The sequence below is a fragment of the Scyliorhinus torazame genome, chromosome 9 (assembly GCF_047496885.1).
Source record: "Scyliorhinus torazame isolate Kashiwa2021f chromosome 9, sScyTor2.1, whole genome shotgun sequence".
Lineage (NCBI taxonomy): Eukaryota > Metazoa > Chordata > Chondrichthyes > Carcharhiniformes > Scyliorhinidae > Scyliorhinus > Scyliorhinus torazame.
This window is the reverse complement of record NC_092715.1, coordinates 242025167-242097255: the sequence shown is the minus strand read 5'-3', so window position 1 is coordinate 242097255 and position 72089 is coordinate 242025167. Positions and strand designations below refer to the sequence as shown.

The 72089-nt window shown below is 46.9% G+C and overlaps 1 long non-coding RNA gene across 1 annotated transcript; it reads left to right on the top strand.

Moving 5' to 3' along the window:
- The first annotated feature begins 25240 nt into the window (after positions 1–25240).
- Positions 25241–56793, top strand: LOC140430082 (uncharacterized). Its single transcript, XR_011949318.1, has 3 exons — positions 25241–25298; positions 48873–49049; positions 56223–56793. It is a non-coding gene; the product is annotated as an uncharacterized lncRNA (long non-coding RNA).
- The last annotated feature ends 15296 nt before the right edge of the window (positions 56794–72089 follow it).

The window sequence follows — 72089 nt, the reverse complement described above, 5'->3', positions numbered from 1 at the left end:
AGTGAGTGCGTGTGAGTGAGTGTTTGTGAGTATTGTATGTATGTGTGAGTGAGTGTGTGTGAATGAGTGTGTGTGAGTGATGGTGTGTGAGTGAGTTAGTGTGAGTGAGTGTATGTGAATGAGTGTGTGTGTGAGTGTGTGTCAATTAGCGTGTGTGTGTGTGAGTGAGTGCATGTGAGTGAGTGTTTGTGAGTGAGTGTGTGTGAGTGAGTGTTTGTAAGTATTGTATGTATGTGTGAGTGAGTGTGTGTGAATGAGTGTGCATGTGAGTGAGTTAGTGTGTGTGAGTGTGTGTCAATGAGTGTGTGTGTGAGTGAGTGTTTGTGAGTGAGTGTGTGAGTGAGTGTTTGTGAGTATTGTATGTGTGAGTGTGTGTGAATGAGTGTCTGTGAATGAGTGTGCGTGTGAGTGTGTGTGAATGAGTGTGTGAGTGAGTGAGTGCGTGTGAGTGAGTGTTTGTGAGTATTGTATGTATGTGTGAGTGAGTGTGTGTAAATGAGTGTGTGTGAGTGAGTTAGTGTGTGTGAGTGTGTGTGAATAAGTGTGAGTGAGTGCGTGTGAGTGAGTGTTTGTGAGTATTGTATGTATGTGTGAGTGTGTGTGTGAATGGGTGTGCATGTGAGTGAGTTAGTGTGTGTGAGTGTGTGTCAATGAGTGTGTGTGTGAGTGAGTGTTTGTGAGTGAGTGTGTGAGTGAGTGTTTGTGAGTATAGTATGTGTGAGTGTGTGTGAATGAGTGTTTGTGAATGAGTGTGCGTGTGAGTGTGTGTGAATGAGTGTGTGAGTGAGTGAGTGCGTGTGAGTGAGTGTTTATGAGTATTGTATGTATGTGTGAGTGAGTGTGTGTGAATGAGTGTGCATGTGAGTGAGTTAGTGTGTGTGAGTGTGTGTCAATGAGTGTGTGTGTGAGTGAGTGTTTGTGAGTGAGTGTGTGAGTGAGTGTTTGTGAGTATTGTATGTGTGAGTGTGTGTGAATGAGTGTTTGTGAATGAGTGTGCGTGTGAGTGTGTGTGAATGAGTGTGTGAGTGAGTGAGTGCATGTGAGTGAGAGTTTGTGAGTATTGTATGTATGTGTGAGTGAGTGTGTGTAAATGAGTGTGTGTGAGTGAGTTAGTGTGTGTGAGTGTGTGTGAATGAGTGTGAGTGAGTGCGTGTGAGTGAGTGTTTGTGAGTATTGTATGTATGTGTGAGTGAGTGTGTGTGAATGCGTGTGTGTGTGAGTGAGTTAGTGTGTGTGAGTGTGTGTCAATGAGTGTGTGTGTGAGTGAGTGAGTGCGTGTGAGTGAGTGTTTGTGAGTGAGTGTGTGTGAGTGAGTGTTTGTGAGTATTGTATGTATGTGTGAGTGAGTGTGTGTGAATGAGTGTGCATGTGAGTGAGTTAGTTTGTGTGAGTGTGTGTCAATGAGTGTGTGCGTGAGTGAGTGAGTGCGTGTGAGTGAGTGTTTGTGAGTGAGTGTGTGTGAGTGAGTGTTTGTGAGTATTGTATGTCTGTGTGTGTGAGTGTGTGTGAATGAGTGTGCGAGTGAGTGAGTGCATGTGAGTGAGTGTTTGTGAGTATTGTATGTATGTGTGAGTGAGTGTGTGTGAATGAGTGTGTGTGAATGAGTGTGTGAGTGAGTGAGTGCGTGTAAGTGAGTGTTTGTGAGTATTGTATGTATGTATGAGTGAGTGTGTGTGAATGAGTGTGTGTGTGAGTGAGTTAGTGTGTGTGAGTGTGTGTGAATGAGTGTGTGAGTGAGTGAGTGAGTGTTTGTGAGTGAGTGTGTGTGAGTGAGTGTTTGTGAGTATTGTATGTGTGAGTGAGTGTGTGTGAATGAGTGCGTGTGAGTGAGTTAGTGTGTGTGAGTATGTGTCAATGAGTGTGTGAGTGTGTGAGTGAGTGAGTGAGTGTTTGTGAGTATTGTATGTATGTGATATTTTACTCCATAATTGAGATGGGAACATTCATGTTGGTAAAAAGTCACAAATTGTTGAAGAATGATGTACACTATGAATAATTCGACCAGGCCTGACAAAAATACAGTGTCTGACTTTGTAGAACACTTCTTTTCCCATCTTGATGGATAAACATGAATGAGCATTTCCTCGAGGAACTGGAAGTTCTTCACACTACGATGCTCTTTCCAAACAGGCAAATCTCAATGTTGTTGTTCTTGGAGCCATGTTCAGAAATACTTTTGGGGAATTTCTATCCTTCCCCAAAAACGTCAACATGATCAGTGGGATTTATTCCTCAACAAAATCATAAAACTATCCCTTAGGGAAGGGAAGGAACGAGTCAGTGAGTGAGGGAAAGCGATGATGGGTCTGGGGGGAACAGAAATGCAGAGAAGAGAAATATATAAAGATGGAAGAGTTATGAACAATATGAATAAATTACAGCAACGCGTCAACAGTCACGACATGCACACATTCATACAACCAGGGGCTGGACAGCTGGTTCGTGATGTAGAGATGCAATGCCACCTGGGAGGCAGTGGCTGTGGTTGCCAGCGTGGGCAGAATGACAAGGAGGACTGCCGTCCGATGTCAGACGAAGACCCGTGACCTCCACCAAGCTGCAAGGGTAAGTTACCACCTCTCCCCTGGCATCAGTTCCGCCTGCTAACCCTAAAATTCCCAAACCAACCCCCCCACCCGCACAAATCACTGGCTGACACCTCACACCCTTCCACATCTGATCTTCATGCTTGTTCCTCAGAAGCCCCTGGCAACCAGCAGTACAACCACTTCTTGTACGGGTGTGGTGCCCACACATGCAGCCTGCTATGAACACCCCTGACCCATCCAGACACCCCTGACCTCGCAGGAGAAGATAGCCCATAATAAGTGAGGAAGGGCCAAGACGGGGGGGGGGGGGGCTGGATGGCAGAGATCCAATATCTCACCCTCTATGAAATCACGAGGTGGACCGAAGAGAGAGCAGACACTGGCAGTGAGTGTGGCCTGCCCCGCAGAGGTGAGGATCTGCTGCCCCTTCGCCCAGATGACCAGCCTCAAGTGAGTTGTTCATGTCAGACAAAATGGTCCTTCCCACTCACTGACCACATGTCACCCCCAGCTTCCACCAGCACAGGGACACACATCTCGGTGGGCGACATAAGTAGACCACCAAAGCTTGCGAAGAATGAGGAGAACTGAGTGGGCACTGGGGGGGGGGGGGGGGGGGGGGGAGGGGGGGGTAGAGGGGGTGGTTGCTGGGTGTGTGTTACTATCTGTTGCTGGGGGGAATGGAAATAGAAATGTTCATAATTCCAACATGTTACACCTGAAACATGCAAAGCCTCTGTCACATTAATCTTCACACAGGGCCTTCCTGCAACCCCACCCCTGTTGCCCTCCGCACTCCCCACCCCCATCCAGGAGAAGTGGTCCAAGGTTAAATGCAGACCCCGTTCAGCGGATGGGTGTGAACGTGCTGTCAGCTGGCTGGAGACCGGTGTTGTAAGATTTGCTTTTTCAGGTGGTATTGATGTCGCAGGACGAAGTGGGCATGCAGAGATTGTGTAAGTTCCACAGGCAATGATACAAAATCTTCCAGTAGAGTCAGGTTTGATGGGAGGTGGTGTCACGTGGGCAGAGCTTGCTTCTGTGTGGCATGCCAGTTGGATGTTAAACAGCAGACCTTCTGCACAGCTCACAAAGTTAATATTAAACTGCTCAAAAGGCCAGAATCTTGGCTCATGTGACCTTCCTTCTCCACAGTGACTTCAACAAAGGATGTTTATCCAGCGTCTGTAATTTGGCTTTGTTTTTGGGACTGGTAATGTCACAGCCGTTATGGGTTGAAAGGAGTGCCATTCATGTTGAGGGTCTCACGTATGGGAAACCAATAGACCAGCGGACTCTACTAACAAGGTTGACTTATCAAATGCAATTGACATTCTTGTCGTTCCCTTTGAAATTCGCATGTGCAGTCCGAGGTGGCTTATTAGAGGTTCCTTAGGCATAACGAGGTGGGACCCTCCTGAAACAGAGAAGGGAATATCTTGGGGATAATTTCCAGATAGAGGGTTAACCACCTCAATTGTCTTTGCTGGGCAGCCAAGTTCAGTTTAATCGAACAAGTCGCTTAGCTGATAACATTAAAAAAATATATACTGGATTGGGTTTGTGTTCCACGTCGGAGGGGCTCATTATAGGGCATTGTCTTGATAATTTCATCTGCTCAAAGATGTCTGAATTGTGACTTTTTAAACCTGCAGTCGCTTATTGCTAGCATCATATCTGAACTCACAGCTGCAGTATTGTTTCTACATTATCACAACGAACAGATTCACTAATGCTTGCTTACAAACAGGTATTCTTGGGTGTTTGAATTTATTGTACAGTATACAGAATTGCATAGAATGTACAGCACAGGAAGGAACAGGTCAGTCAACCCAAACGATCCATTCTGCTCTTTATGTTCCACCTGAGTCCCCACCCATCCCTCCACATTTAACTCAATTACATAACCTTCCATTCCTGTCTTCCTCATCGTTTATCCAGCTTCCCCATAAATGCATCTCTGTTATTCACCTCAACTACCCACTGTGGTAGCGAATTCCACATTCCCACCATCCTTCAAAGTTTCTCCTGGGTTCTCTATTTGATTTATTAGCAACTGTTTCAGATTTAGCGCCTCTAATTTTGGTCTTCCCCACACGTGGGAATGTTGGTTGGCTACTTCCAGTCACCGCGGGTGGGATTTCCAGCCCGGCCACTGGTGGGAAATCCCGACCCACCTTCTCCAATTCCTAATGTTCAAGGCAAATCGGGACAGCCTTCAGTCGAAAGAGTCCAAGACTGTTCACCCTTTCCTGGTCAGTAACACCAGAGGGCTCAGGGAAGTTGAGACACTGCTGTCATTTTCCCCAGCCATGCGACATTTCACTTTCCCTGGGCGGGATGTCCCGGCCGTTCCCGCCGACGGTATCTTCCTGACCCGGTGACGGCGACCCTCTGCTGCTGGTGCGAACCATGGGAAAATCCATTGAGAGTGGCAGGACTGGAAGACCCCCATCGCGGGTCAGACCAAGGCAGGCCAGCAGCACGGTTCAATTCCCATACCAGCCTCCCCGAACAGGCGCCGGAATGTGGCGACTAGGGGCTTTTCAAACTAACTTCATTAGAAGCCGACTTGTGACAATAAGCGATTTTCATTTCATTTCATTTCATGACGAGCCGCATCCACCACTGCAAAACGCGCAGGGATGCGGGGGTGGGGGTGGGGGAAGGGGAGGGGGATCCGCCCCCTCTGCTCTTTTTCCGCCTGTTCTTTCTCTTTGTTACCCACGCAGTGCTATGCTCTCAACTTTTCATTGACCTGTTTTGCTTTTGTTTTATCCTTATTGCTGACAATGTGCGGATGCGTGATAAACAGACTAGCTGTTGACGAGGCAATGATCGAGGCCATTAATTTGCATTGCGTGCAGATCTGGACTGCAACCTTGAAATGAGAGCCACATACGTATATAAAAATCAAGGCTAACTCACGCTTCAAAATCACAGACCATACCTGCACACAATGCAGATTAATGGCCCTTGTTATTACCTCACCTAAAACTAGCCTGTTAATCATTCAGCTGTACATTATATATAAAGGGAACAATCTGCTGTAGAAATAAATGTCATGTTTCAAATGACTATATATTGAAATGAGCTGTATATTTAACAGGGATACAGGCAAGCAGTGTAAACTTGAAGTAAAACAGAACATTCTGGAAAGGGGCAGTATGGGGTGAGCTTCACATTAATCAGATCTCTCTATTTCAGAACTGCTTGACCTGCTCTGCGCTTTTCTTCCCACTTAGCCTTTTGCTATCTGAGTTATCAGAACACAGGAGTCTTTATTTCCTTTGCCACTTGAGCTTTTTTTTTAACCCGCACAGGTTCTTGGCAGCCTTGTAAACGTCTGACTCTTTATCCGCCCTTTTTAAGTGCTGAGCTGAACCCCATGCACCCGAAAGGCTGACCCGCAGAATGTCAAGAGAATGTTAATTGCTGGTGGCTCCTCTCTTACTCCTCGCCGTTGGAAGCACCCAAGCAACCTGCTGAGTACAAGCAGTGTGCTGAGAGTGTGGAACTGCAAAGTGCCAACCAAGTCCTCTGGCCGATTCCTCTGCGTATCTTTGCAGCAGAACAAATAGGCGTCAAGATCACCACTCAATCCTCAAAATCGGAAAGCAACGCTGTTGCCAGACCGCAGCACCATATTATTATATCTGAAAAGGAGCCAGTTCCTCATTTTGCGGTGAGGCTTCCGAAAACACGATTCTCCGAGAGCCCCAGGCTTCAATCCCAAATCTGAGACTCGGATCCACGTGCTGATCTGAATAATATGATAATTTTGGATGCGATTTAACCACCGCGTTGTGCTGTATGGGGATCTGGGCGAGCCGAGTAAATAGCGGGAAAGACCAAAATCGAGATTCGCCCCCGGCGTGGACCATTTTGCAATTCACCCGGACCACTCCCGATGGATAGTTCCAGATGTCGCCCACAAATGGCAAGAATATCATCAACCCTCATTTGCATTAATTTCAATCTCATTAGCAAGATTGGTAAATGTGACGTCATCCATTTTGATACGAATAACAACAAAATGGGTTAATATTTAAACGGTAAAAAATTGCAGCGTGCTGCTGTGCAGAGGGACCTGGGTGTCCTTGTCCATGAAGCGCAAAAAGTTGGTTTGCAGGTGCAGCAGTTAATTAAGGGGGTAAATGGAATTTTGTCCTTCATTGCTAGAGGGATGGAGTTTAAAAACAGTGAGGTTATGTTGCAGCTGTATAGGGTGCTGGTGAGACCACATCTGGAGTACTGTGTACAGTTTTGGTCTCCTTACTTGAGAAAGGATGTACTGGCTCCGGATAGTGTGCAGAGGAGGTTAAGTCCGGGAGTTGAGAGGATTGGTTTATGAAGAGAGATTGAGTAGACTAGGACTATGTTCATTGGAATTTAGAAGTATGAGAGGGATCTTAGAGAAACATCTGAAATTATGAAGGGAGTAGATAAGAGAGAAGCAGGGTGGTTGTTTCCACTGGCGGGTGAAACTAGAACTAGGGGGCATTGCCACAAAATCAGGGGAAGCAGATTTAGGACTGAATTGAGGAGGAACCTCTTCACCCAAAGGGTTGTGAATGTGTGGAATTCCTGCCCGGTGAAACAGTTGAGGCTACCCCATTGAATGTTTTTAAGGCAAAGGTAGGTAGATTTTTGAACAGTGAAGGAATTAAGGGTTATGGTGAGCGGGCGGGTTAGTGGAGCTGAGTCCACAAGAAGTTCAGCCATGATCTGATTCAATGGCGGCGCAGTCTCGAGGAGCCAGATAGCCTACTCCTGCTCCTAATTCTTATGTTCTTATGAATATAGCGGCCGCCCGGGAATTAACCGATTCCCCAGCGAGAAACCACACAGGATTCATTTAGGACTCCTTTTTACAAACATGAAGCAGGCGCATTGGCAAACGAAGGGAAGTGAGGAAGTGAGTAGCCATTTCCATTTTCCAGCATGTAGCTTAAGGACACCGGAGCTGCTGCCCCAGTGCTCGGGGTGGGGGAACCCTCAGGAGGGTTAGGCTTGACTGGGGGGGCTGAAGCGTTCCAGGTCGGGGTCGCCCTTGGGGTGAGCGGCTTTGCGTCTGTGAGGCCTTCGAGATATCTTTACATATTATGGAGACCCATAACAGGGGCAACTCACAGCTGCAGCCTGTCTGTCCGACCAAACACTTCTAGGACTGATCCCTGCTCTTGGTTCTACGCTGAACGCCACATTAACTCCCTTTGACTGTAAGCAGCCTCTTGCTTCACAGCTGCTACCTATTGCAAATGAGGAATTCATCTTGTTAGTTGTAAGGGCACTTCACACTCCTCAGCTCTCAAGTATCTCCTCTAGGGCACACGTGCCATATCCCAGAGGATGATTAGTACATTTCATGTCAGGCTAACTTTGAAGCTTGGACACTGTGCCTGAACTTGAGGAGCATCAGAATCACAGAGGCAGCAGCCAACAATCAAACACTCAAGAGTTGGGCACCAGCACTGCGGATCTTCTTGTGTCCAAAGATAGAGTGTGTGGATCAGGGAAGGGCCCCTGAGCATGGTCTTCCTAATGTTCCCAGGTCTGGAGTCTGGGATCTAGGAGTTCTTGCTGTGTGTGTGTGTGGGGGGGGGGGCGGCGGCGGGGGGGGGGGGGGGGGTGGTGAGTGTGCATCCTGCTGGATGGCATTCTGAGAAAAGTTGGGACAGGTAAGGGTGGGGGTGGCTTGGGGGATTTCTGGGTCCCGGGATGGAAGCACTAATTGATTGTTAGTCTATCTCCTTCCCAATTCCTTACCGATACCAAATTGGATGGTGGTGGTGCTGATCCTGCAGTGGCTGCCATCATGTTATTGGTGGAAGCCCTGGCGGCCAGACGCCGGATAAGGCAGCAGTGACAACACAGGATGGAAGCGGCACCCCATGTGCAGGGAACTGCCGCACACCCTGAAGACCCAGCCACCCATACATCTGAGGAGGAACCAGAGGGAGAGGGCAGCGATAGCCCAAGGTGTACAGGCTTTGTTGCTCTTTCGATGAGATAGCGGACAGCATTTGCCGCAGGAGACACTGTCTCAGCAATGAGACAGAGTGGTGTGTCACACCCTTGTGGACTTAGCAAGGCCTCATTAGATGGAGATCCTGCGAGAAAATAGACATGTGGTCAGTGAGAGGGAAGGGTAGTTTTGTCTGACATGAACACCTCATTTGAGACAGGTCACCTGGGTAAAGGGGCATATTCAAACCTGGTCCATTCTGGGCATTATTCCTCTCACTGACTCTAATAATAGCAGAGTGTCACAGACGTTACGGGGGAATGCATAATTGGTGAAAGAACCTGGCAAAGCCAGAGATGTGGTGCACCTGCCCATTTTAACAGATTTTGATGGCTACCTCTCACCCCGCTGGATATCAGGTCTGGGAAGCGATACCTTCCCAGGCTCTGTGGCGCAGGCTAACCTCGCTGTCGGTGATTGTTCTTTCCTCGGACAACCCAGCGGTTTCCAGGGCCTGTTCCTCATAGGGGGTGAGGACTCAGATCTCTTTCCCTGCCCCCCCCCCCAATTGTCTTGGCCCTTTCCTGTTAATTATGGGCTATTGCCTCTTGCTGGACAAAGAGGGGGCATTGTGAGCCGCATGTTTGATGGGTTGAGGGGGGTGTTCTATAGCAGGTGGCATGTGTGGACACCACACCTGGACATGAAGGGGTTGTACTGGTGGGTGCCAGTAGGTTCTGAGGAACAAGCACCAGGATCAGATGTGGGGAGGTGCGAGGTATCAGCCAGTGATGGGTTGTGGGTGCTGGATCTAGAAATGAGGGGTGGCAGGCAGAACGGATGCCAGGAGAGATGTGGTAACTTACCCTTGCAGCTCGGTGGAGGTCATTGGTCTTCCTCTGACATTGTGCGGCGGACCACCTGGCCATGAGGAGAAGGCCCAAGCCAAAGCCCAAGCCTGCTTGGTAGTAGATCCAAGATTCACTGCCGACTCTTGTAGGTAAGTATGAAGGATCTGCTCTTTGAATATTTCTTATGGCCCATGGATGCTCCTTCCCTCCTGGCTTCACAAGAAGCTTTTGGCCTCCTTCAGAGCCACTCTCTACCTGGGCCCTCCTTCTCTCCCCACTTCCCAGACCTGATATCCAGCGGGGTGAGAGGTAGCCATCAAAATTCTGTTAAAATGGGCAGGTGCACCACATCTCTGGCTTTGCCAGGTTCTTTCACCAATTATGCATTCCCCCGTAACGTCTGTGACACTCTGCTATTTTTAGTCAGTGAGAGGAATAATGCCCAGAATGGACCAGGTTTGAATATGCGTGGAAGGTTAAATTCCCAATAAATGCTGTTGGGCTGGAAATATAACAAGGTCCCTTCCGCCTTTGGAGTCCAGTAGCAGATCTTCATACAGCTGTCAAGTCTGTCATTTAAACACCTTAACAATTAATTAATTGTGGATTGAACTCAAGATTCTGACAGCCAAGTATAATGATTTCCTGAAGGGCAGCAAGCTGCTGCAATGGTTAGCACTGCTGCCTCACGGCGCCGAGGACCCAAGTTCGAATCCTAGCTCTGGGTCACTGTCCGTGTGGAGTTTGCACATTCTCCCCGTGTTTGCGTTGGTTTCGCCCCCACAACCTAAAGATGTGCAGGTTGGGTGGATTGGCTGCGCTAAATTGCCCCTTATTTGGAAAAATTAATTGGGTACTCTAAATTAAAAAAAAAAAAATAATGACTTCCTGAACTATGTGCAACATGCTCGGGTCAACACTGCAAGGATGGGACAGAGAGTCATTGATTAATGAATCTAACAGCCTGAAAAACTTTTAAGCAGTGAGATTGCTTAGCTGCCGCCGTGCCTCTGTACAGGCTTCTGTTCAAAGCACCTACACTGACAGCTATCAACATCTGGCGAAGAACAAAAGGAGCAGGCACTCCGATAGCAACAACATCTGGAGCAGTAACGACACCAATGTAGCAACTGCTTTCTCCTCAGCCGCATGCTGCCCCACGGGGCTGAGCGATGGACACAGAGCTCCAGTTCCAAGGACTCAAGACTCCAACAGGGGGTTCGACATGCTGAGGATCAGCTTCCTCAAAGTATCTGGTAACCAATGCCTCGGGTGGCCCAGGCTCCCAGTGCTGCCACCTCCAGTCACCTTGGACAAAGCCCCCCCCCACACACACAGCAGGAACTCCTAGAGGAGCAGCATGGTCACCATTGTCAGTGGCCGTCAAGTCTCTGTCACTGGAGGATGACCCTCACCTGGATTGTTTTTACCTCTCCCTGTGGTCCTTTGCTCTCTTCCCCTAAAAGTAGAAAAGTCAGGGAGTGGATTGTGTGGAGAGGAGGGAATGACAACATTTGAGGAGGGTGATTGAAAGGCAGGCGTGTGAGGTGGCACAGTGATGAGGTTGAATGTGACTGTTGGCTGTTTGGATGGGAAGATGTGGGTTCTCTGGTGAGAGAGCATAGAGTGGGGGGAGGTGTTGTGCAGGAGAATGCTGGGAAGGTCAGAGTGGGGCCTAGCACCTGAATGAGCTATGGGCTGCTCACCTTTCCTGCCCTCCTGAGGTCCTGAACCTCCTTGGGACATTGTCTCCCAGTTCGAGGGACCACACCCCTATTGCTCACTCCCTCGGCCACTTCCATCCACTCCTGCTTGCCGTGATAGGCTGACCTCTTCCTGCTATCCATGGGGAATGTCAGTTCACTCCAGTCCCTCAGATTGCCCAGCGGGACTTCCAGGGGAAAGTTACAGACCCAAGGGGCCACATTATTTTTCCATTCCTGTGAAGCCTCAATAATCAATGTAAAGTTCTGCCATTCTGACTGCTGCTGCTGTCCCTTCAACCCAAAATTCTTCCTTTGAGAGATGAGAGTCATTATCACACCCGCACTCTGTGACAGGCCAGGAAACCCAGCTGTGGCCTGTTAATGCTGTGGCTGAGGTAAAGAACCAGATCAGAGCCAGGTCCAGCAATCATTGGGTTCCCAAGCCATTGCTTTCTACGCACCCTGCTGCTGTGTGCAGGTCTATTTTATTAAAATTCCATTCACAGACTCAAATAGTTTGGGCTCATGTTTCTGAGGAACTGGATTTCAATGAATTTAGCACAATGGGCAGGTTGGTGCATCTTCCTGAAGAATCATCAATATGCCCAACAAATTTGTAAATGTTTATAAACATGTTTATGGTTAAACTCCACATTTATGATGTTGCTACACAGGGCGGCCATAGCAGCTCATCCACCCCAATGACTGTAAAAACAATTACCGTATAAATTCAGATCGAGAGGCACTGTGCAAGAGAAACTTATATGTTCCCTGAAACTGAATATGGACAAATTCCTCACAATCTGGTTCCTATTTCTCTCTCACTGCAAGCAGCTGATTGGCATGGCAACAACAGTCATCATTTTTGTAGCATGGAAAGCATCTGAAGCAATGTCTCGGCTGCTTAATAGGGTCAAAGTTCTGATAGTTCAGTCAATACTCACCAGGCGATGATGCGGAAGGCAGGCTCATCAGCGTATACCAGGACAGCTGCCAGTCCCCAACATCAGACCCTGGGGTTTATCCACAATCAAAGCCCGCCATTGCACTCTACAAATGCATTTGCCAATGCACCCTCACTCTGGAACCATTGTAAAAAAAAAATTAAAATGGTAAGTACATTTCAATGCAAAGAGTTTATAAATTCACCAGAAGGCTGTCGAGACCAAATCACTGAGGGCTGGACTTTTCTGCTCCGCCTGGCGCAAGATCGCCATGGGCGGGGCACGGACCATTTAAAGGTCCATTATCTCGCGGCGGGAATTTCCGGTCACCGGGCAGGCGCGATCGGAGGATCCCGGCCTGAATGTCTTTAAGACAGAGATAGATAGGTTCTTGATTAATAAGGGGATCAGGGGTTACGAGGAGAGGGCAGGAGAGTGGGGATGAGAAAAATGTCAGCCATGATTGAATAGCAGAGCTGACTCGATGGGCTGAGTGGCCTAATTCTGCTCCTATGTCTTATGGTCTTTTGGTCTTTACCACTATTGCTGATCATTCTTAGATAATTTCTCATAGTTATGGATTGATTGGATATAAATATAAAATGCAGCTGGGTTGTTTTGTCCATCAGAATGGAAGGTATATTATTGCCCGTGCATCTACAAATGTATATTGTTGAAGTAACTAAGGGAGCTTAAGAGTACGAGAGGGAAAACAAGCACTTATATAACATCTTCAACAGAGTAAAGTGCTTCACAGAACCATTACCAGGTGATTTTTGACAGAACCATCAATAGAAATATTAGGACAGCAGACTAAATGCTCGGCGAAAAATATGGGTTTTAAGGACATCTGAAACAAGAAGGTTGAAATGTGGCATGGATCAAGGAGAGAATTCCAGAGTTTCAAGCCCAGACCACTACAGTCACAAGAAGTCATATTTATGAGCGATGTACAGGAAGGTGGAATTGGAGGAACTCAGAATTCCAGGACAGCCGTGGGGCTGGAGGAGGTTTCAGATAACAGGAAGGGAAAGGGCACATAGAGTATTTTCAATCTGAGACAACACTGGGGGCCAATCTAAGTCAATGAGCACACTGTACGGGTGTATGGAACTCTGTGAGAGTTGGGCTATGGACAAGAGTTTTAGATGATTCGAGGTTTACGGATGGTGGAGGATGTGAGGCTAGCCAGGATGTGGGGAGGCTATGGTGTAGTGGTACTGAGGCTGAACTAGTAATCCAGAGACCCAGGTCAATGCTCTGGGGACCTGGGTTCAAATCCCGTCACGGCAGATGGTGAAATTTGAATTCAATAAATATCTGGAATTAAAAGTCTAATGATGACCATGAAACCATTGCCGATTGTCGTAAAAATCCATCTGGTTCACTAATGTCCTTCCGGGTAGGAAATCTGCCATCCTAACTGGTCTGGCCTACATGTGACTCCAGATCCACATGTGGTTGACTCTTAAATACCCTCAGGGATGAGCAATAAAAGCTGGCCCAGCCAGTGAAGCCTGCAACCCATGAACACAGAAAAAAAGATAGCATTGAAATAGTAGTGGCTGGAGGTAACTAAAGCAAGGATGAGGATCACATCACAGAGGAGCTGAGATAGAGAGGGAAGAGGATTGGGGCAGCAGGACTGGGAGTGGGAAAAGTGAAATCAACAGAGAGAAAATTGGCGACAAAAGAATTGACAGCTCGACGCAGAGAGAAAATAATGAGCATTGAAAAACTGTCAACTCAGGAAAGAAGCAACAGAGGAATAAGAAATTATTTTCTTCACGGGGAAATTGTGCAGTGGAAAATCATGAAGAAAATCCCTTGAGAAAGGGGAGGACGCAAATAAAAATTTAATTAGGGACTGGACGAGCTGATGAAATTCTGAGAATTGATGGCCGTAGCATGAAATGACAACGCTGGGCAGTTAGATGCTGCTTAACAGTAAGGGCCAGATAAATGGAATACTCGTGTTGCCCATTGAGGCCTCGTGCAACGCATTGTCACTGAATCCACTGCAACTTTCACAAACACTTCTGATTTTCTTTGACACTTTTTGAACCTAATGTCCCATATCTTTAACCTATTTTCTAGTAATGTAGAGCCCTGACTGTCTAATCGGCGGAGCGAACTAGGAACTGAATTCCATGCATATGTTTCAACGTTCAGAAATGGATATGTATTGTTTTCCCTCAGCCAAATGGGCAATGTAATAGAGCACATCCTGCTTGCAGTGCTACACACTGTGCAGATAATGTACCAGCGCTGCCAGTAAGTACATTTAACAAATAGAGTAATGACCCTTAACACATCCTCTCCCTGGACTTTTCTGTCGGCCTCACCTGATAAGCAAATGTCAAATAGACAAAACTATTCAGAAATTGGGAAGAAGGGTGACATTTGATGTTCATCCAGTTGCAAGCTGTCATTTAGTGTAGGAAATCTGCCGCCCTTGCCCGGTCTGGCCTACATGTGACTCCAGATCCAAAGCAATATGGTTGACTCTTAATTGCCCTCGGAGATGGCCTAGCAACCGCTCAGTTCAAAGACAAGTAGGGATGGGCAGCAAATGTTGACCTTGCCAGTGTCGTCCACATCCCATGAAAGAATAAAATAAAAATAATTCCGCCATCCTCCTAAACTTGACCCTCGAAATAACCTTTGAGCATCATCTGCAGAATTACCTTGTGGTCATGCATTATTTCTTGTATCTCATAATAGAAAATAGGTCTCCAAAGTGGCGAGGGATGGTGCTAAGGTACAACTTAGCCTGCTGGAGATGAACATTTGGAGACACATCGCAGCCACATTTCAGCCACAAGAAGACCACAACACAACAGGGAATCCTACATTGCTGTGTTCCTGGAGGAAGGAGGCATCAGTGTAAAGGATTCCAGAGAGGTCCGGTTGCAGCAGAGACATCCTGCAGCCGTCCACCGTTGCCTTCATACCACAATCGGCAGGCAGGCCTGCAGAGATTTACATGAGGTACACTGACCAATCTTCAAGCTGATTGTTTACTGGCATCGCTTGTCAAAGTCAGAAATGCTCTTATGCTTGAGGAACACTTCATTGAGAAGAGCAGCAACAGAAACTAAACAGCTATGCATTGATCTATAAAGCAGGTGAATGATACCTTGTTTGCTTAAGTGAGTGTTATATCCCTAAGTTAGCCACAAAGAGAAAAGATGTGGAGACATCCACCCACTGGATTATTTCAAATGCGATGCAGGTTTATAAAGAGTGTTGTTCATACAATCTAAGATGGAGAACCGAAAATCCACGCAAACACTCTTCTGACGTCACGACACATCACGTGACTCTTCACCAGCAAGGATGTGTTCTCTGTTGCATAACACCCCTCTTCTTTTGCTTCATTAGTGCAATAATAATGCTAAACATTTATACAACAGATCCACTTATCCATTATCACTATATATATATACAATTCAATAAGACAGTCTCCTCAGATGGATGTCTATTCCTTTTTGTTAAAATTCGGCATATTGGAACTTGACTACTCGAGAGTTTGGAATTGTCCTCTTTTCCATCAGTAGATGGTACTTCCATAAGACCATAAGACATAAGAGCAGAATCAGGCCATTCGGCCCATCGGGTCTGCTCCGCCATTCAATTATGGCTGATATATTTCTCATCCCCATTCTCCTGCCTTCTCCCCATAACCCCTGATCCCCCTATTAATCAAGAACCTATCTATCTCTGTCTTAAAAACACTCGGTGATTTGGCCTCCACAGCCTTCTGCGGCAAAGAGTTCCACAGATTCACCATCCTCTGGCTGAAGAAATTCCTCCTCATCTCAGTTTTAAAGGATCATCCCTTCAGTCTGAGACTGTGCCCTCGGGTTCTAGCTTCTCCTATTAGTGGAAACATCCTCTCCATGTCCACTCGACCTAGGCCTTTCAGTATCCTATAAGTTTCAATGAAAAACCAAAAGAAAACATGCTGGAAAATCTCAGCAGGTCTGGTAACATCTGTAAGGAGAGAAAAGAGTTAACGTTTCGAGTCCCGGAGAAGTTTCAATGAGATCCCCCCACATCCTTCTATATTCCATAGAGTACAGATTCAAGGTCCTCAACCACTTCTCATATAACTTCCTTGGAAATTACTCCAGTGTCTGCCTCTATAACTATTGGGAAATCCTCAGAAATAGAATCTGACCTCGTCTCTGTGGTTAGTCTCTGTTTCAAAGTATCGCTGTGCAGATTTTCCAAGGCAAGTACTTCTTGAGGAGTTTTGGCGATGTCACGTCATGAAGCTAGTAGCTGATCAGCACGATGTTGCCAAAATATTTCATAACCCATCTGCACAGTGCATGATATTGGACCTGTCTTTGCTAGGATCACAGCAGGTACTCATTTCTCGTTGGTGGTGTAACTTGTTGCTAACACTCACTCTTCTTGATTGAATGCTCGCTTTTTAGAGTTTTATTCCCTCCCAGCAATCTCCGAAGTATCAGGTGAATTAACAAATCAAGCTGTGCTCACAGTTCCCTTTTGAACAGCAGCATTGCTGGTGAACTCTGTTGTTGCATATGTGGTGTTCCGCTAACACATTAGGAATTTGTTCACTCTTCTTGCCAATGTACGCTTCGATGGAATGCTTCAATGATTGAACAAAATCTTCGCCCAATCCATTTGTTGCAGGATGGTATTGAGCTAACTTGATGAGTGTATCATTTCCCTTCAGATAGCCCTCGAATTCCTTCAAAGTGAACTGAGTACCATTGTGACTCACCACCTGCTCCAGTGTTCCAAATTGTGTGAATATTTTGTCTAGCTTCTCTATGATCTGTTCAGTCATTGTGGATTTAATAATTATGACTTCCGGGCATTTTGAGAGCGCATCCGCAATCGCTAGGAACATGTGACCCCCCTGGTGGACCAGCATAATCAATGTGTATTCCCTGCCATGGCTGTGTTCGCCATTCCCACAGATGTAATGGTTGTATTGGTGAAGTTTTGCACAAGATTGTCATTGCCCCACTTTCTCTTCAATTTGAGCATCTAATCCTGGCCACCAACAATAACTGCGTTCCAATCCTCACCACACCAGGATGTCCCTCATACAGTTGGTCAAGGACTCTACTACGCACGTATGGAGGAATAATCATTTAGATTCCCCAATATAAAACTCCATTCTGCACTGTCAACTCAAGTCTTTGTGTGATGTAGGGCCTGAGGTCTGTATTTTTCCAGTTAACCAGTTTTCCATCTGAAAGCATCACTTTTCCCAGCGCTGGATCGATTCTGCGTATCTCTGAACATGAGATGAAGTCACATGTACATTATCGACCAGCGAGAATTACAGGGTGTTGGCAAAATGTTTTTCTGGTTCAATGCTTGACTAGTAATGGCAATCGTGACAAAGTATCAGCATTTACATGTTGCTCTCACTTACCAATATTGGATACGTGTGTGCCGATAATATGAAAGACCATCTTCGTAACCTACTGGCAGTAAAGAACAGTAAGAAGTCTTACAACACCAGGTTAAAGTCCAACAGGTTTGTTTCAAACACTAGCTTTCGGAGCACTGCTCCTTCCTCAGATGAATAAGCAGAATGAGCAGTGCTCCGAAAGCTAGTGTTTGAAACAAACCTGTTGGACTTTAACCTGGTGTTGTAAGACTTCTTACTGTGCTCACCCCAGTCCAATGCAGGCATCTCCACAGCATGGCAGTAAAGAAGGAATATCTTTATACGGCCCAAAGATTGTGGTCAATGGTCGATGATCCATCAAAGGTGAGAAATGACACCCATAAAGGTGCTAGTAACAGTTTGTGAACAAATGTCATCGGTCGTTCCTGTCCTGAAGGCATTATGTGAGAGACAACTGCACTAACCCTGTAGGGGCACATCACAAGCAAGTTGCAACATCAGCTTTGGATTATAATGAACCAACAGCTCTGACCTCTGTAAGGCACGTTTTATGGATATCCTGAAAAGTCACACCTTTCCTTTTTAACTCTCAGATTGTGGCTCTGTAAAGGCTTCAGAATAGCTTCCAAATTCTTCAAGTGTTCCTGTTCACTTGAACCGGTGATGAGGATGTCATCTAAATAACATTGCACCCCCTTCAGCCCACTTAAAATGTGATCTTCTGTAACGAAACAGACATTTGTGCATCATGATGGTTAGTGGCTATATTTGGGCAGTCACATTCATCTGTAGATATGCCTGTGAAAGATCGATGGTTTTGAATTTCTGCCCTCCAGAAAGTCCAGCAAACAAGTCTTCAATTAGTAGCAGTCGATAATGATCTGCGCACAATACTGGATTAATAGTTGTTTCAAAATCTCCAGATATTCTCACTTAGCCATCATGTTTTAATACAGGCACTATTGGTGTTGTCCAATCATTTGTAGCAATTGTTTCAATGACTCCTGTCGCGGCTACTGTTTCCAGTTCTTTGACCTTTGGCTTAATGGTGTATGATGCAATTTTAGCTTTGAGACATTTTGGCTTGATTTTTAGCTGCACTTCAACTCCCATCATTGCGCCTTGTGAATCTTCAAACACCTTCTCACTTCGACAGATGTTGTTGAAAGTTGCTCTTTGAATCCACTCATTGATTTACTGCACTCCAGTTGAGTTTAACCTTTGCCAACCATGCTCTACCAAATGAAACATGAAAGTTTCCATGGACAGCATGAAGAGGCAACTTCAATGTCTGTCCACTTGCACTATAATGCATCCTTTTAATGGTACAATCTCTTCTATGTACATCTTTAAGATCACATTTGACAGTTTTAAAGGCAGATGCTTTAGCTTTTGATTGTAAATTGTCTCAGGTATCAACGATACTGCTGTGCCCGTATCCACTTCCATTTTGATTTTGTGACCTTCCAGTTTTGGATAGGCCCAAAAACATTGTTGATCGCCCCGCACTGAAAAGACACCTTTCAACTCCTGCAGTTTCTCGGGTAAGTGGCCTTCTGAGTGGTCTTGAACTTTGTCTACTAAACACGACTAGTCTGCTTCGATTTTATTTCTTGTATTCTTAGTGTTGGAGAGGTTTTCTGAGCCCAATATGCCTTGGCAAGATAGCCCTTTTTGCCATTGTTCTTGCACTTATTTTCTCTGCTCCAGCATTCCCGCTGAGTGTCCAACTCTAGTGCAAGAGTGACATGGTTGCACCATTGCAGCCTTGTTCCTTATGTGGAGATGCCGGCGTTGGACTGGGGTGAGCACAGTAAGAAGTCTTACAACGCCAGGTTAAAGTCCAACAGGTTTGTTTCGATGTCACTAGCTTTCGGAGCGCTGCTCCTTCCTCAGGTGAATGAAGGTTCCTTATGGTATCCACTTTGTGGATCTCCACTCCAGCCCTATCTGTGAAGCTTCTATTGCTGCTAGCTCCATAGATGGGGCACCTTCCACAGCAGCTTTTAAAGTTAATTTGCAGCTTCCTCTGAATAGCTTCACTGCGGAGTCCACAAACCAGCCTAAGACGAAGAGTATCAGCAAGTGTTGCCCCGAACTCTCAGTATTTTGTTAACCAAAATATTCAATAGATTTAATGGGTTTACCAGGCTGATTCCAGGGATGGTGGGACTGAGGTATGAGGAGAGATTGACTAGGTTAGGAACGTTTTCGCTGGAGTTCAGACAAATGAGGGGGTATCTCACAGAGACTTAAAATTCTATCAGGACGAGGTACGGTGTATGCAGGGAGGATGTTCCCGATGGTGGGTGTGTCCAGAACCAGGGGTCACAGTCTGAGGATTCGGGGTAGACCATTTAGGACAGAGATGAAGAGACATTTCTTCACCCAAAGAGTGGTGAGCCTGTGGAATTCATTACCACAGGAAGTAGTTGAGGCTAAGACATTGAAAACATTCAAGAGGTGGCAAGATATGGCACTTGAGGCGAATGGGATCAAAGGTTATGGGAAGAAAGCAGAATTAGGCTATTGTGTTGGACGATCAGTCATGATTTTAACGAATAGCGGCGGCTCGAAGGGCAGAATGGCCTCCTCCTGCTCCTATCTTCTAGGTTGCTATGTTTCTCTGAAACAACCAACACTTATTTACAACGTAGAGGGCAGGATTTTCCCACCTGCCCGCCTGATGTTTTTCGACAGCAGAGGTAACCCCCCACTGGCATGTACCAGTCCCGCCATTGTCAACGGGATTTCCTGTTGACAGCACCCCTCACCGCCGGGAAACCCGTGCTCCGGCATGGGACCGGAATTTCCTGCCGGCGTGAACAGCCGGTAAAACCCGCTCAGAGTCTTTCCTGGCTGAAAGTCAGCATTCGGAATCGATCGGAGGCAATAGTCTGCACTTGCGAGGGTAAACCCCCACCCTGATCCCCTGATTGTTTTTCCTGGGTCATGTGACCCTATCGGTCAATCGCCCCTTAAAGGGGCCAGATGCCCCATATATTTTCTCACCTCACAAATCTATAATCCCTTTTTCTCATCTCTGTTTATCCTGTTGCACTTGAGTGACATGCCTTTGTGAAGCCTCTGCCTTTAAAAAATGTTCTTTAAATTTAGAGAAAAAGGGGGCATAGGATGACCGAGTTTAAATTTGCTCTTCAATGCTTATTCTTTCATTCCCAAGAAAACTCCCAGTTCGTTGATATTGCGAGAGGATATTAGGAATAATGTATCTCTTCCAATTTCTTTTGTTTGAATGGATAGGAACAAAAGGTGGATTTAACCATGGGACACCATATTTAATCGAAGGTAAACCCACAAGCTGGGTTGCAAGGTTCCCTAACATCCCAATGACAAGGAAAAACTCCATCTTTTTCTGTGTTTCTAAACCTTTCTTTCTCAACCACACCTTAGGCATGGTGTTGTGGATATGGGTTGGAATGTGGTTGTTTTCTATTGTAGCCACGTAAAATGGCTGATTCCCGATTAGAATGGTCAAACCTCGATTTAAAATGGCGAACAGAAGAGGCTGATGGGAAAATCAGCCAACAGGACTAAAACGGACAGCTGCAGGTAAAACAGTGTATTCGCCTCTGGGGAAGTCAGTCCAGACCGATACCTGCAGCCATCAACATCACAACAACCCAGCCACCTACATTTTAATCAGCCATCCCCGGGAACAATTGCTACAAATTAGCAATTGAAAGCCGACCCAGACCTTTCGGCTCCAGCAGGGGCTGACACAAAGAAAGGTAAACGACCACCCTCCCCGATCGAGGAATCGCCCCATTATTGGAGCACATCGAACCAAGTGATTGGGACCAAGTCCAATCACTTGGAACCAGGTACGAGGTCCGGCCCGAGAGGCGGGAAGCCCCTGGGGACTATAAGAATAGGGGCCAAGTTCAACTCGACCCTTCTTCTCCTGCTCGCAACCTTCGAGACTCTTCTACAAGAAAACTGTAAGTCTTACTCCAGCGATCGCTACTAGATAGGTCCGGCCCGAGAGGCGGGAAGCCCCTGGGGACTATAAGAATAGGGGCCAAGTTCAACTCGACCCTTCTTCTCCTGCTCGCAACCTTCGAGACCCTTCGACAAGAAAACTGTAAGTCTTACTCCAGCGATCGCTACTAGATAGGCTCTCCTGACTATCGACTTGTACCAGCTTGTGAATCCCGCAGGCTCAGAACCAATTTGAAAGACCATTCATTTCCCTGACCTGGTGGGCCATTTCCAAAGTTAAGTATTGGCCTTCAGTGGTAGGTAGTAGTCTAGAAGTAGGATTATTGTATAAGTATTAATTGCTGTTTATAATAAATGAGCATTGATTGAACTCTTACTAAGTGGTGTGCTGCATTATTAATCATTACTTGGACTTGAACCACGTGGCGGTATCAGAAAGATACCTGGCGACTCATGAGCAAAGGTGACAGAATAAGAATAAAGTAAACTAAGGCTAAAACGAGCAACATTTTGGCGACATCCTGACGGGACCCGGTCTAGAAGTGGAAAACCACTCCGGGAGAACCCAAGAAATTTTGAATTAGAATCCAACTGGAAACAAAAACCACAAGTGTTTAAGCAGTTCTGATTAATAGTCATAATTCGGAAGTGTGTGTATGCATGCAGAACTAACAGGGCTATAAGGTAAAACTGATAGATTTTTGTTGCGTCAAAACTGTCGGAAGTCTGTATTTTTGGAAATTAGCGCAAGCCGTACCCGCATCTACGACACCGCCTTAGCCCCCTGTTCCAAATTTAAACGAAGCAAGCGGATATGAAAGATGGCCATGCAGGCAATGCAGGCAATGCAGCACCTCATGAACCCTGAGGAATTTGCGGTCGCAGCGACCAGCAGCAGTAGAGTGGGACAGTGTCCCATTTGGGAAGAGGAAATCCGGAAATATCTCAAGGGCAAAGGATGGCCCATGTGGAATGATTTCTGCGATAATGAAGAATCAGGTCCCGGAAGTATGGGGCATCCTTGGTGGGAGAACCTGAGCGAAATACATAAAAAGAGCTTAGCAAAAGCTCGCAAGCCGATGGCAATCGTGTCCTGTTTGGCACAATTGCGAGGCACAGAGGATGTTGTCAAGACGCTCCGCAAAGAAGTAGAGGGCATACATCGGATGAGTAAAGTCGATGTATGCGAGGTTGAGAAAGAAAATTTAGAGTTAAGAAGGAAATTAGCAGCAAAGGATGAAGAGGTGGCTGATGCCAAACAGGGTCACCAGTCTTGTCTGCCGCATTTGAGTAGTTTCCAATCCCAGTATGAAAAGGCCTATTAGGACACGTAGCGTGCAGACCTGGTAAGGAAAGAAACAGAGAAGCAGGTGGAGACGCTACAGAAACAATGTAGTGATCTCAAGGCAGCCTTGAGAGCGCTCCACGCTACAACCACAGAGCACAGACAGAGCACCATAGACCATGCAAAGTGCCGGAAGCAGATTGCAGACCTGCAGTCACTGCTTTCTGTTCAGAAAGGATTTCAGGAAACCTTTGGGGAAAGGTTAGACCAGGAAGACGGCCCTGATTGGGAAGAGTTACAAGAAACAGCGCAGACATATGTTCAGGGAGCATGTGCGCAGGGAAATCCACAAAGGAGAAAAGCACCCCAACCCCCCACACAGCAGGTAGTTCAGGCTCCAATGAACCCTGTAACAACCGACCGCACAGCCCTGGTAGACGAGGCGGAATTTCTATATTCCACCCCCCTAACAGTGACCCAATTAGGGGATGCGTGCGAGAAGATCACACCGTTCCTCCCCAGCTCAGACCCCCACCATTTCTTTGCCACAGTTAGACGTCAGGCGCACATGTACGTCCTGGATGAGAGAGAGCATGTAAAGCTCATGGTTCTAAGTTTAGATCCATCGGTAGCAGCAGCCCTTCCCGAACCACAGAACGTAGGAGGAGGCACCCTTGCAGAATTGCATACCGCGATCCTGGATGCGATCGGGTATAACCGGGGTGACCCCGTAGATGGCCTCAATAAGTGTAGGCAGAAGAAGTCTGAACACCCCACAGCGTTCGCAGGACGCCTGTGGATTCACTTCGCAGCCGTTTTTGGACGAGCAGCACTATACATTCCAGTAATGTGTACACCTGATCTAGTGTAACGTTCCGGTAGATGTAGCTGTTTCTCTCTCAGCTTCGTTAATTTATTCGTGAAGGGCGATTTCATTTTTAATAGTTAAGAGATTTTGACCTATTTCTTGCAATGTTTCTTCCTCACCATCATTATCATCCAGCAATATTGTATGTAATTGCCTGCTCTCAGCCTCATTATGTTCCATCATGCTTTCTATATCTACCCTATTCCAAATTGCAATGCCAGTAGTAGCGCTAATGTTTAACCATTGCCACTTTTCTGTTTCCTCTGGTTTTCCTGAGCACATTCTCGAATCCATCTGAATCTTTGAGCATGGTTTTAGTCATAAAATCTTTCATCATTTTTGCCACTAGCTGATCATAGGATACTTGAGATTCTTGTGAGCATAAAGCTTTGGGAAGAGTAATGCCTTTGAGTTATAAGAAGACAGATACAATTTTGCAGGCTATGTTATGATACAGTTTCTATGCTCGGCAACCACTAACTAACCCATGAACTGGTCCTTTCTCCATTTTACAGCACTCAGTTTGATTTCCTTCTTTTTGTTCCTCTAAAACCCAGACTCTGACATGGGTAGGATTGCAAGTTCTTAGCATGGTGAAACCAAAATCTAGAGAGTAGACAGAGGTAACATATGTACCTGATGGTGCAGCATTGCACTGTTCCTGGAGGCACTTTCTCAATCGGGGATGCCCTCCCTTTCGGGTCTCGAGACCTCGGGACCTCATTCCAGCCCCGACCTACCCATGAGACCCCGATTGCACCCCTCACAATTCCCGAGACCTCCCCCCCTCCCCCCCCCCCCCCCCACCCCCCAACACTTGACCTCTGCCATCCTGAAACTTCTGGCCATAGTTTTTTGGAGGGCGACATTAATTCCAGAACTTCCATTCCTCTTCATAAGATGTTGATCCTTGAGGAGACACTCAGGCAGGCACTAGATATCAGGATGTAGAGCATCAGGATGTATCTGAGTAACTAAACATAGTGCAATATTTACTCTCCCACAGTTTTTAACTGACGAATATGGTACCATTACCACCTTTCCATTTGCCTTTCTTCTTTCTCACAATCTGTTCTGAGTATAAGCTGGACTCAACTTGTCTTTAGAAAATGGTCCTTCTTACTGTCATGAGTGTCATGCTTTTCAACCTTGTATTCATAGAGTTGTTCGGGGAAATGAACAGATTTGGTAAAGGTCGCCCCTGACTTAAAGTAAGAGTTCATGCTCATCAAATGCTTATACACCAGTGAACCTTACATACCCTAAGGACCTGACTCAGCAGAAAACTCCAAGGAAACTTGGTTGTTTCCTTCTCGACGCACAGTCATTGAGTTGGAGCAGGTTAAGTGCAGCTTCTGGGAAGATAGAGAAAGACAGATAATCTCCAGCTCGGAGGACATAATGGGGCCTGCTCTTGGTGAAAGGTTTAATGTAAACCTATATATTGACAAGATTAGAATTTAAACAATATTCTGTGTATGTGACTAACAGTGTATAAATATAGTGCAAATCTCTGACTTGGCCGAGTGCTGTTGTAGAAGAGAGTGCTGTTTCAGGGATCTCTCTGAGATAATGCTCTCCCTGCAGAGTACTGTTTCAGGGGTCTCTTTGAGATAATGCTCTCCCTGTATGTTTGAATCTTGAATAAAAAATCTTGACCGGTACCTGAGTCTCCTGTGAATGGTTTGTAGAACTTCACCACAACAAATTGGCGTAGTTGGCAGAATACTCAGATCGAATCATCAGATTGACTCAGCAAATGGGTGAGTACATTTTATTTACTACCCGTAGTACCCAAGCCTGGCTGAGGACAGTCCGGCCGAGTATCAAAAGAATCTGAAAGGAGAACTCAGGACAGGAGGTGCTGGGGTTGGAGACAGAGGCGTGCTGGCAGGATAGTGGTATCAAAGTCATGCAGGTAGGCCAGACCACTACCAGGTGAGGTTGAGGAAGCAGAGCCAGTCTGTTGGGCTAAAATAGTTGAAGCCACACAGGCGGGTGACATTCAGGAAAAGACAGAGTTTGAAGTCACGCTGGCAAGCTATGTCGAGTTTAAGCCATGCAGGTAGGCCAGACCCCTAGATAAGTAGAAGAGGCAGAACCATGCTGGCGGGCTAGAATAATTGAAGCCGTACAGGTGGGCTACCGTACAAAATGACAGTAGTCATCATGCTGCATCTAGTTGATGGTAGGTCAGATTTCTAAAAAGATACCACATGCAAACCAGGGGATAAATTACCACAAGGAAAAGAGGAAAAACTGTCATGAACCTTGATTGAGGAGCCGGGGTCTCCATCATGAGTTTTATAGCAGAACAGCAGTCTTAGCTTGTAGTAATTAAGTTAAGCAAGGAACCACATTGGCTTTGGCATATGCTTGAATGTGACTGGGAGAGTTTGACAAGGGAGACAGGAGCATCAGAAGTAAATGATGGCCTGGGAGCAAAATGATGCCCTGGGAGCTAAAGAAGAATGTGACGGAGACTCTGAGCATATCCTTGATGGGTTTTTGAAAGCGGCTCAGAAAGGGAACAGTGAGTTGGAGAAAGCCCAGAAAAGCTGGCAGGAACTGATTTGTTATGTTGTAGGTGTAACATAAGCGGCTTCGTTGTGGTGCACTTGACAAAGGAAGGTTCAGACGTGGAGATAACTTCAACACGTTTATTAAACTATTTACACTTCTATTACTCGGGTTCGACACTACTGCTAATCCTACTATAGCTACCCAGACTGACTAACCAGTTGCTGCAATCCACGTGGTGGGTGTAATATTCAATCAACCCTGTGCCTCTACTCACTGACTGTCTCCACTGGAAAGAGGCAGATCATGTGTGTGGTGTCCTTTATATATGGGTTGGTGTAATGCCCTCCTGTGGTGATGTCACCTCTGTGTGTATCGTGAATGTCCATTGGTCATATCCTGTCTAACTGATCCATTGGTTGAGTGTGTGTGTGTGATGTCTCTGTAGTGTCTAGCTCGCCTACATGCATTTACATTGATGCACATCACCACATCCCCCCTTTCTTATATGTTACATGTTTTCTGTACACTTTGAGAAAATTGAACAAAAAACAGGTAAATAGGTTAAGGTATATACAAGTCATGGGAACAGGGATTAAACAATAAGTCCAAATCATTCGTGTGAGTCCAAAAACCATCAATCATCATGGTCAAATGTCTCTCTTGGTATGAACGCCATCAACGTCCCTGTGCCACAGGAACCAAGAAGTGGTCAAATCACTTCGCTGTCTGATTTGGAGTCCCTTTCTTTTTTCGATGTTTGTGATGGTGCCGTCGGATGGCATCTTGTCGCTGATAAGGTGTTGATGTTGAAGAGGTACATCAACAGTATCATTCGAGGTCATGGATGTGGCATATGTTGAAGTTGGATAAGACTGTACATACTGGTTCTGGCCACGTGCTGTGCTGGAAGGGTGATCCTGCTGAGAACCATTGAAGCTTGTCGAATTGGAAACAGAATTGCTGCTCGCATAAATACCTGGTGATGGTGTGAAACTAGAACCTTGCATCTGATAGGAATATGCCGTCTGGCCAGGCTGGGGTGCAGCAAATCCTGGGCTGTAACTAAGGCATCCAGTCTGTAGTGCAGATTGCGCATGCGATAGTCCTCCTTCAGTCTTGATTCCATTAGTGGGCAATCCGTAGTGCTGGCCTGTTTGAGAATATGCTGCATAGACTGCTGGCTGCTGCATGCCTGAATATTGGGTTTGTCCAGCATGAGTTGTCATTGGCTGCACTGTTGGTTTGGGAAAAATGTGTGGATATAGGTGGGATGAATATTGGTGTATTCTTCTTGGACTGTAGCTGCTGCTTGTTATTACTGACCGCGTAATTGTTAAGTGATCCATCTCCTGTCGTTGTGGCATCTGCTGTCACCCTGAGCATGCCATCACTGAGGTTGCGGCACTCCCTGTCCGGAGTAAAGTCCGGCTTACGTGAATCAGAGTCGGCGTTTGGATGCTCCCCATCTGGAATTTGGTCTGTTTTAACTGAGTTAGTGTTGGTTTGTTGATGCTCCCCGAGTCAGCTGAGATTTCTTGAAGCTGCACGTCTGGAGTCGGAACATGCAGGAATGCATTGACTTATGGAGAGGTTCGAGCGAATGAGGGTGGAAGTATCATGGTGTCACCGGAGTCACCAGTGGTCTCACAGTGATCGTCGAGTGCCTCTGTACACACTAGCTGAGGTCTGTCACTTTGCACATCTTGCATGGGAAGTGGGATGCTGTCGTCACTTGTCTCACATACCGTGGGTAGAGCCTCAGTAGCTGCTTGTTGTTCACTTGGGTTGGGTAAATTGTCAGAGTCTTCATCTGGTGGCGCAACCAATGTGGGTGGACTGTCATTGTCTTGCTGTTGTCCTTCATTTGGGCTTGGACTGTCATCGTCGCTTTGTTCTTCACTGTAGCATGATAGACCGTTATGGACATCCTGCTGTGCACTGGAGCGTGGTAGACTGTCATAGTCCTCTTGCTGTTTACTTGAGCATGGCAGACTTGCATCGTCTGCCGCTAGTTGGTCAGAGGAGGTTGCTAGACCCTCATGGTCTTGTTCCTGCAAGGACTGCTGCGGAGGCTTGTGACACTGGTGTCATGTCTTATGTGTGCAAGGACTGCGCTCTGGAGTCTTGTGTTTCTTCTATCGTGGAGCCTGTCCATGAGCTCGCTGTGGAGGCTTGTGACATTGGAGTCACTTTTTGTTTGTGCAAGGACTGCGCTCTGGAGTCTTGCGTTTCTGCAATTGTGGAGTCTGTCCACGAGCTCGCTGTGGAGGCTTGTGACACTGGAGTCACTTCTTGTTCATGCAAGGACTGCGGTGTGGAGTCTTGCGTGTCTTCTTTCGTAGAGTCGGGAACTCTGAGCAGTGCGTGGACCATGCTCTGTGTGGCAGCAGGCCGCTCTCTGTGGGCTTGTACCGCTCTCTGTCTCTTGGTTTCAGGCCGCAGCATAATCCTGCACTCACGAGTCAGGATGTCATATCTGCTGGGCTGAAGATCCTCAAATCCGAAGAACTCGTCGTCGGGGTCGTCAATGTGCAACATGTCTAGTTGCGGTTCGGATTTGGTACTGGGGTAGCCTCCCAAGGTGAAAGGTTCGTCTGACTCGTTGACTTCCAAGACTACATCATCACATTTATAGTCGGAACTGGCATTGTGCTTGCGTGGTCCAGAGAAAATGTAAAGGTCGGTTTCGAAGTATTCAAGGTCAGAATCATCGGTTTGGGTGTAGGTATCTGCTTATTGCAGGGTTCTTCAGAGGTTAATTTCATTTCCTGGTTCAATTTGAGGCATTGTGCTGTCATTCCAGGTGAAGGAAGGTTGTTTTACGGCTTTAAAAGAATTTTTCTTTGATTAGGGATGTTTACCCTTTAAATGGGCATGGTCCGGGGCCTCTGACGTCATGATGCATGTGACATCATACGTAGGAAGCGGCGCTGTTCCTGTACCAATGGCCATTTTCATGATTGCGCATGCGCGAGACACCGCGCATGCGCAAATGGACCTTCCCCTTCTGTGCGCTTCTCGCGCAACTGCACAAGTGCAGTCCCTTTAGAAAGATGGCTGCCGATCAAAATTGTTCTCTGCTCCGGGATCTCAGCCTCGTGGTGAGTAGTGGCGCTTCTCTTACCATTTCTTGCTGGTTGGAGTGTGTTTTCCTCACAGTATTTGCCGAATTTGTCCAGGACTGCCTGGAAGTCGCTCCTGTTTTGCCCCTTGGAGAACTTGAATTTTTTAAAGATTTCTTCTGCTCTGGCACCAGTGATGGTGAGGAGAAGCTCTGCCTTTTTAGCATCGGCCACATCTTCCAGGTCGGCTGCTACCACGAAGATTTCAAACATTTGCCGGAATACCCGCCAGTTTTCGCGGAGATCGCCGTGGCACTGGAGCTGCTGCGGAACCCGGATCTCTTGCCTGGGTATCATTGCTGGTTGTCATTGTACGCTGAGGTATGGCTATCTGGATTGAAACAGTTCACGGTATCATGATTTGTTATGTTCTAGGTGTAACATAAGCGGCTTCCTTGTGGTGCACTTGACAAAGGAAGGTTCAGATGTGGAGATAACTTCAACACGTTTATTAAACTATTTACACTTCTATTACTCGGGTTCGACCCTACTGCTAATCCTACAATAGCTACCCAGACTGACTAACCAGTTGCTGCAATCCACGTGGTGGGTGTAATATTCAATCAACCCTGTGTCTCTACTCACTGACTGTCTCCACTGGAAAGAGGCAGATCATGTGTGCGGTGTCCTTTATATATGGGTTGGTGTAATGCCTTCCTGTGGTGGTGTCACCTCTGTGTGTATCGTGAATGTCCATTGATCGTGTCCTGTCTAACTGATCTAGTGGTTGAGTGTGGGTGATGTCTCTGTAGTGTCTAGTATCTAGCTAGCCTACATGCATTTACATTGATGCACATCACCACACGAACTGCACATCTGTAAGCCTTACAGCTGGCTTAAAGGTTCAAGGAGTTAAATTAACTGGTAGATAAGTTGGAAAAGTAAATGGAGTGCTGTCAGAAGAGCATGTCTGACCTGTGCAATCAGTTAGGTTGTGAATAGGAGGCACATGATATGGTGCATCGGGCTAATAACAAAATTGCTGCTAAACCAAACACTGGAACAAAATGTTGATTTACAGTCAGAAAACAACGGACCAAGTGAAGAATTAGAAGACGCAGTGAGGGCTTTGAGGAAGTTAATTTGGAGCAGGCCAGTCCCCGTGTTTGGCTAGAATCAGCCAACCTGGGACACAAATCAGTGAACAATGAGCAGTTATAGTTGCTGTGTCCAGAACCAGGGAGGCTGATATGGTTGAAAGCAGCTCCCCTCTCCCTCACCTTTATTTGATAAGGAGAGGCGGTATGAAGGGTTACTCATGAACCCTGCACCGTCGTTACCCACGATCCTTACCCCGAGTACATTTGTCCAGTTGAGAGTATATTGTATGTTCAAGTCAGGTCAGCATTGAAGCAGGGTGTTCATAGAATCATAGAATTTACAGTGCAGAAGGAAGCCATTCGGCCCATCGAGTCTGCACCGGCCCTTGCAAAAAGCACTCTATCCAAGCCCAAGCTTCCACCCCATCCACGTAACCCAGTAACACCAGCTAACCTTTTGGACACTAAGCGGCAATTTAACACGGCCAATGCACTTAATCGCACTTCTTTGGACAAGATGTTTGCAAGCACCGGAGATTCACAGAATTAGTTTGGAGAGGAAACCAAAATTTCATTTAAGGGCGGCACGCTGCCGAGAACCCGGTTCGATCCTGGCCCCGGGTCACTGTCCATGTGGAGTTTGCACATTATCTTCGTGTCTGTGTGGGTCTCACCCCCACAACCCAAAGATATGCAGGTTAGGTGGATTGGCCACACTAAATTGCCCTTTAATTGGATTTAAAAAAAATAAAAATCACTTAATTTGAACCGCTGTGATTTTCTGTGCTTTTCTCAATTAAAAAATTAGCTGAATAAGTTGAGAATCGTGAAGACCAGTTTATTCCCAAAATATAAAAATAAGCCTGGAGTTCTCAGCAATCCAACTTCAATTTGGGGGAAAAATGGAGATAATAGAACAAAGCCATTTAATCGAGCAAGTTTGAAATTGAGTTTGTTTTTTGTGCTTAGCGACATTTTTTTAAAAATCATATAAAGTGACAGAATTGCACAGCAGATTTTCTCCACCCACGACTTGCCCCAACTCAACAGGCAGCAGAGTTTTCTCCGTGCACTGACAGCTTTTTAAACTATTCATCGCACAATCTTCGTTAGGAGGTTTCTAAATTTACAGATAGGATTAACCCTTTGAGCTCTTGGCCAGAGCCAAGAGTGGATTGTTTGCCATTTTTTGTTCAATTAGATGATGATGGCTTCCAGCTCCGAGTGAACATGAAAGCACAGCATCAGAGCAGGAACTGGGAATGATCTCTGGACTTGCAAATGCTTTTTGTCAATGATGCACAGCCCCCAGGCCTGCTTCTGAAATTGCAATTGATAAATATCTGGACACGAGTTGCCATTTCAAGCATTTAAAATGGAAAGGTATCTCATGTTTAGAGGAAAGGGCAAAACAAGCAACATTTGGAAATGCCCAGAATCAAACGGAAATGTTTGATTTTTGTTTTAAAGATATGATGAGAATATTTTATTCAACTGTACAGATTCTCTAGAACTCCTGGAAATTATACAATAACCTGGGTATAGTACAAAGGAATTTTAGTAACTTGAGGAAGCAGGCGAACATTGAACATTAATTTATTTTAACTGGATGCAAAGTTCTGCATGAAGCAGCATTTCGCTCCCGGTACAATCCTTACCGTGGGGATTAATCTGTCCAGGCCTTGCTTTGGGCCTGCTTATCTATCAGTACATAAACAGGCGGGTGGCTTTCGCCCCCTATCTGAGGTGTTTGTGCTCTACAAGTCCCACAGGAGATGAATAATGGTTTCCCTGTGGTCCTCCTGGAGGTTATGACAGGAATGTATACATTTGGGAGACTGGAAAATCCCACCCGAAAGACATTTCCTTCTCAAAGTGGGGTGGGGGCCCAATTGGCAGAGTCCCACTGTGGGTCGGGAGTGTGAGGGGAGTCCTAGGTGGGAACCATGTGGAACTTTGAAGTGAGCCATTTCGGGCAGGAAGAATGAGGAGAGACACTACAAACTGAATGGTATAATTTTAAATGGGGCAGCAAGGAACATGGGAGTATATGTACACAAGTGTTTGAGGGTGAAAGGATAATTTGAGAAAGCTGTTAAAAAATGGTTTTACATTGTCTGGCTTTATCCATCGAGGCACAGCATGAAAGTCAGGAAATGATGCTCAACCTTTATAAAATACTGATAACGCCTCAGCTGCAGTATTCTTTCAGTTCTGGGCACTCCACTTTGGCAAGGTTATCAATGCCTCAGAAAGTGCAGAACTAAGATTTAATAAAATAATACCCGTGATGAGTGTCTTGAGTTATTTGGAAATGCTGAGCTTGTTTACTTTGGAAAAATTATGGTTAAGAGGAGATTTGAAAGCGGTGTTCAAAATAATGAACAATTTTGACAGAGTTGCCATGCAAGTTGTAATAACGCAAGGTATTAATGAGGAGCCTGCTTGGAAGTTATTGATCGGAACAAACAGTGAAGTTAAACTATGCACAGGAACAGCAGTTGAAATAAAAGTCTTTACTCCTTGGCTCCCAGGTTCCTGAGCCCCTGCTCCGCGGACCCCTGCTCCCCAGTTCCCAGATTTTTTTCCCATTGGGCCATGGTCCGTGCACTCCTGCGAGATAGGCCACGCGTGCGTTGACCTTAAAGGGGTGTGCTGGAACATCCCACCCCTCCTCAAGTCCCTCAATGCTATATACATTACAAGATAATAACAGGTGACTGTTTACGACAAGGGCAGAACCGCAAAAGGGGTGGTAGAGTACAAACTCTCATAAGGTCAGTCTGTCAGGCGATTTCTGAGGTCTGGTGGAAGGCCTCAGCTCTCTGACAGGTTCTTCCACCTTTGAGGTAGTGATGTCGGTTGCAAAGATGGTTGTCTGAAGGTTTCAGTCGGTGCATTGGTGTCATTCCCCTCTCCAGTTTCCTCAGGAATAGCAAGAAGGACCTCTTCTGTAACACCCATTTCCCTCATTTCTGGCTCTGATGAAGAAACATTAGTAGTAACCACTGGATCCAATTGTTTTGCTGTTGGGACTGTAGCCTCTCTCCTTCTTACACGGTCCATGTGCTTTCACACCCATCTCCATTGTAGGTCCACCAGATAAGACACAGACCCAGACTTTGCTACAATTTTTCCAGGTAACCATGTAGGGCCAACCCTGAAGTATCTGACATAAACTAGATCATCGGCTTTGAAAGATCTGTTACCTTTTGTCAAGTTATGGTATTTCTTTTGCTGTGAAAAACCTCTAGTCGCCACATTCCGGCGCCTGTTCTGGTACACGGAGGGAGAATTCAGAATGTCCAAATTACCTAACAGCATGCCTTTCAGGACTTGTGTGAGGAAACCGGAGCACCTGGAGGAAACCCACGGAGACACAGGGAGAACGTGCAGACTCCACACAGAAAAGGTTGTCATAGCTAAAATCTACATGGACCCTGATTCAACACCAAGATTTTTCAGAGCTCGGCCCATTCTATACAGAATGTTGAAGTTGAGGCCAAGTTGACACATTTGGAGAAGTTAAGGATCATAAGACCGATACAGTTCGCTGAGTGGGCGACCCCTATTGTTCCTGTCCTAAAACTTGACCGCACTGTCAGGATTTGTGATGATTGCAAACTCACCATAAGCCAAAGGGGTCCAATTCAACAAGCATCCTATCCCTCAGATAGAAGATATTTATGCAAAGTTGGTGGGGCCTCACATATACAAAGCTCAACTTAATTTATTCTTACCTACAGCTTGAACTAGATGATGATGCCAGGAAATCTGCAACAATTAACACACACAAGGGACTTTTCAGGTATACATGTGGCATATCATCCACATGCGCAATTCTTCAACGATGATGGAGGACTGACTTCAAGGAATTTCAAAGGATGCGGTGTACTTAGACGACACCTTGGTGATGGGGACTTCACAGGAAAAATGTCTGGCCAGCCTGGAGGAAATACTTAGGAGGCTTAGAGATGCAGGTTAAGACTTAAAAGGCTAAAGTGCATCTTTCAGGTCAGTGAAGTTACATATCTTGATTGAAAGTCGACGCAAAGGCCTTCACCTTTTCGAAGATAAGATGAAAGCTATCACAGAGGTATCTGAATTGAAAAATATTGTGGAATTAAAATGGTTTCTGGGCATGGTCAAGTACTACGGCCATTTCATCACAAACCTGGCAACACCATTGGCACCATCTCCAAAAGGAAAATCATCGATGACACTGGAAAGACCTGCAACAAAAATCTTTGAACATGTCAAGATCGCTTTACAGTCATCCAACTTACTAGTTCATTTTGACCCAGACAAATCTTAACATGTCCTCGGGGAGGTAATTCAACCGCACTCTCAGGAAAAGGGACCAGCTTGGTGCCCAGCGCTTGGTGCCAGCTCTGCATGCCGGCAGTGGTGAAGACCTGGTCGGGTCCCTCAACCTAGTGGAGTCTGGTGACATCTCCATCCTGACTCCAGTGTGTTCAGCTTTGTGACACCTGGAGTAGGAGCGTCCAGAATCGATAGATTTTACACATCCGACTGCTGTACGTCACCGCAGAGTTTCTCATTGCGGTTAATGGGTCAATGATGGCTTCCCTCCTCCGTGGAAGAGGAGTGCATCAGGGCTGCCTCTTATTCAGACTAACGACCTACAACACATCCATACAGTCCCTATCACTCGGCCTCGAATGGCCTGGTGGAAAAGGTGGTACAAACTTTAAAATCTGCAACGGCAAAGCAGCCAGCTCGGCCACTGTGTCTCAAGCTAGCCCATTTCTTCCTTTCAATCAACTCTACCCCCCCATATTGCCACTGGGGTAAAATCTTGGCAATGGCATATCTGTTGGAATTACTTTCCTCCACATCTGGAACACTCATCAAAATTCCTGGGCTGACGGCCGGTGTTTCTTTTTTGCTCCTTGCTCCACGATCCTGCTCCTGGGATCGCGGTTCAGCATCCTCTGCGCCCGCCACTCAGGTCCTCGTCTAGCAGCCATTCCGCTACAAAGTTGATTCACCTCGCGTTCCTGCACACACTATCGTCCGCAAACTCCCTTTTCAGCAAATTCAGTGGCTTGAGCTATATCTATCACTTTTTCCAGGGATATTTTTGCTTCGCTAATAATTTTCTTTGGACGTTGAGATTGTTAATACCACAAACAAGGCGATCACATAACATGTCACTTAATGAAGAGCCGAATTCGCAGTGTTCTGTCATTTGATGAAGCCCGGCTACAAAAGCAGAAATTGTCTCCCCGGGGTCCCTTTGGCTGAATTAAATTTATACCATTGCAGTATGATGGAAGCCTTGGGGTTGCAATGCTCTTTCACTGATCAAACGACTTAATATCAGGGACCTGTGAGGATGTAAAATTTCTAATGAGGTTAGAAGTCTGGGATTCGCATACGAACAGCAAGATGGCCTTTTCTTTGTCTTTCCCAGTAATGTAATTAGCAGTGTAAAAGTACCAAAGTCTCTCAATGTATTGGCCCTAGTCTGTAGTCCTCTGGTTAAAAGAATCGAGTTTCCCTAGTAGTGGCATTGTTTCTCATTCACTGTTAGTGTAGAGCCACTTCTCTTGCTTCTCCGGAGATTTCCGATGGCAACCTTTCCCCCCTTGAGTTTTGAAGCTCGTGACTGTTGTCTGATTTATTCCCGTCGCTAATGTAATGGTGTGAGGTATCAACGAGGAGGCTGCTTAATTCAAACAAACAACAAGGTTAAACTCTGTGCAGGGACAGCAATTAAAATACAGGTCAGTACTCTCTGACTCTCATTTGTTTCCCTGCTGTTTGATCTTTCACATCTTTTGTCCTCTCTGGGGACTGCCATTAGCTCTCTTTCCCCTTGGTTTCTGTGGCCATTAGCACCCGGTTTCCCTGGGTTTCTGTGGCTATGACTCATCTTTCATTCTCACTCCACAGTATAAATATTTCCCACTTTCTCTGTCTATTAGCTTTGACAAAGAGTCACCGGCCTCGAGACGTTAGCTCTTTCCTCTCCCTACAGATGCTGCCAGATCTGCTGAGATTTTTCAGCATTTTCTCTTTCGTTCCACACTAACTTTGTCCTTGCTCTACGGCCATTCACCTACTTCCCATTGGCCATGGTTCACGCGCTCTCACGCGATAGGCCCCGTGCGGGTCATGTGGCCAGCTGATGACTTTTAAATTGACCGCACATACTCATGGTGGGCAATGGGAGGTGGGGGTGGTGTGGTTCAGCAGTGCACATCAATGTTATCAAAATTAATCTACACTAATTACAAAAAGAGGGGACAGGAAATTGAGGGTTTCAGCTCTCTCCTCTCCCCGTGACAGGGTAAATAAGGGGAAAGTGTTTCCAGTGACAGAAGGGTCAGTAAACACAGCACACAGATTTAACATAATTGGCGGAGAACTAAAGATGACACAAGGGAAAAGATTTTAGGCAATGTTTTAATCTGGAAAGCACTGTCTGAAGGTGGGGTGAGGGTGCAGGAGCAGATTTAAGGGTAACTTCCAAAAAGTAATTGGATAAATACTTGCAGGAAAGTTCATACAAGGCCATGGTAAATCTAGCAGGGGAAGGGGAGAAAGTTGGATAGCTCTTTCAAAGGGCTGGCATAGACACATAGGGCTAAAGGGCCTTATTCTATGTGTTATTCTATGATTGTGGTAATCTGCAGTATGTTGTTCAGGTTTGCCTTGCAAGAAAAACTGCAAAATGCTGCATTGTGCCACCCAGTGTCCCCAGTACAAGAAGGTCTTGGAGAGCAGGAGGAACAGGTAGGGCTTGAAATGTATCCTTGGCCAGGTGTGAGAATCCATTGCCAACTGTAAGTACCATTCATCAAACTCCCATGCAGGAGTCTTCATCTTAGCAACGTGCTCCATTGCATGAACAAACCCCATCCTCGGCTAGCAGGCAATGCCTTAAATCTTTCACTCAACTTCCAAATCTCCCATTCATGGCACTGGATGAAACAAGAGCCTTTGCAGGCGGCACGGTGGCACAGTGGTTAGCACTGCTGCCTCACAGCTCCAGGGTCCCAGGTTCAATTCCGGCCTCGAGTGACTGTGTGGGGAGTTTGCACGTTCTCCCCGTGTCTGCGTGGGCTTCCACTGGGTGCTCCGGTTTCCGCCCACAGTCCAAAGATGTGCAGGTTAAGTGGATTGGCCATGCTAAATTGCCCCTTCGTGGCCAAAAGGTTAGGTGGGGTTACTGGGTTACGGGGATAGGATGAAAGCCTGGGCTTAAGTAGGGTGCTCTTTTCAAAGGCCGGTGCAGATTCGATGGGCCGAATGGCCCCCTTCTGCATTGTAAATTCTATGATTCTATGGATACATTCTCTGGCCACACAACTTCAATGCATCCAGATTGTTGCAATGTCATGCTTGTGAGCACCTTACAAATCATTCCAATGATTTTGGCGGTGCGCGCATGTTCTTAAACTTATTTTTGTGCATCATCATATTTGGTGCATAAATATCACAAGTGTAGGAGATGCTGGATGTTCTATGTACGTGATCACCTCTTAGAACTGAGGATCCATTTAGGCAATTGTATTCTGGAATGTGATGGCTGTAGATGTGCAAAAGGTGAGCAGGAGAAGTTCAATTCAATTTATTGGAAGCTAGGGGCATCAGCCGTGACCAACATGGCAGTGGAGCACTGCCTCGCTATGACAATTGACTTGTGCACCCAGCAGACTTAACAGCGTCATCTACTCTTCTGGAGTTTGGCTGTGTTGAAGAAGTCAAAAGATTATTACTCACTGCAGGAGCTGCAAGGCCTCAATAGATCTCCAAGACGGCCAAGAATGTTGAACAGCTCAGGCTCCCAAATACTCTCCAAATAGTTACTGGAGCTCATCAATTTGAATAACTGTCAGCTTAATTCAGAAAGAGCTATCAGAAAGAGCTATCAGCACATAAGCATGTAGGTCGTACGATGCCTTTGTTTGGATGTGTGGCTAGCCTCTCCCTGAAGACCAGAGCCGAAGAGGCAAACAAACAGACGTTCTTGAAACATTTATGTTGAGTTAGTCTTTGCAGCAAAGAGACTGAATCAAAGTGTTCTTTTATTAACCCTTTGCTATGTTGTGATGAAAGCAAGTGAACCGCTACCAAACTTATTTAAATTAATCAACAATAAATAAGATGAGCTCAATTAATTAGCGCAAAAGCCAATTTCATAATTTATCATACAATTACAACCATTGTTCAATTAATTAATCAGATTCGGGGGAATAAAGTGAAAAAGAAATAACAAGGGATGGTAAAACGAAACCATTCCAAGTTTAGCAGTACCTTAAAATCAGAGTTAAATGAAAACATTTAGTGATCTCCCGACAAAATCAGATGACGTCAGAACATAGGAAGCAGTTGATTGGCGAGCAACTGGTTAACCTTTATTTATTTATTTAAGTCTTAAGTTTATTTCTGTCAAGTCAGTTCAGAATCTAATAATTGGAGGCTTTTCAGTCTCATGGAATGCACGTCGTGTGCTGTGTCGGTTGTCCAAGATGTTTCTTGTGTCCTGAACAATCGCATATACTGGGAGTCTCATCAACTGAAGGTGCTGAAGCTCCAGGCTTTGGAGTGGGAGCAGCGGTCGATATCGCTGCAGAAGCTCCACAGGGCTGAGAGTTTTGGCGATATGCGTCACTGGATGGGGTAACCCTGCAGCTCAATGATACACAGGCAGAGGGGAATGGGTGAGCTCCAAGAGTCAAGCAGGGCCATGCAGGCCATCCCCTCGATTGATGTTCAATACTGGTATGGGTGAGGGTTAAGCTGGGGCGTACAGCTAGAATCATGTCCACGGCACCACGTTATCCAAGCTGTATTGGGAGCTAGGAGGAAGATTGAGAAAGCAAAGTTTGTAGGGATTCTATAATTAGAGGAAGAGAATGGTATTTCTGCAGCTGCAAGAGTGAATCCAGGATGATATGTTTCCCCTCTCATGCTGGGTAATGGATGTCACCAAGTGTCTGAAGACCTCTCGACACCGGGAGGGTGAACAGCCGGGGGTTATGGTCCATTTTTGATGCTAACGATATAGGTAGAAAGAGCAATGTGGTCCTGCAGGCCTATTTTAGGGCACAAGGAAGAAGACAAACAAGTACGACCTGAAAGGTAATGATGCCTGCATTACTCCCGAGACCAAGCACTAATGCCTATACACATAGAAAGAGAGAACATATGAATGTGCGGTTGGAAAGGTGGGAAAAGAGGTAGTACTTAAGAATCCTGGGACATTGGACCCACTTATGGGAGAAATGGGACTGGTACAGGCCAGATTGGTCGCACCTCGACACAACCAGACGTGTCCCGATGAGGTGGTTTTCCATTGCTGTCAGAGAGCATTTAAACAAATTCGGTCGGAGGTTGAAACATTAAAAAGAACTAGGAGAAACAAATAGCACCAAAATAAACATAAGGAAGCTATTGGATGGAGTGAGAGAGATTTTGCAAAATTCTAAAGCAGGTTTTCTGTGCATTTATGTGAGTGCTTGGTGCGAGGTAAATAAGGGTGTGAGTTGCAGATACAGACACATGCGAATTTTATACCGTGGCAGGTCCAGGGATTTGGCTCAAAAATGGGCTGGGCTGCGATATTCCTGCATAAAAGACCAGGGAGAGGGGGAGGTGATTTTCAGCCCACATTAGTTGTGAGTGAATGCGGTGACATAGGCGCAAAATCTCACGAGAATCGGTAAAAGCAATTCCATGCTTTTTGCCGGTGACCGAATGAGGTTCAAGCCCTGAAAGGGCGGGAACCTATTTAATTTAATACTTCCCCCCCTCCTCCCCACCCCCCCCCTCCGCTGCCAACACATGATCCCCATTCATGAATATTCAGACCTTGCTGACGTGATGAGATTTACAACAGGTTCTGGGGGTACCCCCCACGGATGCAAAGGTAAGTGTAGCCCCTGGGGGAGAGGGACATCCCCTGGCACTGCCCCCTGGAACAGGTTGGTATTGCCAGGCAACCTAGTAGTGCCAACTTGTGCGAAGGAAAATTGCCAGTGCAGACACTCTGGAAAGTTCCATTGGGGTGGGTTTCACATTCTGTTTGTTGAGGGGGAGCTCCTGATGCTGATGGTGTTGGGGGGGGGGGTGGGGGGAGAAGCCCCGATGCTGAAGGTGTTGCGGGGAGGGGATGGGAAGAGCCCCTGATGCTGATGGTGGTGGGGGCACTCGATGCTGATGGTGTGTGTGTGTGGGGGGGGGGGGGGGGGGGTTTGGGGAGGGGGGGGAAGTCCCAGATGCTGATGATAGTGGAAGGGGCGAGAACCCAGATACCCTGATGCTGATGGTTGTGGTGGGATGCTTATGGGGGTGGATGTCTGGCGGGGGGGAGAGGGTATGTTCTGTGCTAATTAGGCGACCTTTTTAAGGGACGTCTTGATTTCTGTGCAAATACCAGCTCTATCAGGCCCTGGTCCTCCACAGTGTCGGAGTAAACCACACCCACTGGATCTTTTTTTCAAAGTGGCTCAAAATCTGGACTAAAGACACGGCTGTGCAATTGCAGAGCGACACGCTGACTTTCAGTCTGAGCCTGGCGGCACCATTTTCCTGATTGGTGGCTAAATGCTCCCACCAGTGGGAAAACTAGAGTGATTCCCACTGGTGCTAGGAATAATTCCAATGTGATTATACCTCTTTGAAAAATTACCCTCAATCAGTGCCATTCAATGGCACACTGGGTTCTCGTTGGACCTGAGTAGGGCAGGCCCAATCTCAATGACAGACCCCACTCCTCAGAGTCTGAGGTATCCTTTTTAACGTGTGCCAGGATCTAACAATGTGACTGCAGCCCTCCCGGACTGGCAGGGAAGCAACCCCTGACACTAACCGCTGATATGTTGGGTATGCCGGGTCTGCGAGGACTGCGTTTACTGCAGCAGTGAGAGAGACAGGCTTCCAACACTTGAAGAAATGCAACTCAATTTTATTGAACTCGTAACGATCATACATACTTTAACTGTGGGTTGACAATATGCTGACTTGACTGGAGACCTGAGGCTAACCTGACCAGACTATCTTACCACCACATGGTGTATGTTCTAGTTGCTGCTCACAGGCTCTTACTGTCTCAGAGGCTGGATCCCAAGAGAGCGGGAAAACTAGTGTCCTCTGGTTATATAGTGGTCGTGTCCTGTCTGCTGATTGGCTGCTGTGTTCTGTGTGTTCACTGGTCATCCTGTGTGTCAATCACTGCCTGTCTGTGCACCATCATATACCTGTGTGTATATTATGACAACCGCTGGCAAAGTCACCCTTCACTACCCTCCTTCAACTCCCCAGTCACCCCTTCTGCCCCCTTAATTCACTCCTGCCCCCATCCCTCCTTTAAGTCCCCTTGATTCCCCCCTCTTCAGGAGGCTTGTATTTCAAGTTGTGACAAGGGGGTGGGTACCCTCTCCCTAAAAATGCCTCCAGGGTGTTTAGGAGGGTCCTTCAGGGGAGGTGGGGGTTAGGGGGCTTGCGTTCGGCTGGAGAGGCTCATGTCGGGAATCTTTCCTGGGCAGGGGTTTGTTTGGCTGTTCTTCCCATATGTAGCCTTTAACCCCTTTAAACAGTCAGTCACTATCTAAAAATTAAAGGTCTTTCATTAGAAAGTGAAAGTGTTGCCATCTATACCCCTAAACCCTTTAACCAGTCAGTCAGTATGCCAAGTTCAAAGGTCTGCGAGGTGAAACTAAAAATGTGGTGGAAACCTTTGTAGTGGTTTTCTTGCAGTCAATTGCATTGCCCTTTAAAGTATTAAAGACTGTTTATAGGCCTAGAAGGCTAAAAGCTTTGAACTGCATTGTTTACATTCAACATTTCATCCACCATTACCTCCTAAAAGCTTTTTGATTGACAGGTCGAGGCAGTTTCAAAGGTGAGATTTGGATTGTTTATTTCTATAGCTCAGCAGGGATCCATTAACTCATGGGAGCGGGTGGTTTTCTAACTACAGTTTTTCTTAAAGAGGCTGTCTCTTTGTTTTCAAGTGCTTCCTAGAAAAGGCAGGTGACAGGGGTGTATCAGGGGACTGGGAAATTGCAAACTTACAAGGATAAATCCAACAACAACAGGCTCGTCAATTTAACCTCAGCGGTGTGAAAGCGTCCAGAAACGATAAATGAGGATAACATTTGCAGTCACTTGGACAAATGTGGATTAATTCAGGAAAGCCAGCACCAAATTGTTAAAGGCAAATTGTGTTTAACTAACTTGACTGAGTTTTTCTGACAAGGCTACAGAGAGGACAGATGAGGGCAATGTGGTTGATGGAGTACATGAACTACAAAGAGGCATTTGATAAAGTGCCACATATTAGGCCTTCCAACAAAGTTGGAATAAAACGAATGTGGCAGCATAGATATGAAGTTGACAGGAAACAGAGAGTCTTGGTAAACAGTTGTTTTTCGGACTGGTAAGAAATGGGGTTCCCCAGGGTTTGGTATGAGGACCATTACTTTCCTAATCTACAGTAATGACCTAAACTTGGGTGTGTAGTGCACGATTTCAACATTTGCAGATGATATAAAACATGAAGGTATTGTAAACTGTGAGGAGGATCATGACAGACTTCAAAAACAAATGCACAGGTTGATTGAATGGGTGGAGAGGTGGCTGGTGGAATTTAACGGAGAGAAATGCGAAGTGATGCACTTTGGTAAGAAGAACGAGGAGAGGCAATGGAAGCTGAAGACTGGCGCTGTAGCATAGTAATAATGTTACTGGACTGGTAATCCTGGATTAACACCTCGACAATATTAATTCAAATCCCACCATGGCAGCTGGGAGAATTTTAATTCAATTAATTAAAACAAGTTGGAATTAAATGTCTGCTTCATGGGCAATAATGGAACTGCTGGAGTGTTGTTAAAAACCCACCTGGTTCAATATTTGCCTTTGTAGTCATGGCTCTGATTCAGCAGATGTTGGGTTCAAGGCCCACTCCTGAAAATTGACCATGGAAAATCTAGGCTGACACTCCAGTTCAGGACTGAGGGAATGCGGTGCTGTTGGAGATGCTGGGCTGGATTCTCCGGGCCCCCAACCATGTGCTTCTCAGCGCTGTGCTGTTTGCTGGTGGCGGGATTCTATCTTCCCGCTCCTTGCCAATGGGATTTCCCATTATGACTACCCAACGACACTGGGAATTCCGTGGGTGGGGGTGCGCTGCTGATGGGAAAAGTGAATCGCAATGACCGGAGAATTCTGGCCGTTCTTTTTCAGCTAAGATGTTAAACAGAGACCCTCTACTTGGTTGCACGTCCACCTCACTCTCCTGCTCTCTTTGGCCACCCCTGTGTGCTGGGGCACCTTCGATCGTAGCTCTCGACACGGGAGTTGGATAATTATGAGGGGAGAAAAGATTGCAACAGGGGCTGTGGGCAAAGGTTAGAGACTGGGATTTTCCCTTGCACACAGCTGACATGGACACCATGGGCGGGATTCTCCAACCTCCCGTTGGATCGGAGAATCCCTGGGGGGGCGGCGTGAATCCCGCCCCACCGCCCTGACGCCGGCTGCCGTATTCACTGGTGCCGGTCACGCCACGCCGGTCGGGGGCAATTGGCAGCCCCCCCCCCGGCAATTCTCCGGACCCCGATGGGCCGAGCGGCCGCCCGTTTTTGGCCAGTCCCGCCGGCGTGGATTGGACATGGTCCCACACGGTGGGACCTGGCAGGTAAGTTGGCTGGTGCGGTCATCGGGGGAGGGGGGGGTGGTGGGCGTGGAGATCCAACCCCGGGTGGAGCCCTCACGGTGGCCTGGCCCGCAATCGGGGCCCACCGATCTGCGGGCAGGCCTGTGCCATGGGGGCACTTCTTCCTTCCGTGCCGGCCCCTGTAGGGCTCCATGGCCGGCGCGGAGAAGACCCCCCCCCCCTTTGTTAAGTAATGGGTTAAGAGTCCAAAAAGGTCCAAAAGGACAACTGCCAGAGGTTGGTACAAAAGTGACATACTTGATTGAAGGATCTAGTCAACGGCAGGATGCAACCGTTATTAGTAGAGCAGGGAAGGCCACTGGGAAGTATAAACATTGGTTGAACGTACAGCATTCAGGGGAGGGAGTCAAGACAATGGATTGGGAACACGAAGTTCAAAAATGGAGGGCACAGCAATGCAGTGCCAGTTCAGATAGTAGATCGGATAGTGAACAGGTCCGCAGGAAAAGGCCGAGAACTATTGAAAGGACATCCCACAGCAGAAAGGAATGATCAAGTAGTAGCAGTACAGAACGAGATACCAGGCGGGAGAGGGGACGTAGTTTATCAAGGTCTCGGAACATGAGTAAGACTACAAATACTAATAGGAGATTAGTGCATGTGAGATTTTGGTGGCTTCCAATAAGTTAGATGAAAATGTTATCAGAGATGCCAAACAGCAAGTACTGCATAGTTGGAGTGAATTTGGGGTATACACGGAAGTACCGGATAGGGGACAAAGAGCTCTATCCCACAGATGGATTTGCACGGAAAAGGTTCTTCCGGATGGAACTTATAAGGCAAAGACCAGGCTTGTGGCAAGGGGATTTGAAGAAAACTTAGAAGATCAGGATTTAAGGGTAGATTTACCTATGGCAGGAAAGGTTATTTTAAAGATCTTCTTGGCTCTATTAGCCATAAAGGCATGGGAATGCAAATCTATAGATATAAAAGCTGCCTTCTTGCAGGGGCATCAGCTCCAGAGAGACATTTTTCTCCATCCTCCTAAAGAAGCAGCTAACACAGAAGGGGTACTCTGGAAGTTGAACAAATCTGTAAATGGATTAAATGATGCGTTTAGAGTCTGGTATTTTTCGGTAAGGTCAGTTTTGTTAAAGTTAGGCTGTTGCCAGTTGAAAGCAGGTCCAGCAATGTTTTACTGGCACTATAAAGGAAATATTTCTGGCATCTTTATGATGTATGTCGATGATTTTTTGTGGGTTGGGACTAGTGATTTTGAAGCTGTTGGAATCTCTGGTTTGAGGAAAGAGTTGGAAGTCAGGCTTCCAGTGCATTTAAATATATTGGACTGGAAATCGGACAGACTAAGTTAGGGGCAACTTTACGTCAGCAATCTTATTTGGAAAGCATCAGCCCAATAACAATTAGTCGTGGCCGGGTTTCACAAAAAGTCGCAATGGTTTCAAAGATGGGAAAAGAGCAACTGCGAAGTTTAATTGGGCAACTGAATTGGTTAGGTAGACAGACTAGACCGGACGTGAGTTTTGATGTCTTAGAGTTGAGTACAAAAATGAATGATCTCAAAGTGGAAGACATAATAAGAGCAAATAAAGCATGGGTCAAACTAAAAATGCAGGAGTGTGTTTTGAGGATCCCGGTTTTAGGTGACCTTAGGCACTTGAAACTCATAGTTTATAGTGATGCGTCCTATGCAATTTTAAGTGATGGGGTTTCAAGCGCACGAGGTTTTATAAATTTCCTTTTGGGGAACAATGGTAAATGTTGTCCTCTTGTGTGGGAAACAAAGAAAATAAGGAGAGTGGTCAAAAGCACTTTGGCTGCTGAGACGTTAAGCCTTGTAGAGGCGGTGGATATGGCCTTTTATATATCTCAGATATTGACAGAAATTTTGGGGTTAGGGGATTTGGGTAATATACCTATTGAATGTCACATTGACAATAAATCCCTGTGGGAAAATGTGCACTCTACAAAAAGTGTCAATGAAAAAAGGTTAAGGATAGACATCACAAGTTTGAAGCAGATGTTGGACAGAGGGGAAATAGCAAAAATTAAATGGGTTGACAGTAGCTATGTTTTTTTCTTCTTCCAAAAATGAAAAAAAAGAAGGGGGGAAATTGCATGTGTGTTTTTGAGTTTCTTGTAATTTTGTTTTCACCTAATTATTTTTTCTACAAGGAAGGGGGGACTGTTAAATAATGGGTTAAGAGACATTCCAATTAGTTGTCTCATTTATGTTAAGTATCCAATAATTGACACTGATATGTAAACGGCTCCTGGTGGCCTTTGGGTCAGGTGATGTGATGTTAGAGTTTTGTGCAGAGTCTGTTGAAGTAAATTAAAGGTGTTTATGGAAAAGGAGCAGAACCTTTGAGTCTTTATACAACAGCAGCTAAACGTCTGACACCCCTGCGCATGCGTCAGAATACGGCGGCTGGTCTGCGCATGCGCTGAACCACCGCGGCGGTTCTGTGCATGCGCTAACTCACGCAGCCCCTTCGGCGCCGGCTGGCATAGCGCCAACCCTTCCGGCACTGGCCGAGGCCCCGGAAGTGCAGAGAATTCCGCTACTTCCGGTCGGCCCGGCGCCAGAGTGGTTCACGCCGTTTTTGACGCCGACGTCGGGCCATCGCGCCGATTCGGGAGAATTCCGCCTCATGTGCTGACTGGCCTCCCTTCTGTGCTGTAACCTTTCTGCGATTCGAGCTGAATTGAAACAAACATGCTTTCTTTCATCGTCCAGCTCATTGTGGTGATGTGTGTATATTGGTTCTCAAATTTTACTGGTGATGCTAGCTGACTAAGAACAGACCCTCCCCCCATCCGATCAAAATGTCAAGACTACATAGTAATGTAAAGTAACCTATATTATAGACATAAGTTGAAAGTGCTGCATGTAATGAGTGTTTTGAACATTTACAGACAGGTATCAGAGTGTGGCTGTTTCTCACTGGACCATTGGTGCGATGTTCGATAAATGGCGCTCATAAATCATTCCACATAAAAGCAATGCTTCTTGTTTTTCAGGGAAAACTGAACGGAATTGCAGCATTTGGCCCCATCTTGCAATTAAACATAGAATTGGATTTAATCAATATGGTAAATCATTGACCCCGCAGAGGACTGGGAGAGAGGCTGAAGGCTGCTCTGAGACGGGTTGGACAGTCGCATCACCTTGAGTGACAGTGCTGGAGGCTGCAGGCCCTGTTATTTATCTATCAGTCCACATGGAGCTTTTGATGTAAAAAGCTCAGTATCTTGGGCAGCGACGGGCAGTTTTGATGAGCCATTTGGCGCAAAGCTGAGGGTGGGGATGTGACCCACGCATACAGTCGGCCCTGCTTGGTCCCCACTTTTCCATTATTTCACCGGCATCCCCCCCCCACCCCCCCACCTCCGCCTCCCCCCCAGGAGAACAAATGGTATAACCCTAGTTACATTTAGGAGGGAGGATTACATTGGCTGAGTGCTGGTAAGAATGGGAGAGAAGGATCACTTCCAGGTGTGGGCTGGAGAGCAAAGTATAGCCTGTAGCACTTGGCATTGATCATTGAAAGTGCTTTAAAACAGTGGGGATTCAACATTGCTGCCATTGCATGTGTCAGTCTGGATGTGGTTTCAGGGTTGACCAGTCGCTGGGTCCTAGTGCTGCAGGTCTGTTGTGGTTGGGCCGAACCTGCAAATGAACCTTGACAACTGTTTTTGTCAGCTGCACTGTTCCTGCGGCCCATCATAAAAGCTGGGGCCTCTGATTCGCTGGCCTGCTTTAATTGTCCCACCAACGAGGTTTTAATTAATATGAAGTCAGTCTTCGGCCCCTCTCCAGAGGAATGCCCGCCAGTATTTACTGGAATTTAGAAGAATGAGAGGAGATCAAATTTAAACGTATGAAATTCTGACATGATTGGACAGACTGGATTCAGGGATGAAGTTTCCTCTGTCTGGGGTCAAGAGCAAAGTGGTCACAGGACATGGAGTGGACCATTTAGAACTGAGATGAGGAGAAACCTTTTTACTCAGTGGGTGGTGAAACTGTGAAATTCTCTCCCACAGAAGGCTGTGGGGGACAAGTCACTGAACATGTTTCAGAAGGAAATTGATTTCTAGGTTCGAAAAGTGTCAAGGAGTTATGGGTAGAGGATGGGACTCTGGTGTTAAGATAGAGAATCAGCCATGATTATATTTGATGGCGGAGAAGGCTTGAGGGGCTGAATGGCCTGCACCTGCTCCTATTTTCTATGTTTGCTTTTGTAACACTGCTGGTCAATCGGAGGCCAACAGCTCTACTGTACCATTAGCTCAACTGGGAGGTGGGCCCCTGATGCTACTACCGGAGGCCCGGTGGGAAGAGCAGTCAAAGATGCCCCAGAACCCAGGCAAGCCCGGGAACTTGCAAGGGCTTGCTGGCAGGCCCCAGTGAGGAGGGTGGGCGCCCAGTTGGACCAGGCAGGAGGGGCTGGTGGAGTTGAGAAGGGAAAGCTGTGGGGGAGGTAGGGGTTCGCTGATTAGCACTGGGGCCTAGAAAGGAGGCCCCCATCCCCACATGACAGCAACCTCCTACCACCCCCACATCTTCACTGGCTGGCTGCAGGTTGGGCACACTCTCTCCCGTCAACCATTAAATCTGAGTAGCAGCATGCGGCCTTCAAATGGGCAGGAATTGACCACTTAAGGGCCCTCAATTGAGCCGTGGTGGCTAAGCGAAGGCCTCTCCAGCGCTCATTAACTCATGCTGAGGACAGGCAGCAGGTACTCTGCCAATGCTACATGCCCAAATTTATGAATCCATCTGCTTCCCCGCCTGTGGGTGGCCCATAAAATCCAGCCCTGTCTGAGTGTACAGTTTTAAGCTCAAATTGGCCTGACCTAAATTACCAACATTCTTTGAGAGGGTGAGAAGAGCTCGATGGGAAAAACACTGGTTTCTGTTCAAACCTGCTGAGTTGGGGTATTCTGCAGTGACCTGTTTTTTTTTTTCAGGCAGTCTATCAAATCGAACAAAGCCATAGTGCTCGGCACTGAGACAAGCGCGTTTGAAATGAGGGAACAGACTCTGGGAATGAGCTTCGTACAGGACACCAATCAATGAACAATAGCCGGTGGGGTAATGACATGAACTCCTTTGGAAGAATGCTGAGCCCAGCCGAACATCAGCGGGTAAGGGACCGTCCTACACGCAGCCTGAGCTGATTGTAAGTTAACTGCAGAAAAGGCAGCGACTGTCAAACTTCAGCACTGCAGCTGGAGTTATTTAGCCAATCATTTAGAGCCAGGGGTCAAGGTATTTGTCTTATCGAATTGCGAGCTCTTTGTGAGATTTACTCGAGGGCTCCTTTTTGTTTTTTGGTGGCCATTTGTTCTGGTCAATAGATTCCTTTTTCATTCTCACCAACTCCATAATTAGGTGATGCATTCATCCAGTAACATTGCCTTCTCTATTTATGTTGAATATTTTTTAGGATTTTCTTCTTTGGATAGATAATATAGCACAAATGCTGAAGATTGTTTGCACACATACATGCACTCACACATATATATATATATTAGAAATATGAAAATGAAATTAAACTCACTTATTGTCACAAGTAGGTTTCAATGAAGTTACTGTGAAAAGCCCCTAGTCGCCACATTCCGGCACCTGCTCGGGGAGGCTAGCATGGGAATTGAACCATGCTGCTGGCCTGCCTTGGTCTGCTTTAAAAGCCAGCTATTTAGCCCAGTGTGCTAAACCAGCCCCTCGTATCTATGTATCTATGATGTATCTATGAACATATAAAATAAGAGCAGAGGTAGGCCATTCAGCCCTTCGAACTTGTTCTGCCATTCAATAAGATTATGACTCATCTGTTTGAGCTTCAAATTCCACATTCCCATCTACCCCCGAAAACCATTGATTCCCTTGCTCAACAAAAATCTGTTTAATTCCACCTTAAAAATATTCAATGACTCCGCCTCCACCACCTTCTGAAGAAGAGAGTTCCAAAGTCACTCAACCCTCTGAGAGAAAAAGAATTCTCCTCATCTCTGTCCTATAAGGGTGACCCCCTAATTTTCAAACAGCACCTCCTGGTATTGGACTCACTCACAAGAGGAAACATACTTTCCATGTCTACCTTGTCAATACTGTTCAGGACCTTATACTTCAATCAAGTCACTCCTCACTCTTCTCAACGCAAATATATATTTATATAATTATAAATTAAGTGTTCTGGGATAAGCTGGGAAAGTGGAGTTGTGGATTATATCAGATCAATCAGGCCCTCATTAGGGCAGCACGGTAGCATTGTGGATAGCACAATTGCTTCACAGCTCCAAGGTCCCAGGTTCGATTCCGGCTTGAGTCACTGTCTGTGCGGAGTCTGCACATCCTCCCCGTGTGTGCGTGGGTTTCCTCCGGGTGCTCCGGTTTCCTCCCACAGTCCAAAGATGTGCAGGTTAGGTGGATTGGCCATGATAAATTGTCCTTAGTGTCCAAAATTGCCCTTAGTGTTGGGTGGGGTTACTGGGTTATGGGGATAGGGTGGCGGTGTGGAACTTGGGTAGGGTGCTCTTTCCAAGAGCCGGTGCAGACTCGATGGGCCGAATGGCCTCCTTCTGCACTGTAAATTCTATAAAAATTCTATGAATGGTGGAACAGACCTGATGGGCCTAATGGTCCATTTCTCCTCTTATGTCTTATTGTCTCAAGGTCTTATGTTGAATTAAATCTTTTAACTTGGAACCTCTAAGTAAGATGTTTTTGCTAATTTATTATAAATAAGCCTCCCATTTTCTGTTTCCAAAATTAAACCTCTAACTACTTGGCACAAAGTTAACTTACTGGGAATGAGTCACATCTGTCACCCCTTTTAAAATTTAATCGCATTCAAATAAAACTCTCGAGAAGCCCTTGGTTCTGTTCTGCCAATTTCCAGTTCCGTTCCCCTCAAAACTTCTGTTTAAAGTGACAGCTGGACTTCCAGTGACGGCAGACGGGAGGCAGGGAGAAAAACGGCCGTGAAAAAGGGGGGTTAATGAAAGTCCGCCGGTGAGTGGAAAAGTCAGCGCAGGAACTGTAAGAAAAGCGGAGGCTGGAGCACCAGGAGAGGCCGCATTGCTCCCAGCAGAAGAAATGACCAAGGTGATGGCTGTGGAACTTGAAAAACAGTTCATAAAACACATGGAAGCGATGAAGAAGGAGATGGGGGCGGTATTGAAAGTGCTGGTGGAGGAGGCGCTTGCCCCGGTGAGGGCGGCGGTATCAAGCGCAGCGGCGGAGGTGCGGGAGCAGGGTGAGACACTGAAGGAAGTGGAAGAGTCATTATCGCAGCACAGTGATCAACTCACCTCGATGGGGAAAGAGTTGCGGAAGGTGATAGAGACCAACAAGGGTCTGCGAGCTAAAATGGAAGACCTGAAAACAGATCCAGGCGACAGAATCTGAGGATTGTGGGTCTGCCCGAAGGGGTGGAAGGCCCAAGGCCGATGGAGTATTTTGCCACGATGTTGGCGAAGCTATTGGGGGAGGGGGACTATCCCTCCCGATATGAACTGGACGGGTCTCATCGGGCATGGAGGCCTATACCAAAGGCGAATGAGGCGCCAAGAGGAGTTACTCTGTGTTTCCGTAGGTATAGCGTGAAGGAGAAAATCCTGTGCTGGGCAAAGCAGAAGCAAGTGGTGCAGTGGGCTGGAGCTGGTATACGCACATACCAGGACTTTACGGTGGAGCTGGCGAGGAGGCGGGCTGCCTTCAGCCGGGTGAAGGAGGCACTGTACATCAGCAAGGTGCAGTGCGGTATAGTATATCCAGCTAAGTTGAGGGTGACCTACAAATCCAAGGAGTTTTATTTTGGGATAGCGGAAGCGGCGGAGGAGTTTGCGAAGGCAGAAGGACTGTGGCAGAATTGAGAAAAGGGACTGAGAGCGGGTCCCGTACCGATGTAGCCTCACGTAACTTTATTTTTTCACTGCGTGTTGGTGTATGTACGAAATGAGTCGGCGCTGTATATATTTGGACAAGGGAAGAGTTGGGACTTTCATCTGCAATTATGGTACTTTGGGGCTTGGGTATGTATGCTGGGGTTGTGTGCTAAAGGGTATTTCTTGGTTTTCCTGGGACTGGGCAAGGAGGAAGGAGACCGGGGCGGGGGCCCCCACGCTGGCTGGTTTAAGCCGGCCAGTGAACGGGACTGAGGTGGGGGGAGGGGCTGCGGCCATCGGAGCCTGGTAGAACAGGTTTTGGTGAGTCTAGCCGGGGTGAAAAGTTGGGGGAAGGAACCGAGGTTGGGGGGAGGATTTTACAAGAGGAAGTAGAGGGGAGGAGTCTGGGAGGGGGTTGGGGTTGGGGTTGTCTACAATTCATGGGTGTCATTCACGGTACTCTTTCGGGGATTGGATGGCGGGGGGGGGCGTTTATGTCAATGGTGACCATAGGCGATTCCTGATTCCTTTTTCTTTTTTCCTTTTTTCCACTTTGGGTTTGTTTTATTTGATGCTTATATTGTCAGGTGGGCCGTTGTTTGGGGTGGTGGGCGGATGGGATAGTTGTTGTTAATAGGAGGATTGACATTGTATTTGTTACTGTTCATTGTTTATTGGTGGGGTGTAAATTCTGTAGAAAATGTGAAAATGGAGAATAAAAATATTTAAAAAAAAATAAAGTGACAGCTGATAGACATGTCAGGATACTGACTTGCAAAAGTCCAAATGTGCAACAAGGGGAATACACACAAGTTAATTATGCTGCATTAAGCTCTGTTTAATTTATACTGTAACAAACGTCGGGGTTGACCATTCCAAAGATCCCAGACGAGCCCCCAAATTATGTTATGACACCCTGGGCTAGTGCATGGTCAATTCCAGCTCTACTTCACCTAGAATGAATTAACAAATAATAATTAACAAAATATCTGAAACCTTTGGCCTTTGGCTGCCCAATAATTACAGTCACCAGATTTGTAAATGTATAAACAATTACTTTTTTTTATGAATAACAAGAATTATAATGAAATATGCAGCAAATGCAACTTGTTAACTATTATCTAATTCCTAATTCCCCACTTTAACTCGCCCCCCCTCGCACACTCTACATGCGCACACAAGACAGACAAACACAGAGGGGAGAAAAGAAATCATAAGTAAAATGGAAAAAGTCTTTGTTTCAGATGGTTGCTTCCAACACCTTACTCCTCTTCAAACTCTACTTTCAGTCCGAGGCTTTACTGTAGATTAATTCAGTTCTTTGTTGTTTCAGGAATACAGCATTCACAGCCTTTCTGGAGAGAAAAGAGAGAGAGAGAGATGGTCTTTGTATTCAGCGCGTAATGGTTTTTCTTGTAGATTAATTCATTCAGGTTCTCTGCAGTTTCAAAAATACAGCGCTCACAGCCTTTCTGGAGAAAACATGGAGCGAGGAGTCAAACTGAGCTCCTTGGGACTCTGAAAATTATCCCACTGGAGTTGGATGAAATCATCCAACTACGGGGCAGAGTACAGCCTTTTTGGCCAATTTATTGACCCCCTAGCCATTCGATCAAATTGAGTCCCACACCATCTCTCTTTCTCTGCTGCCAAAAGGTCTGAAGCTCTGGTTCAAACTAGCAGAGGCGAGATGTGTTCTCTCCTGTAACTTCTGAATTCCTCATATTCTCTGGTGCTCGACTTAAAGATACATGTCCATTAACCGCCCATGGATCATAAATGATAACGACAAAATAATAAGGAAGGGGAAATCAGGGCATAGACAGGAAGGACCCTTAAGATAATGAATGGTTTAATTCATATATGCTTCACATTTCAGTGGTTTTGTCCAAGCTAATGCATTTCTTCGTATGCTCATGTGTACTTTAATCAGACATAGATTGGATTGACCACAGCAACAGTAACTGTGGCTCTTTTGCCCAGATTAAAAATAACGGACTGCAGCTTTATTCTTAAATGGAACTAGCTGGGGAGTCTTCCTGATTGAAGAAATGGGAGTGTTTCCTGCTGGTGCCAGGAGCAAACTCAGTGTGCCATTGTTACTCAGAATATTTTTTTACACAGGATCGGGTTTTCCATGCCATTCAATGGCACATTGGGGATTCTGCTGGAAATGAGAGGGGCAGAACCTACACTCTCTGACAGGTCCTAGTGCTCACAGATCACAGCATCCTTTAAAAGGGCAAACCCCCATAACTCCCCAGTCCTCTCCATCAGTTCCCTGTGATTCTCCCTTCAGGCCCTGCCTCTTGGCTGTGCTAACCTGGTACCTTGCACTCCGAGGGGACCGAAGGGGGTGAGTTACCTCTCTACAATTGCATCCTGGATGACAAGGGGGGTCCTTCATGGGAGGTGGAAGTCAGGGGGACTTGTGCTGAGTTGGAGGGGCTCAAGCCAAGGTTTTTTCCTGGTCTGGGGGTCATTTGGCTGCTCTTCCCATCTGCAGCCTTAAACTCTTTAAACTGTCAGAATGCCAAGTTCAAATATCTGCGAGATGAAGGCAAAAGCATGCCCTTTAATGTTGTGGAAACCTTTAAAGTGGCTTTTTACAGTTAATTGAATTGCCCTTTAACTTTTTCAAGCTTGTCTGTATGCCTAGAAGTCTAAAATCTTTGAACTGCATTGTTTGCATTCAAATTCATGGACCATTGCCTTTTACAAGAGTTTTAATTGACAGGTTCAGGCAGTTTTAAAGTGCTTCCTAGAAAGGCAGGTGTGGGGGAAGCACTCGAGTCAGAGCTCCTGCTCTTTCTAGGAAGCAGCCAGGATGGCCAGGAAAATATCGGGAGACGGGTTGGGATGGCTCGACATACCCTTGCAGTTGGGCGGCATGGTGGCACAGTGGTTAGAATCATAGAATTTACAGTTCAGAAGGAGGCCATTCAGCCCATTGAGTCTGCACCGGCCCTTTGAAAGAGCACCCCACTTAAGCCCACATCTCCACCCTATCCCCGTAACCCAGTAACCCCACCTAACCCTTTTGGACACTAAGGGCAATTTATCATGGCCAATCCCCCTAATCTGCACATCTTTGGACTGTGGGAGGAAACTGGAGCACCCGGAGGAAACCCACGCAGACACAGGGAGAACGTGCAGATTCCGCACAGTCAGTGACCCAAGCCAGGAATCGAACCTGGGACCTTGGAGCTGTGAAGCAACTGTGCTAACCACTGTGCTACCATGCTGCACAGTGCCTCACAGTGCCAGGGACCTCGGTTCAATTTCAGTCTTGGGTGACTGTCTGTGTGGAGATTGCACATTCTCCCCATGTCTGCGTGGGTTTCCTCTGGATGCTCCGATTTCCTCCCATAGTTCAAAAATGTCCAGGTTATGTGGATTGTCCATGCTAAATTGCCCCTTAGTGTCCAAGATGGGCACCCATTAGGGGCAATTTAGAGGCCCCACATACTTCACCTTCCCTGTAGCAGGCTGGGGGACCATCGGACCCAGAGTGTTCACCCCCCGCCCCCTGCAAAAAGGGAGCATCAAAGAGGCACCCACCTCCCAAATGCTGCCATCAGATGGACCTCTCATCTCCTCCCAGCATTCTTTCTGTTACCCTTGGAATTTTTATTTTAAATTTATACCTCCAATGGCGCCTCCATGTTGAGGCAGTCTTGAGCTGCCTGACCTACTTTAGCAGCAGCCACCTCTCCCGGGCTCTGTCATTGAGCCAGGGGCACTGGGTGCCATGCCCACCTTCCTTAATTGGGCAGCGAGTGCTGAAATGGCCAATTCAGAGGCTCCAGGAACATTAAGTGCCTCCAGGAACATAGCTCCCTGGCTCTGGCTCCTTCTAAGTTCGGGCTTGGGATACATTGCTTAAAAGAAGCTGTCCTCAATACCTCATCGCCTCGTAACTCTGGCACCTGACAGTATACCATTTGACTTTAGTTTTAAACAAACTAATTGGTTGCCCACTTCTGCTGAGCTGGCAGCCCACCTCTGGGTAACTTATCATAGAATCCCGACACTGCAGCAGGAGGCCATTCGGCCCATCAAGTTTCAAAGTACTTTCAATGCTCAATGTGTAATTAAAGCATTTTTATTTAATGTGAGCCTGGTAGCAATTCACTTTATTTAATCATAACATAACAAGGAGTTAAAATACCTTTTCCTCCAACTCCATTTTGCTGTTGATATAGTCTTGTCCTGTATGTCCATGTGATCCATTGCAGGCTGACTTGTGTTTCACTGATTTACAGCATGAAATTGGGCCCACACATTTTCTCCCAATATATTTATTGGCTTATAGCAGGTACCCTTCTGCAGATCTGCTCATTGTATGCGATGTATAATGGTCATCTCCCACTGAACAAAGCACCTCTCCCTGGGGTGACAGTATTTGTTTTCCACTTGCTTTCACAGAAGCCAGTTGCCTGGGAGGTTTTCGAATGCGGTGCTGTCTTAAACATCTTTCCAAGAAGATGCCTCAAGCCAGGAGGGCGAGACTGTGTCTCCAAACCCTCTTCCAGCTCCAGCTGCTGCTCAGCTCTCACTTCAGGCAAACCGAGCTGATCGATGACAGGTAAAAACATCCTTTTCGAGCGAGCGAGAAGGAAATAGCATCGGCTGCCAAACTTCTAGCCGCAGTGATCTGTCGTGCCGACATTCAATAAAACATTTCAGATGCCTCTGCCTAGAATTAACGAACATTTAAGACACGACAATTGACAACTTTGAAATCGACGTTCATGCAGATGAAGGGTTTTTGGACACGTTAACTGATGACCCGTTGTAAAGAGGTACCGCACTGAGTAAAATTACTCCAGGAAAATTAATCAGTGAATACAGTTTTATGCAAACCTTGAGGGTGAGGTCAATTTGAACTCTCGTGGGACTGACGAGTGGAGTCCCCTGCCATCCTGACAGAAAGGATAACCTCCTTGTTTCGAGGCCCAATTTATAAGTCAATTTGTTTTTCCAGGTAAATAAATGATATCTTATCTTAGTGTACTGCCGTTGTAGCTCTGGTCAGAGGACCAGAAAGCTCTCCACTTGTCAGCTGTGTCTCCATGGGGAGCACTCTGGCATCTGGGCCAACAGGTTGTCAGTTCTAATCACACCCCTCCTGTAGGATTACACACAGCCTCACTGATAACCCCCCCCACATCCAACCACCCCATCAGAACACCCATCAGTCACCCCGTCAGACCTCCTCATATGACCTCCCATCAGAGACCCCATCACAGACACCCATCAGAGGCCTCCCATCGAAACCCCCAACAGAGAACCCCATAAGAGGCACCCGGCTGTCATCCCTGCCTGAAAGCTGAAGAGCAGTCCAGGCAGTAGAGTGAAAAATCACAGCATTTTCACTTGCTTTTCCCTAACATCTGCTGCTTCAGACAAAGGTGTTTAAAGCAGCAGCTCTCACAAGTGTCAGAAGCTTCTTTGAAAGTGAAGTACACTTCAAAGGGCTTCAAATCCCTTGACCGTCTTTGAAAAGCACAAATCCCATTCAATTTCACAGACCAATAATCAATAGCCAGCGATTGACAGTTTTATTGATACAGACAGAACTGATTTGGCAGGGGTGGGGGAGGGGGAGAAAGTTGTTTATTTATCTTTCCATTCACGCTTGAATGCATCTCAGATATCCTACTTTGATGCTACCCACAATGTTTATAAGCACTCTTGCTATAATTGACAGCACCTCATCACATCAAAAGGAGCAAAGTGCTTTCAATTCCTCTTTTTCTCAGTAAAAATCTCCCCCATGTGCCTGTGCTGCGGCGGGGGGGACGGGGGACGGGGGGGACGGGGGACGGGGTAGTGGTGTTGTGGTGGGGTGACACATTATTCCCATGGTGCAGGGAGTGAGGAAGCCTCCACTTATCAGCCGGGAGTGGGGGAGGGACAGGATTGTGTTGTGGGGGGGGGGGGGGGGGGGCGGAGCCAATCGCCGGATCTCAGTATCAGATCACTTGCTCAAAATGGTGGCCCAATAGCGGGATTCCGACGGTACCCAGCGAGCTCTCCTCCATGCATAAATTAGCATGGCAAAGAGAGAGACTCGCACACCACGCCCCGCTCCTAGCACCAGCAGAGACCAGTAGTGATTCTCCACTGGCAGGAGCACTTAGGGTCCAGAACAGAGAATCCCCGTCATTGCCTCTCAGAGAACATGCCCTATTTTCCCCTCTCAGGGTTACATAAAGGATCATATGATTATTTCAGAGAAGACAAGGGGGTCATGAGTGGTATTTATCCCTCAATCAACATTAAAAAGCAAACTGTCTGGTCGTTATCATGTTGCTACTTGTGGGCCTTGCTACACACAAATTAACTATTACATTTTGAACATTGCAACAGGGGACCTCATTGGAAAAGTATTGCCCTGGCTGTAAAGCACATTGGGATGTCCGAAGATCATAAAAGTCCTCAATAAATAAGTCTCTCTTTCTATGACCTTTGTCTTTAATGCTTCGTTATGCAGATTTCTAGGTTAGTTTACTTGCAAGTGGCTAATAGCAGTTTTATAGAAGGCTTTCACAAACGGGACAAGGTAACGTCCCATAATAACAGCAGGAAACAGAATGCTTCTCGCATTGGTCACGTGACTGGGACAGGAGGAAGAGCAGATGGGCCAAACAAGTGATAATGTTGTCCAATGAATCCCTTTCTGTTTAAAGTCAGAATGCTGACCTGGATTAAGAACTGACGGAACAGGCTATTTGCGAATCCATCTGTGCTGGAACTAAATGTGAAGGGCACATTGTTGATTAACTCCTTCAAACAAGAGCAGGATAAATATTTGATTTACAAAAGTACTGAAGTTAACAAGGTTAAGAGCAAACGTAGCTGATCAAACACTCTCTAGAACGCCGTGGGATCCAAGTCCTGTTGGGAGCATGGAATTGAGGAGTGAGACTGGATACGGTGGATTAAATTACAAGCTCATATTCCACAGAAACAGCTCAACTTTAAAAGTTTGTGTGTGTCCTGGCTGCTGGTGCTTTGCCGCAAGAAATCAACTGGGCATGTGTGCACGATGTTGGCCCGACATGATTGGCCCACCCACAACCAGGAGAAATGGTGATAGGGAGATTCATTGCCTTTTGACACTGTGCACCTGTTAGTATGGAGAATGAATAAATATCTTCTGATATGGTCCTCTGCATTGACAGCCCCACACCATTTGCAATACAGCACTGCAACTGAAGGTGGGGTGATCTCGTACGAATGCAGCACGAGTTGTAAAATGCATGGCAATAGTAGCATTTTCACTTCGCTACTTCAGTTGGTAGTGAAAAGCTCCGTGACTCTTTAACTCCTGACAGGTTCCACCTGTTGTCACTTGCCCGACACACGAGATCAAGTAAGTTGGGTAGAATCTACGAGAGGAAGATTGAACGTAATTTATTGGAAGTAGCAGATTCAATTGACAAAAAAGCCTTGTGTCATTCCTTGAGTGAATCAAGGCACATGCAGTGTTGAATGAGAGAGCTGGGCCGAACAGGTCAGCAATATAGCCCAGCACCCTCATTTAAAATTATACATCGAGCTGGCACAGTTTTTTAATGTGTTTTAATTTTTAACGGCACTTTAATTCAAATTTCGCAACTTACAGTACAAAACATTTTTCAGATGAGTTGATGGTTAAGAGGATGTATTGTGCAGTTGGTTATCGAATACACAAAGAAAAAACCCATTAAGTCCATGGTATCCGTGCCACCTTTTCAAAGGACCAATCCAATTAGTCCTATTCCCCTGCTCTACATCATAGACCTGCAATCTTTTACCCTTCAAGTATCGAACCCATTCTCTTTTGAAACTTACAATCGAATCTGCTTCTGTCGCCTTGTCATGCAGTGCAGAAAAGATCAGAACAACTCGTTCTGTAAAAAATAAATCCTCCTATCTCTGCCTTGGTTCTTCTGCCAATTGCTTTAAACCCATATCCTTTTGGGCAGAATTTAATGCTCCTCCCCGTGGAATACACAAGGAGGTTTGTGTTTTGGGGGGAGAACATAATCGGGTGGGAATGCATGGGCGTAGAGTCCATTGCCTTCCCCGACTTTTCCTAATTAAATCAGTGGTGAGGAAGATTGCAATTGGTCTCCCCTCTCCTTTGCTGATTAACAGACTCGCCCTGGCACTCTACCAGTGGTGGGAGGAGTATCGTACCTGATTGGGCACTCTGGGTCCCACGGAAGGCCCCCCTCCCCTATTCCCAAGTGGCAAGAACTCCTCCACTGTAAGAGTCCTCCCTGCCCTCCACTATGACAACATCTCCTCTTTGCCAGGCCCTGCCAGACCGGCCTCAGCTATCCAGTTCCACTTACCTCTCTCCCGGGGCATCCATCAATGCTTCTGGTCTGGGTTCTGTTGTAGTACCAGAAGTTGCCACCGCACTCACTGAATTCTGCCACCCTTCTAATTGGTTGACAGTTCTTGGAGATGGGAACTTCACCTAGAAAGGCACAGAAACCTCGGGCGCTGGTAGCAGGTTGCCTGAAGCTCATTTAATGTGTCTACCAAAAGGCTGTAGCGGCATTAATGCTACTAGCTTTCAGGCCAGTGGATGGGGCTACCACTGAGGCCATTAAATTAAGCCCTTAGTTTCTGACCCCTCCTGCTCGTGTAAACAACTTATCTCCACCAAAACCCTGAAACATTTTCGAACAATTTCAGCTTCTCCAGCCTGTCCACAGAAATGAAGTTCCTCATCCCCAGCATCAATCTGGCAAATCCCCTCCTCACCCTCTCCAAGCTAAAGTATGGTGCCCAGCTGGGACATAACCAGTGTTTACCACAACATCCTTGCATTTCTGCTCCATGCCTCTCGTTATAAAGGCAGTGATTTCATGAGGGTGGAGCTGTTGTGGAGGGCAGAGCGTGCTCAGAGTGGGGCTTCCGCGGGACATAGGGTACCCAATCAGGATAGTCCCCTCTCCACATTGGAGGCCACATCATTTAATGGCCTCAGTGGTAGCCCCTGGGTTTACCTGACAGCTTCACCCTCTGACATGCATTCCTCTCCCACCACTCAGACAAAACCAATGGCGGTGGGATGAGACCACTAAATAGCCCTTAATTAGCCTAGGGGTGGGAAAATCGATTGTAATTGTCCTCTCCCCTGACTTGATCAGCGATTATCGGAATGGGTAACAGGCTTTTTAAAGAGAGACTTATATTACCATGATTGGTAATATATTGTGTTCTTTGTCCTTTCTTCCAGAATGACCTGGTGTAGTGTTGACAAAGAATATACTAATCATAAGATTGAAACAAAACTGATTCATTATTACACTACTCATTAAATGAAGTTCGAACACTCTACTGAGCTACAGATGATAATTAAATGATATTGAATCTGTCTTATAGTACTTAATAATCTAAATAGTCACTAACAACACTATGATCTAAACTCGTGCTATCTCTATCTACTCTAAGCTTCTACTTGTGCTTTCATCATACTTCTCCTTATGCTATAGAACAAAGAACAAAGAAAAGTACAGCGCAGGAACAGGCCCATCGGCCCTCCAAGCCTTGCCGACCATGCTGCCCATCTAAACTAAAATCTTCTGCACTTCCTGGGACCGTATCCCTCTATTCCCAGCCTATTCATGTATTTGTCAAGACGCCCCTTAAATGTCACTATCGTCCCTGCTTCCATCACCTCCTCCGGCAGCGGGTTCCAGGCACCCACTACCCTCTGTGTAAAAAACTTGCCTCGTACATCTCCTCTAAACCTTGCCCCTCGCACCTTAAACCTATGTCCCCTAGTAATTGACCCCTCTACCCTGGGAAAAAGCCTCTGACTATCCACTCTTGCCTATGCCCCTCATAATTTTGTAGACCTCTATCAGGTCACCCCTGAACCTCTGTCGTTCCAGTGAGAACAAACTGAGTTTATTCAACTGCTCCTCATAGCTAATGCCCTCCATATCAGGCAACATCCTGGTAAATCTCTTCTGCCCCCTCTCTAAAGCCTCCACATCCTTCTGTTAGTGTTGACCAAAATGGAACACTATACTCCAAGTGTGGCCGAACTAAGGTTCTATACAGCTGCAACATGACTTGCCATTTCTTATACTCAATGCCCTGGCCAATGAAGCCAAGCATGCCATTTGCCTTCTTGACTACCTTCTCCACCTGTGATGCCCCTTGCAGTGACCTGTGGACCTGTACACCTAGATCTCTCTGACTGTCAATATTCTTAAGGGTTCTACCATTCACTGCATATTCCCTACCTGCATTAGACCTTCCAAAATGCATTACCTCACATTTGTCCGGATTAAACTCCATCTGCCATCTCTCCGCCCAAGTCTCCAAACAATCTAAATCCTGCTGTATCCTCTGACAGTCCGCATTGCTATCCGCAATTCCACTAACCTTTGTGTCATCTGCAAACTTACTAATCAGACCAGTATTTCCCTGAATTCCCAGAATTCCCAGAATCCCCTGAGAGGCTATTTTAAATACAGAGAAGCAGTAATGCCCCCTAGTGTTTGATTTACACAGAGATGTAATTAATAACCCTTCACTAACCTAACTATATACATATCATCACGACTCCTCAAATTGTGCTGCCACCTTCAACATTATGTCTAAGTGAGCCTCAAGATTTCTCTGTTCTTGCACGCCATCTGAAATTGTACCATTCCGTTCCTGTTCCTTCTCATCAGTTTTCCTTTTGAGGATAAATACTTTGTGGCTGTAGCCATCTGGGATGGCCACTTACAACAAGAAACATGGACGTTCGCAAACCCTAAAGGGAAATCTGGACAATGTAAGATTCAGGCAGGCACCGAGCCTAAATGTATATTTGTGAGCAAAGAATCCAGACAGCATCGAAACCCCCAACCGATTAGCATTTTAATGGCCCATCTCCATAAGACAAAGGACTGATACTCAGGTAACCGATACAAGTCCAGACATTTCGGCGCCACTCCCTTTACTCAGGAAGCATAAACAGCAAGGTCAATGGCCGTTTAGGACACGCCCAGCCATCAAGGCACCCGCCCCTTTATTGGCTCAGATCGAAGGCAGTGATCGAGCAATGCCCAATTAGTGGGGTTGAAACCTAAGGACCGCCCAATACAGCACAAAACTCCCCAAGGATAAAGAGAGACACTGCCATGTGTTCCATCTCTTTTGGACCTGGCGCTCCGGCAACGTCCATCTCCAATCGCAGCACCACGGCCAGAAGCAAGTTCAAGTTCAACGCTCGCTACCAGAAGGATGAGCCCAGCTGAACAGCAGTTACGTCTCCAGACCCAGTAGATCCAGATTCGACAAAGGCCACTGTTCCTCTGACCTAAGCCGGGTGCCTGAAGTTAAGCACAGGTTGTCAAGGTTGTTAGGTGTAGTTTAGCTCGTAGTGTTTATGTTGCACATGTAAGTTAATCTTGTGTGTAAATAAAGTACCATTGATCTTGAACTACCTGGTTGTTTGGCTCTTTGATCGATACCCTGTTGAGCATTGTAGCAGTATCATTTGATACCTGGCGACTCTGAGAGAATATCATATCACTATCTAGATAAAAGAAGGGTAACCTTATTGACTGCCATATATATAGCAAGTAAAAAAGGCAACACAGTGTTGAATTGTATCTGTCATGTTGCCTGCTTATTGTAACAGCCTGTTTAAGCCCCCCCACCCCTCCCCGAGGTTCGCAATTATCCTCATCATTGTTTACTGCATTCCTCCTTTGTGAGTCATCTGCAAACTTTGAAACTATGCCCTGTCCGCCCAGCTCGCTAGTTATGTATCAACAGCAGCAGAGGTCCTAATATTGATCCCTGGGGGACATCGTTGCAAATTTACATCTGTGTTGAAAGAAAAACTGTTCACCACGGCTCTCTATTATCATTCTTACTGCTTGTGTAAAAAGCTGTGGATCAGATGGATGCGACACAAAATTCACAGCCTAGGTTTTCAGGATGTTGGCGGGAGACCGCGTGCGTGTGTCGGGGGGGGGGGGGCAAGGAGAATGTGTGTGTGTCAGGGGGTGGGGCGAGGAGAATGTGTGAGTGTCAGAGGGTGGGGCGAGGAGAATGTGTGTGTGTCAGGGGGTGGGGCGAGGAGAATGTGTGAGTGTCAGAGGGTGGGGCGAGGAGAATGTGTGTTTGTCGGGGGGGAGCGAGGAGAATGTGTGAGTGTCAGGGGGTGGGGCGAGGAGAATGTGTGAGTGTCAGGGGGTGGGGCGAGGAGAATGTGTGAGTGTCAGGGGGTGGGGCGAGGAGAATGTGTGAGTGTCAGGGGGTGGGGCGAGGAGAATGTGTGAGTGTCAGGGGGTGGGGCGAGGAGAATGTGTGAGTGTCAGGGGGTGGGGCGAGGAGAATGTGTGAGTGTCAGGGGGTGGGGCGAGGAGAATGTGTGAGTGTCAGGGGGTGGGGCGAGGAGAATGTGTGAGTGTCAGGGGGTGGGGCGAGGAGAATGTGTGAGTGTCGGGGGTGGGGCGAGGAGAATGTGTGAGTGTCGGGGGTGGGGCGAGGAGAATGTGTGAGAGTTAGTTGGGGTGGGAGGGGCAGGTATGTGGCAATCTGGGGCGGGATTCTCTCAGCCCAGGCTGGGCCGGAGAATCGCCGGGCCGGGCGTGAACCGCGCGCCGCCGCCCCAACACTGGTCCACGATTCTCCGGAGAGTAGAGAATCGGTGCCATTGGCGCTGGCACGGTGCCGGTCGCGGGCCGCTCTACGCGGCTCCCCCAGCGATTCTCCACCCGGGATGGGCCGAGCAGCCGTACAAAAAATTCAAGTCCCGCCGTCGCAGTCCACGCGTGGTTTTACCCGGCGGGAGCTCAGTGTGCATGCACCTGGGGGCGGCCTGGTTCTGGGGAGTGGGGGGGGGGGGAGAAGGGCCCTGGGCGGGGCGGCTCCGCTGTGACCTGGCCTGCGATCGGGGCCTACCGATCGGCGGACCGGCCTCTCGGGCTGCGGGCCTCTTTGTTCTGTGCCGGCCCCTGTAGCCCTACGCCATGTTGCGTCGGGACTGGCGCATTGGCACCGGTCCCACTGCGCATGCGCAGACCCGCGGCGCCCATCTGACGCCGGCATCGGCAGCTAGAGCAGAATGGGTCGCTCCAGTGCCGTGCTGGTCCCCTGTAGGAGTCAGAAGTTCTGCTCCTGAGGGCATGTTGACGCTGTTGTGAAACGCGACGCCGTTTATGACGGCGTCAACACTTGGCCTCAGGATCAGAGAATCCCCCCCGGCCTCTGCTCAGTGCTTTCTCAGTGGGGAATAGTGCAAACTGGGAAATGATTGCACGCTAACACCGGCACAAAATTCTTATGGATGACTGAAGAGTAGATTTTATGAATCCGTACTCCAAACAGGAGGCTTTGCATAACGAGAGTGTGCATCCGATAGTAGATGCTGTGGGGCGTACACAGGAATTACTGCCCATTAATTTGAGTGTCCATTCCACAGAATTCCTCAAACTTGCCCAAACTGCAGGAGGTTCCACATAAAACCTTCCCTTTAATATACGACTGCGGATTAGTCAATGGGGCATTCACCACAAAGGTGCTTTTCCTTTTCAAATGTCTCTGCTTGGACTCATAGCTCAGGGCACAATGCTGTTGGTGGTGACGCGAGCTATAATTTCTCCCATTGTGACTCGTTTATTTCTCATTCTGTGAGAGAAGAAATTCAGGTTGCCACGCACAGCCAAAATATTCCACTTCCAATGTACATTATATAAATATTAACAGCTATCTGAGGTGTAACCACCTTTACCTGGAAGGAGAATTCCCCAATATTAGTTACAAAGGAATGGGAAAAAAATTGGAGAAGGGAATCTATGCCATGTCTAGAGAGACTAGCAGGATGGTACCAAGCCTATTTGAAAACCTACGGCTACAATACTGCAAAAAACAATGTGTTGATCTAACTAGTTATTAAGGTAAAAGTGCTACATTCATTAATAACAGCACTTACAGTGCCCGTGAGATTTTCCTCCCACTTAGATTATCCAATAATCACTGCACCACACTGCTTTCTGACATAGCCACGTCATCAACACAGGCTTCCAATACCTAGATCGCAGATCTCACGCACTGACTATCAGCTATTCCACATTTTTCAAACCCCGTCGAGGGTTGCCATTTAACCCACTCCATCCTTTCTTGCAGGATCAGGTGGCATAGAATCAAATCAGCAGAGGATTAGCCCATCTGCATAACCCTCTCTCCTGGACCGTAAGATCCTGCCGATGGTGCAGCCCCGCTGTGGGTTTCCCGGCGGCATGGGGGAGATTCAATGGGAAATCCCATTGACAGTGGCGGGACCAGAAGATCTTGCTGCCGGCCAACAGGGGGCCGCCCTGCCGAGAAACCCGCCGTGGGGAAGCCAGAGAATCTCACCCTCTCTTTTCACACCAAAGGTTAACACTTCTGCCTCTTTCCTGTTGCCCACTGAGAATGCTGCTGCCTCTGAGCCAACTGAGGAAGAGAAAATGAGCCTTCTGAAAGATCACCCAAACGTATTCTGCCACACACTGGCTCAGGTACATGTGGACTCTGCAGGTTAAGCCACCGCAAGTGTCTAGATCTGGGGACTCACTGAGGAAACATGTTCAAGAGGCCAGGACGGGAGGATAGGACACCACAGATTGCAATTCGCTGGAGGGCAAATGCACATACTTATTCTACTGCTGAGGATTCAGATGCTAACCAAAGTTACAACCTCCTGATGAAGGCTGATGGACAGCTACCAGGAAATGCTTGGAACACAGGGCAGCGTGCCAGGGAGATAGATTAGGAGTTGTTTCTTGTCACGTGTATCGAGGTACAGTGAAAAGTATTGTTCTGTATACAGTCCAGACAGATCATTCCATACATGAATGCACAAGGTAAATACATAGACACAGTCATTGGGTGAAGCATGCAGGAGTGCAGTACTACTCGGTAGAGAAGAAGTTTGAAGAGATCAGTTCATTCCATTCGAGGGTCATTCAGGAATCTGGCAACAGCGGGGAAGAAGCTGTTTTTCAATTTGTTAATGTTTGTTCTCAGACTTTTGTATCCCCTGCCCGATGGAAGAAGTTGGAAGAGTGAATAAGCCGGGTGAGGGGGCTCTTTGATTATGCTGCCCGCTTTCCCAAGGCAGCAGGAGGTGTAGGCAAATGCAATGGATGGGAGGAAGGTTCGTGTGATGGACAGGGCTGTGTTCACAACTCTCTGTAGTTTCTTACTGTCCTGGGCCGAGCAGTTGCCAGACCAGGTTGTGATACAACCAGACAGGATGCTTTCCATGGTGCACCTTTAGAAATTGGTAAGAGTCAATGTGAACATGCCGAATTTCCTTAGTTTCCCGAGAAAGTATCGGCGCTGTTGTGCTTTCTTGGTTGTAGCGTCGACATGGGTGGACCAGGACAGATTGTTGGTGATGCGCACACCTGAGAATTTGAAACTGTCAACCAACCATCTCCATCTCGGCATCATTGATGCAGACTGGGTGTGTTACAGTACTTTGTTTCTTGAAGTCAATGACCAGCTCTTTAGTTTTGTTGACATTGATAGGTTCTCTATCTCCCTCCTGTACTCTGACTCATCGTTGTTCAAGATCCGGCCCACTACGGCTGTGTCATCAGCAAACTTGTAGATGGAGTTGGAGCCAGATTTTGCCACACAGTCATGTGTGTATAGGGAGTATAGTAGGGGGCTAAGTACGCAAATTTGTGGACCCCAGTATTGAGGACTATCGTGGAGGTGTTGTTGTTTATCCTCACTGATTGCGGCCTATGGGTCAGGAAGTTGAGGATAACAGTTGCAGAGGGAGGAGCCAAGTCCTAGGTTTTGGAGCTTTGATATGAGCTTGGCTTGGATTATGGTGTTGAAGGTGGAGCTGTAGTCAATGAATAGGAGTCTGATGTAGGAGTCCTTGTTGTCAAGATGCTCCAGTGATGAATGTAGGGCCAGGGAGATGACGTCTGCTGTGGACCGATTGTGGCAGTATGTGAATTGCAGTGGATCAATCATTCTGGGAGTATGGAGTTGATGTGTCTCATGACCAACCTCTCGAGGCACTTCATATAATGATCGATGTCAAAGCCACCAGATGGTAATCGTTGAGGCACGTTGCCTGGTTCTTCTTTGGCACCAGAATGATGGTGGTCTTCTTTAAGCACATGCAGAGTATGGAGAAAATCCAGCTCTAACTTGTCACAAGGCTTTGCACAGAGCAGAGAGAATATTCTGCCCAATATATACTGAGTCGTTCTCTCCACTGGCACACCCCATGATGGAACCTTTAGTCACATGCATGACAGATGAGTATAATGTGGATATACTTTAGCAGCAAATTTGGGAAGGCAGATTATTATCTGAATGGCTATAGTTTGAGAGAGGGGAATGTGCAACGCCAATTGCTGAATGTAAGCGTGCAGGTGCAGCAGGCAGTAAAGAAGGCAAATGCCATGTTGGCATTCACAGCGAGAGGATTCGAGTACGGGCGCAGGGGTGTCTTGCTGCAGTTATACAGGGCCTTGGTGAGACCACACCTGGAATATGTGTGAGCAGTAAATGGGACCTTGAAATTTGGGGAAGTACTGTGGGAAAAATGTACTTTTTCTCCTCACTCTGCCTTCAGGGAAGGAGAGTTAGATGCTCCTTGCAACATAGAAAGACCTCCCTGCTACAACAAGGTACTGAGGGATGTGGTGAATATACTCAGCTGCAGCATGAAAGGGCAACTGAAAAGCTGACGGATGGTCCAGGAGGAATCAAATTCTCCAGCCAAAGGCATGTTACCGGCACTGCTCCGAAGAGAGGACAAATAGACACCGGAAATACTAAATGTGATTCGCAATCATGATGAATGTTCTCTTTTGAGCCAAACTACCTGAGTTGGCCTTAACCTCATCAAAACAGCGCAAGTTAATCAGTGAACAAACAGTCATCGATGATCCTAAATCCAGTTCAGATCCACGTAACAGAACCTTCCATTATACATTTGGGGGCAGCCAGTTGTTGAGAGTCAAATGACAAGTGCACCAGATACTGGGGCTCTTGCCGAAACCCAATCAAATCCAAGCAAAGAAGTCCAAGGGGAGACCACCTAAAATTTCAAGAGTAAAGACAATTTGGTGTGCTGTCTGTCTTAGTTAGAGACGCTGCCCATGCCTGCAGTGAGCTATCACTTGTTACTTCATCTCCCAACAGCACGTGAGAAGAAAATCTCAACTTCTAACTTCGCTTCACCCAATTCCTAATCAGTCAGGACTGAAAATAGCTGCACAAAGCCTTATCAATCAAACTCAAAGGACTAGTTTCTCTGCAATTATTTCATCTTTTCACTGTGAATATATGTATTCTCGCAGACAAATAATCATGGAGCAGAAATCAATAAGAAGATCTGACATCCCAGCTATTCAAGTTACATGCTACTTCAATATAATGGCTTATTAAATGCAGTCTTGGCGCATGATAATTGACTAAATGTTCACTCACTTGCCTCAGCACATGAACAGAGTGCAGCTCAGTTGGAACTCAAGGTCGGTTTCACCTTGGATTCTGCTACTTCCCTCTACTCTACCCCAGGTTAATCTACTTACACATCAGACAAAATTCTGCCTTTTCCAGGCCTTATATGAACTGATTTTCTTTAATCTTAGTTATATCTCTTGCACCCACACGCAAAGACTTTCAAGCTTTCAGTCAAAACTTTCAATCTCATGGTCCTGATATGTACAGAGAGAGGGAGAAGAGCTTCAGTGGGCAGCACGGTGGCACAGTGGTTAGCATTGCTGCCTCATAGCACGAGAGACGTGGGTTCAATTCCAGCCTTGGGTGTACTGTGTGGAGTTTGCACGTCCTCCCTGTGTCTGCGTGGGTTTCCTCCGGGTGCTCCAGTTTCCTCCCACAGACCAAAGATGTGCACATTAGGTGGTTTGGCTAAATTGCCCCTTAGTGCCCAAAGATGTACAGGTTAGGTGAGGTTATGGGGATGGGGCGATGGAGTGGGCCAATATAGAGTGCTCTCTCAGAGGGTTAGTGCAGACCTGATGGGCCAAATGGCCTCCTTCTGTACAATAGAGATTCCATAGATTCTATGGCGTGGGATAGGAGGGAAATGTCCGTAAATTCTAAGATTGTGAACTTCATTTATTACTTACCTCGTTATGCAGAATGAGAATGGTCGATGGTCAGCTGAGGAAGGGGGATGGTTAGAATTCAGCAAATTATGGGGAGAGAAATGAAAGATTGGAACTGAAAGCGCTGGAAATGCTAAGCATGTCTGACAGCGTAAGTGGAGAGGGAAACAGTGTTAGTGTTTTAGGTTGATGACCCTTCGTCCGGAAAGGTTGGGGTTTGAAGGGAAGAAGGAAGTCAGCTGATTGTGGAGGAGGGAGCCCAAGGCTGGGGGGCAGGGAAGGCATGGGTTGGTGAGGGAGCAACCAAGGCAGCAGTAAGGAGAAAACACAATCAACAGAGTTCTCCTGCCTCACGGGCAGTGTTCTTTAAAGCATTTCCCTTTGGCTGCATTTTGTCTGTTGCTGTTGGTCTCTTGAGCCTTGGGAAACCAGGCTGGAAACTCTTAAATTTACAGCTGGCTTCTGTCATGTTGGGTGCTCTGCTAACACAGACGAACCAACAAGGTTGCGGATGGTACAATTCAGTTTTATTACTAACAATGTTTACAATGGTAAACTGGTTACTGTGGTTCGTTCATTACCCTTGAATCTGTGGACCTATCCCTAACACTATCTTGGAGTGGCACTCAGCACATGGTGGATGTCTGAGTGGCTTGCTGTGAGCTCTGTGCCCTGAGCTGTCTCCTGCTGGAATGAACGGGAAGTGTCGTGTTCCCCGTTTTACAGTGTGTATGCTCTCGCCTGTGATTGGCTGTGGTGTTGTGTGTGTATTGATTGGTCGGTTGATCTGTCCATCAGTGTGTATGCATGTTTGCACCATAATGTTTACCTGAATATCATGACATCCCCCCTTTTTTACAAGAACACGTGCCTCTGTGGTTATAAATAGAGATGTGTACTGAGTGCAGCTGAATGTGTGTGTGTGCAATATCTACAGCATGTACATGAGGATAAACTATATACATGGGGCGATGTCAGGTGCGACATAGCAACGAGGTTGTACCATAAACAAAACACGTGGAAATGTTAAACGTCAAAACAAACTCCTGTAATGACAAGGAAAAAGAGAAACATATTAACAGAGTGGTATGATGCATCAGTGAGTTCAATGTTCAAACAGGCTCATAAGTCCAGCCTAGTAGGTGGGCGACGAATTCGGGTTGACCGCCTCAAGGGTGGGTCAGGACTCACCGGCTGAGGAATGGGCCTGGCCACGGGCGACGACGGAATGGGCATGGTGGCAGGTAGCTCCACAAAGTCGACATCGGGAACAACAGGAGGGCGTGGCACCGGTGTAAGTTCCCGTAGCGAGCGTGGAAGCAGGCGAAGAGCCCGGCGATTGCACCTGTGAATGGAGCCATCAGGCAAGCGAACCTGGAACGAGCGGGGAGCCACGTGTCGGAGAACTTCGGCAGGTGCTGACCAGCCACCTTCTGGTAGGTGGATGTGGACGTCGTCCCCAGGCGCTAGGGTGGGAAGATCAGTTGCCCGTGTGTCATGCGCCACCTTCTGGCGAACGCGCTGCTGTCACATCCTGTGCAGTACTGGAGCATGGTTGGTTGTGGGGACCAGAATGGATGGCACAGTGGTCCTGAGGGCGCAACCCATCAACAGCTGGGCTGGTGAGAGGTCAGTGGCTCGTGGGGCTGAGTGATAGGCTAGCAGGGCTAAGCAGAAATACGATCCGGCAGCAGCAGACTTGCAGAGGAGCCGCTTGACGATGTGAACGCCCTTCTCCGCCTTTCCATTGGACTGGGGATGCTGAGAGCTGGACGTCATGTGTTTGAAGCCATACGAAGCCGCAAAGGACGACCATTCCTGGCTGGCAAAACAGGGCCCATTGTCCGACATGACAGTAATCGGAATGCCATGGCGAGCGAAGGTGTCTTTGCATGTCCTTATGACAGCTGACGATGTCAAATCGCGCAGGCGTATGACCTTTGGATAGTTTGAAAAGTAATCTATGACGATTACATAGTCCCCGCCGAGCGCATGAAAAAGGTCCACACCCACCTTCGCCCAGGGGGACGTCACCAGCTCATAGGGCTGAAGTGTCTCAGGAGGTTGCGCCGGTTGAAACCTTTGGCAGGTGGAGCAGTTGAGCACCATATTGGCAATGTCATCACTGATGCCCGGCCAGTATACCGCCTCTTGTGCCCTCCGTCTGCACTTCTCGACTCCCAGATGG